The 56,617-nt window shown below is 46.3% G+C and overlaps 1 protein-coding gene across 3 annotated transcripts; it reads left to right on the top strand.

The window, feature by feature from the left end:
- Positions 1-12,718: 12,718 nt before the first annotated feature.
- LOC149304659 (leucine-rich repeat and fibronectin type III domain-containing protein 1-like protein) lies at positions 12,719-55,844 on the top strand. Of its 3 annotated transcripts, none has more exons than XM_089478631.1 (7): positions 12,719-12,900; positions 28,057-28,278; positions 42,836-44,246; positions 51,729-52,339; positions 53,190-53,314; positions 53,788-53,955; positions 55,573-55,844. In XM_089478631.1, the coding sequence occupies exons 3-5, from the start codon at positions 42,856-42,858 to the stop codon at positions 53,255-53,257; spliced, it is 2,070 nt and encodes a 689-aa protein (XP_089334757.1). In that variant the 5' UTR covers positions 12,719-12,900; positions 28,057-28,278; positions 42,836-42,855; the 3' UTR covers positions 53,258-53,314; positions 53,788-53,955; positions 55,573-55,844. The 3 variants fall into 3 exon arrangements, with proteins under 3 accessions (XP_089334757.1, XP_089334756.1, XP_089334758.1); XM_089478630.1 differs by lacking the exon at positions 12,719-12,900 and adding an exon at positions 26,242-26,917; XM_089478632.1 differs by lacking the exons at positions 12,719-12,900; positions 53,788-53,955 and having other exon boundaries at positions 26,242-28,278.
- The last annotated feature ends 773 nt before the right edge of the window (positions 55,845-56,617 follow it).

Below are 56,617 nucleotides of genomic sequence, written 5' to 3'. Positions count from 1 at the left end.
GCTTTGGATAGAAGGGCTTCTCAAGGCTCCCAGAGCATCACCATCACCATCATCACCATCATCATCATCATCGTCATCGTCATCGTCATCGTCATCATCATCATCATCATCGTTGTATGTATTTGTATCCTGTATTTCCCCCAAAAAACTGTCACTCAAAGCATACTTAGGGTACAATCGAAAACATACAAAGGTGATACGTTAGAATTAAATTATTACAGTATTAAAACAGATTGCTGGCTAAAAGAGTCAAATACAGTTAAACAAGCATAGGGTTGGATCCTGAGTCTCAGGGCCTGGACTCTCTTATCTGATTCTCCATGGCAAAGGGGAGGAATCTCAGAGCAAGAGCATTGTCTTGAAAAGCAAGTGTGTGTGTGTGTGTGTGTGTTTATGCATGAAGAAGGACCCCAGGGATGAAGAGGATGGATCTGTTTGCCTTGTCTCTCTGGTTCCCGGATAATAGTTCTGGGCCAAAGCAAAAACTATAAGAAAACAATTGGATACTTCTGCAGCTGTTCAAATTGTGGTTGAGTGCAACAAAACGTGTGTAAACACTACATAGCTGCTCAGCAGAATCCTCTATGGCCTATTATTTTATGAAACCCTACATGTTTCTAAGTTTTAAGCAGCAGTTCCAAGAAACCCTTTTGCTGAGTTGCAAAGGGGTGCAACAAGACACAAGCAAAGGTGTCTGATGTGAGTTAGTGTTTGGTGCACATCGGTCCTGTTGTGCACCAATCTTGTTGTGTATCGGACACTTTGCTGGCTCCGCTAGGTAGTAACTCAAGAGCAGCCCACTACTGGATGTGGACTTTACACAGTCAAACAATCCCCACAGGTGCAAGTCCGCTTTGTCGCTGTCGTTGTTTGTCTCTCAGTAACAATGGTATTGCAGAGATGATCAGAGGCACAGAGGTCTCGGCATTCGGAGGCAGATAGCACAGGAACATCGGTCCGATGAAATACTCAATCGAGTCCAGATGGAAATGAGGCCCGTTCCCTAGACAGACTTTGGTTTTTGAAACCGTGCAACCTCTCTGTCTCTGTTTTGCAAGGAGAAGCATCTCAACTCTTTTAAAAAAGACACTTTTGGGAGACCTTTCATCCGTTTATTCCCCCCCAAAATATATATTTTTAGGATCAGTCCTCCCGCGAGCGTGGAGGAGGCAGGCTCTTTAAAAGGTGACCTAAAATATGCTTAAGGATGTGCTTGGAATATTGATGTAAAGATCACAAATCTATCGGGGTTTTCAGTGCTTTGCTTTTTCTGTTGGGGAAGAAGAGGGGGATGATAAACAGAAGGAGAAACTGTCCAATGTGAAGGCAAGGGCAGGCATCCTTTGCCAGTCTCAAAGGACCCATAAAACCGGTGGAATTTACATATGTGTTGGCTTCATGGAATAACTGAGTTGGAGGGGACTATATAGGGTCATATAGTCCAACCTTTCACTGCCATGCAGAAATGCATACCTATCGCCCTCTCGGTTTAAAGGCCTCCATTTTGTGCATTTCGGACCAGTTTTTCAGTCTATTAAGGTCATTTTGAATCTTGATCTTGTCCACTGCAGTATTAACTGCCCATCCTACCAATTTCAGCGTAGTTCGTGAGTTTCCCAGTGGAACTCCTCCTACTTGTTGTAGGGTTTATGGCTTTATATTAAATCGATCCTTGGAAGCGGTGGGAAATGTAAATAAAATTATTATTATTATTATTATTATTATTATTATTATTATATCATTTAATCCCAGCATGTGGCATAAAAAATAGGATCGGGGAGACAAGCCAATAAAGAAAAGCAAAACAATAAACTGACACAAGCTGAAATCCAACACAGGAAGCATAGTTTTTATTTGTCGCTTGCTATATTTGATTATATAATAATAATAATAATAATAATAATAATAATAATTTTTATTCCACCCCTCTACAACATTAAAACATACATTTAAATGTTAATATGTATTAATATGTATTATGTTTAATTATTTTAGGAGAATGTATGCCATAGGCTGTGTATATTTACAGCACTTTATATATAAAGCTTAATAATGATGATGATGATGATGATGATAATGATGATAATAATAATAATAATAATAATAATAATAATAATTGTTCATGAGTCAAACTGTAATTAGGGTCTTAATTTCATCCGCTTAATCCAGCACATGACGTGAAAAGGAGAGCTAATAAATCAATGCAAAATAATAATAATAATAGTAATAGTAATGATGATGATGATGATGATGGTATCATTCCACCTTTTCCCCAGTTCCTGATTCAAGGCATCTTGCAACATAGTTAAAAATTCACAAAATGCAAAAGTTAAAATAGAGATTAAATGGCCCACAATTTAAAACCAGTCAATGCACCAACTATGATGCGCACATGCTTTTGCAAACAATTGGAAAAACATTCATTCTTCAAAAGCTTAGAAACATAAAAGTCCTTATTTGTCTGTGAAAAGAAACTAGGGAGGGTGCCATTTTAATTTCTCTGGAAAGAGGCAGCTATTGAGCGATAAACGAACGCAGGCTGGAATCCAACTGGGGAAGCATAGCATGTGCGTCCCAATAGAACATAGGCCTGTGGTGTGTTTTATAGGCTTAATTTCGTAATCCTGGCACATGGCATGAAAAGGAGAGAGAGGGGGGGAAACGACGCCAATAGATAAAACCATAACAAGACGTCGATACAGGCTGGCATCCAACAGAAGAAGCGTTGCTCACAGATCTCCCAGTGGAACGCCTGCTTGTTGTGGGTTTACGGACTTAGTTTCACCCGCTTAATCTGGGCACGTGGCGCGGGAAGGAGAAGTAAAGCTGGCCGATGGATAAACACAAAAGAATAAACAGTCGCAGGCGGAAATCCAACAAGGGAAGCTTAGCTTCTAATGCTCCCACTGGAATGTCAATATGTTGTGTGGGTCTTATGGGCTTAATTTCATCCACTTAATGCCAGCGCATGGCATGAAAAGGAGAAGAGGGAGAAAAGCAAGCCAAAAAATAGGAGCAAAGCAATAAAGATGCACAGAGGAAAAATACAACAGGCAGAGCGTAACTCACAAGTCTCCCTGGGCAATATCTGCCCGTTGTGGATCCTGTCGGTGTGCCTTCAGGTTACCTGTTGTCTTATATAGCATATAAATTACACATGGGGTTGCACATGGGGATTCCACAGGGTTTTCTTAGGCCGGTTCCTTCCCCTGAAACAGAGTCTACAGCACCTGGGATTTGTGGACGGTCTCCCATCCAAGTATCACCCAGGCCTGGCCTTGCTTAGCTTCCAAAATTAGACTGGCTTTGGTGCCTTGAGGGCACTTAGACTCTGTTAGGAGCTTATTTTTTCCTACTTAATCCTCATGTTGGCATGAGGAGGCCAACAAAGAAACACAAAACAGACTGGCACTGGTAATTATGGCCCTGCCAGTCAAAAAGACGATGCCAGTCCTGTGTGTTTTGGCCCAGTCAGACCCGCTGGGCTGTTTTCTGACTCTTGGGGTTTGGAGAGACAGATGTCAGTCAAAGGAACCATTGACTGGGAGAGAATCCTTTTATGGCAGGGGTTGACAGCCGTGTCAACCATTTATCTTGGCTGGTAGGGAGTGCCCAGTGAAGGATGGCATGGCAGTGATAGATGATTCTTGGATGTTGAGTGAGAGGACGAGATTAGCAGCAAATGGTCTGCAGTGACTTGAAGAATATGCATGAGAAAGATAACTGGTGAAGGATGGAGGGGGGGGGGCTCAGGTGGGATTGAAGGCTGGACGAAGAGCCATGTAAACCCACTGGGCGACTTGGTGGAAGTCACATACTCTCAGCCTCAGAGGCTGACAATGGCAATGCTCCCTCCTGAGCGAATCATGCCAAGGGAACCCCATGATTATGGCCTTAGGGTCTCCATAAGTCAGAAACGACTTGAAGGCACACAACACGCAATAGGTAAACGCCTCTTCTCATGCGCTGGGTCCAAGATGAAAGGAAGCAGTTCTCTAGCATTCGATTTGCATTCAAGTGACATGGACTTGTTCCACTTGCAGAAGTAGTGAAACCTCTGAGGCAGATGGCAGGTGAAGGAGAAAGCAGGGATTTCTCTTCTCACTTAGCTAGGAGAGCCTATGCGCTGCCAAATCCCAGGCGAAGCAGCCTCCTAGGCTAATCGGAGAATAAAACTAAGAGCCCTGGGAAGCCTGGAAGTTGACTCAACCACAAATGCATTGTGGCGGGGCTTTTGAAGGGAAAGAGCTCAAGGAAGCATATGCCACAGTGGATTTATGAGCCATATTGGTGCCGCTTGACCTCTGGGCCATAATGTTGTGGCATTAGAGCACACTCTTGTTAACCAAAGAACAGGCAAAGGGGGGGGGGTGCCCACCAACCGTCAGTGTTACTTCAAATGTTGGGGGGATTAGCTTTTGCAAGAGGCTTGGTTAACCTTTGGACTGTTTGCACCAGTATATACCAGCACTAACACAGGACTTCAGGTTTTGGGTAGATTCAGGTGGTTTTATTTAAACATGTGCACTTTGAGCTCAGTTTGCAGAAAACTGAAATAAGCTGAGGACAAAGGGGGAAAGCAGGAAGGGGAGGAGAGAAACCAAGACATTTGGAAAGCAGCTGAAAAAGTGGGATGGCAGAGAATTAATTGGGATTATTCCTGCCAGGTTGGGACAGTTGGAGGTTATGGTGGAGTTTGGGTCTTGCAATCCACAATTGCACAAGTGAAGCTTCACGTTGGGGCAAAAGGAGGCCATCATCACCCTCCAAAGTTTCATGCTCCGCTGGTGTTCCTCTCCATGCTTCCAAAACTAGGAGAAACCTTTGACAGTTCTTTGATACTGAGATGTGAGCACACATGCACATGGGAAGCTTCGGAGTCTGGTGAGATGCTCTCTGTTTAGGTCTGCTGCCTGGTGATGCCAACCCCCGCACATCCCTTTTTGTGAACTCCATGGGGAGAGGAAGCACTCTGTCGCCTGGGGGTCCTGTGCCCACACCTTCGTTAATATTAATTGCTCTGCGTGTGAGCCTTAACCTTGCATTGCAAAGAGGTTCTGGAACAAAGCCTGCCTGTGTGTGTGTGTCGGACAGAGAAGCATCGCAGGAGGTACCATCTGGCCCTGCTTCCGCTTGGCTGCATCTTTGGCTGCTGCTGACCCATATTCGCCCTGAGCGACTGGTGCCCTCCGGGCATTAAGGTGGCAGACCGGGAGTATGGCCACCTGTCAGAGAAACGAGGACAAGGAGGTGGTTGTAGCAGCAGGCCGTTGCATGCTTGGCTGTGGCCACCTGCCAGCTCCGCATTGCCCCTAGGCCTGGGAGATCGGTGGCGTGGCCACCTTGCCCTGGCATGGCAGAGGTGATCTCGTGGCTTCGGGGAACAGGCTGCCCTTGCATGGGTCAGCGCCCACCTGGTTGTTTCTGCAGATGTTTCCAACTTGCTTGCGCAGGAAGCGGACACCTTGGCACGCTGTCAGAAACAGCTGCCTGCCTGGAAAGATGCCCATTTACAAACAAAGATAACCAAGGAGAACACAGAGAAAGAGGGACTGTGTGTCCAAGAGAAGTGATGCTCACTAGCCACACAGTCCTTGCAGGACTTAAAAATAACCTGGCATCCCCAGACCTGGCTCCTATTTTGAATGGAACTGTCCAGCAAACACTGATGGAAGAAATGGTCTTGGGGAAACAAAACAGTTTCTGTGTAGTTATGGCACCAGTGCTCCCTGACAAAGAAGGCTAAAGATCTCACAAAACCCCACATCCCAGGATTCCATAGCATGGAGCCATGGCCACTAACACAATGTCAAACTGCATCAATTCTGCAGATGCATCCTGGGATGAACAAAATAGTTGCCAGGAAGCAAAATATTGGTGCACCTCTGGCATGTCACATATGAAAAGAGGGATGCACAAAGCCAATAATACGCCCATTTCTTTTTACAAAGATGACTCCCAAGGCCTTCTGGTCATGACATCCAGACCGCTCTCCTCCATCTGCTGTATGCTGGATCTGATTACTTTGCAAGAGCCTGTCTGTGCTGCTTTAAAAGCCAGGAGAGCACTTGTTCCGTTGGCTAAAGGTATACTAGGAAAAAAAGAAAAGAAAAGGTAATTGTCATACCAAATGCTATTGACAGTTCAAAAGAGGAGCCGGAAGCTGCAGGCTAATGGCTGGCTGTGCATTAACACTAATGTGCGTGCATTTACATGCATTTACACTACAGCCGAGAAGGCATACTGTTTCTTCTGTGCCGAAATTTGTTCAGCTTCTAGAGGGTCTTTGGAAAGGGAGCAAAATTTGGAAGAATCTGACAACGCTAGCAATGCATGCTTGCAGAATTTTAATAAGGCATCTCCCAAAGGCCGAAATAGAGATGGTGGGGCCGCTGTTTGGACCAATGGGGCACTGATCACCAAACTCACCAGCAGGGGGCGCAAGGTGTGCTCAGGTCTTGCAAGAGAAAGATCTGCGACTTCAAAAATCTGTGGAGGGGGAATCTCTGCTATTTTAATGGAGTGCATGCCCGGGTATGCGCCCATTCGAGCTTATGGGGCTTGAATATGGGTGAGCCTCCATTTTCGCATGGGGGTCTGGAACGTATCCCCTGCGAAAACAGAGGGCCAGCTGTATATTCTTATATATACATCTAAACACCATTAAGTTGTAAGACATAGGGTAGACTTCTTAGGGGCTCTGCCATAGAAATAAGGGCTCTGTGAGTCAAAAAGGTTGGGAACCCCTGCCTTAAGTTATTTTTTATTAAAGACAAAGAAAACTAGGTGTGGAGTGGAGTGCACGAGAGGTTGTGTGTGTGGGTTTTGCGCTGTTGTGTCCCCTTTGCTTTCCCTCCTTTAAGAGGAAGGCCTTTCTCCTCTCTTCCCCTCCCAAAGGATCCTGCTGCCAATTCGGCAATGTTAGTTTTGTTGCTAGAATGACCTCCTGGTGCCCCTGGGCCATTTAATCGGGGCCGTGGCCCTATGCGCAGCCTCTGCGTTTAATTTATGGGAGCTGCGGTGACAGCCGGTGGGACTGCTAATGGATGATTAATTAGATGTTAATGAGGCGGTGCGGTGGCAGAGATTAATCCTGCCCAAAGGGGCTTGGCAAATGTGTGTGTGTTTTTCAGGAAAGATCTCTATGGGGGCAGGGAGGGAAGAATTTAAGACGCCATTGGGGCAGGCGTTAAGAGAAGGATGCTGGAAGAAGGCAGAGCTGGGAATATATAGCTGGATAGGTATGCAGGTATAGTCAGCCCTCCGTATCCACCGATTCTCCATCCATGGATCCAACCATCAACAGATTTGAAACATTTTGTTGTTCTCATGTGCTGTCAACTCTAGGTCTCCAGAGCCAATCAATTCAGATTGCTATGTACTGTTCAAAGGAATGGAGGCGGCTCCATTTTATCCCAAAAAGATGGTATGTGTGAATAACACATAAAATGACTTGGAGAGATTCGCAAACCCAAAACATGATGGGAACAACGGTCCCCATGTGCATCAGTGCAGCAATCTGCATCTCCTCAGGACAAAAAACTGAGTGTGAATGCCCCCATAGTCCAACATCCAAACTACTACACCACACATGCTCTGGGTAATTTGTGGTTATTGTGTGCCCACAAGTCATTTCCAACTTACGGCTACCCTAAGGCTAACCAAACGTGGGGTTTGCATGGCATGCTTCTTCGGAGGGGGATTTGCCATTGCCATTGCCATCCTCTGAGGTTGAGAGTGTGTGACTCACCCAAGGTGAGAAAGTGGCCTGCAGTTTGTGGGAGACTGTCTTCTCCAGGATGTTGAGAAGCTGGAGCGTGTCCAGAGGAGGGCAAGCAAAATGGTGAAGGGCTTGGAAACCATGCCTTGTGAGGAACGGCTTAGGGAGCTGGATATCTTTAGCTTGGAGAAGAGACAGTTTAGAGGTGATATGATCACCCTCTTTAAGTATTTGAAAGGGTGTCACATTGAGGATGGAGCAAGCTTGTTTTTTGCTGCTCTAGAGAATAAGACCTGGAGCAATGGATGCAAGCTACAGGAAAAGAGATTCCACTTAAACATTAGGAGAAACTTCCTGACAGTAAGAGCTGTTCAAAAGTGGAAGGTGCTGCCTTGGAGAGTAGTGGAGTCTCCTTCTTTGGAGGTCTTTAGAGAGAGGCTGGATGGCCATCTGTCGGCGGATGCTTTGATTGTGAGTTCCTGCATGGCAGAAGGGGGTTGGACTGGATGGTCCTTGGGGTCTTTTCCAACTCTATGGGGACAGAGTCTTGCTCTTCCCAGAAGGTTCAGGCAAAAGCAAACCGCTGCAGCCCCTCTTGGATGAGTGTTGCCTTCTTAACCACACTCTGATGTTCTGGTTTTGAGCCATGAAATGTTGGGGAGGGTGAATTGGCTGCCTTGGTTCCCTGCTTTTGAAGGGATCGCAATACCCGCCTGCCAAGTCTGCCAGGCCTTCTCTCACCTCTGCCCAAAGACTGATCAGTCTGACTCCTGTCGATTTTCACAGGAGACAACAAAGACTTAACACAAAGACTGTTGTGGGGGGAGCAAGGAGGGCTGGAAGCATCATCTGGCCTCTTCGTGACTCACGGTGGGGCTTCCTTACCAGGTGGCCATGAATTAACCATGAGCATCTGATGTGAGAGACACCAGGAGCAACTCTGCTTCCTAAGGAGAGGCTGAATTCCCTCCTGCCCTTTTATCATTCCAATCTTCCCCCAGAAAAAATCCACACTTAGATGTATTAACACTGGGTCCTTGGTATCCGCTGGGGTTTGGTTCCAGGACCCCCATAGATATCAAAATCCATGGATGCTCAAGTCCCATTAAACACAAGAGCAGAGTGAAATGTTGTCTCTTATACAAAATGACAAAATAAAGGTTTGCTAGGTGGAATCTCTATTTCATTTGGATGTTTTCAAGCTGTGGATGATTGACTTCATGGATAGGAAGGCTGACTGTATACAGGGGCTTTTGGTATCTTCTGGAGTTTGGTTCCAGGATCCCTGCCACGGAGACCAACATTCAAGGATGCTTTAGGTCCAAAACACACTACAGAAATTATCCAGTTTGATACTGTTTTAGCAGCCCTGGCTCAGTGCTAGGGAATTCTGGCAAGTGTCGTTTCATGAGACATTTAGCCTTCTCTATCAGACAGCTCTGATGCCACAATAAATTACAATTCCCAGGGTTCCCTAGCACTGAGGTTGGAGGTTCAACTATGCCTCTGGAGACCGGGGTTCAAATCGCCACTTGGCCATGGAAACCCTGCTTAGCTTCCAAGATTGGACAGCATCTGGTGCCTTTAGGGCAATGGGTCCCAGACTTTGGTCCTCCAGGTGCTTTGGACTTAAGTTCCCAGACTGTTGACCAAGGTCACTGGGGATTCTGGGAGTTGAAGGGCAAAAAACCTGGAGGACCAAAGGTTGGGAATCACTGCTTTCGGGTATTTAGGCCTGTCTACATCTCCATCTTTTTAGGGGTGTGTGTATGTTTGTGCACCTTCCAGTCACCCTTATAGGGACCCTTACCAGGTCTGACCCTGCTTAGCTCTCCAAGACCAGATGGGATCTGGGGCCTTTAGGGTATTGTAGGACCCATTTTCCTTGCCTCCGTGAACTCTGCAGTCCGAGCTGCCATGGACCAATTCCCCAAAGGACCTTGAAGCCTGGAGTAAAGAGCGTGGACTCTAGTAACCTACTGTCTGGCTTCATCATGTCTCTGACTCAGCCAGCTTTCTACAAGGCTGGTGTGTGTGTGTGTGTGTTTGTGTACATGTCTAACACCAGCCGCACACGCCTGTCCTTTTGGCCTCTCGAGTCACGTGTCTTTCTCTGGGCTCCTTGAGGCAAACTCATCTTGACAGGACCAACTGGGCAATATTTATTTCTGGGGTGGAAATGCAGCAAGAGAAGGTGGAAAACAGAATGAAGACGGAGGTGGTGAGTTCTGAGTTTGGCACGAGCTGCAGTTCTAGGGGTGCATCTACACCACAGAAATAATGCACTTTGACACCACTTTAACTGCCACGGCTCCTTCCGGCAGAAGCCTGGGATGTGTAGTTTTGGTGAGATGCCAGCACATTTTGCAAGAGAAGGTTAAGACCTTGCAAAATGACAAGCCCCAGGGTGATGTAGGATGGAGAAACAGCACTTAAAGTGGCACCAAAGTGCATTATTTCTACAGTGTAGAGGCACCCTAGGTTGACCCAAGCCTTTGTTCAGTCCCCAAAAATGGACATACATCACTGTTTTGGGATCAGTTCAATGGGTAGACCATCAATACTGGATATGGACATTGCAGAAATGCTTAGTTCTAATTCCTGCAGGTGTAAATTGACTTTATTGTTGTTATTGTGTGCCTTCAACTTGTGTCTGACTTATGGCACCTCTAAGGCAACCCTATCATGGAGTTTCCCTCAGAGGGAAGTTGCCATTCTCATCCTCTGAGGCTGAGAGAGTGTAAATTGCCTAAGGTCACCTAGAGAGTTTACATGTCCAGATTTGAACCCTGGTCTCCAGAGTCCTACTCCAACACTTATAAGGCGCCTTACTCATATACAGAGATGTAAATCCCCAACAAAGGAATCACTGCATTGTGGATTCTGGATGTTACTGCGCTTTGCTCCTTGCCCAACACAGCAACCCTGGGTACATTTTTAGGCTTGCGGAGGATTAATTCCTCCCCCCAAAGCTCCAAAATACTTTCAGCCCAGCCTTCGTTTAGTATACAAAGATGGTCTATATACCGATAAGATGTAATTTTAAATATCCTAACATGATCTACAATTTTTGAAAAGAACAAAATGCCAGCACTAATGAGAGCACTAAAAGGCCAGAAATACATGCCACAGACTGCTCACATCAATGGGCTTAATAAACCCATTGAAATGCCTCCCGCTGTTCTCTGCCTGGCTGCTAATCAGTTCTCTGACATGATCCCGAATCCGTTGCCTTGGCAGACGGAGAGGCAGATATTCCCCCTCCGTTCATCCTCTCCCCATTCATTGATTATTATTTTGGGACCCCCCTCCCCTTTTTCTTCAATGATTCGGCTTCATTCCCTCTCTACCCTTCCTTATTTTTTCTCCTAAGGTCAAAACCTTCCATGTTTATTTGGCTGGCTACCCTTATGAAATATTATTAAAGGGGCAATATGACCCCAGAGAGCCATCGTTACGTGGGGGTTTGAGACCAGGGTTCGATTCCCCCATCAGCCATGGAAACGCACTGGGTGACCTTGGGCGAGTCACATACTCTCAGCCCCCCAAAACCCCTAAGTTGGAAATGACTTGAAGGCATATAACAACAGCAACATTCCTCCAACTCTTCAGAAGCATTCAGGGAGATCTGACACTTGAACTCTCAGGCTACAGCGAAAGTCATAAATCTTTGTTGACCCGCTATTACAGTCAGCCCTCCTTATCCACGGATTTTTTTTAATCCACGGATTCAAGCATCCACAGCTTGAAAATATTCAAAATAAGTATGAATTCCTGATAGCAATCCTTGATTTTCCATTTTATATAAAAGACACCGTTTTGCTCTGCCATTGTATTTAATGGGACTCGAGCATAAACAGATTTTGTTATCCACGGGGGATCCTGGAACCAAACCCCAGCAGATAACGAGGGCCCACTGTATTTGCAGGAAAGTGATTACGAATAGTAAATAGTTAGAATAAGAATAAACTGGTCTTTTTCTTTTAAATACTGTACTATGTAGGATTGCTTTGTAACATCTTCTAACATTTTTGCCCTTTTGCTCAGAAATCCCAAGGTGCAGTATCAAAACTGGCCACTTGGGGGAACCAGAGAGCACCCTCCTTTCTCATTCAGGGACACACTAGCAACAATGATGGTCAATTTCTGGGCATGAGTAATGCAGAGTAACCTTTATGGAAAGCAGTCACTTTACTCATAGCCTGTTGGGTGGTTGCAGTGACAGATAAATTAATTGGTTCCTTTTAGAATACGGAAGTGTAAGCATTGGTTTTGCATCGAGTGGCGGATTTGGGGTGCCATTGAAAGAGGTTGAATAGGAGGTGGATAAGAAGTGACCTACAGGGTACCCACCCACGTTTGAGAAAGTTACTTTTTTTGGGCACTTCTCGTCCCAGAATCCTCCAACCAGCTTGTCCCAAGGGCATGCCAGTCAAGCTGCACCTCCAGGTGGCCCTGACATTTGTTGCGTGTGTCGACTGGTAACCTTTACAGCGCAGCACTCCCCCGCTGTGCCTGAAATTCAGGGCCGCGAAATAGAAAGAGGTCCGTTCCCCAGCTGCCACCCACCCGTTCCGCCTTCCTGATGCCAAAAGGTACAAAATCAGCCTAGAACCACAGGCCTGCATGGGCTCCCCTCTTAAAGGTTAGCATGCCAGAAGGCAGGGAAGCAAAAGGGGAGAGAAGGTGAGGTATTATTATATTTTAAAATCTCATCATTATTTTAAAAGCGGCTCATGATTTTTTAAACTCGCTCCCATCTTGTGGCTGTTGGAGATGTAACATGTGAGCATGTGGTGGGGGACCAGAGAGAGGACTGAGGGAACAGCGGAGACAGCCCACCCTCCGGCCATTAACCAGGTTTTGATTTTGATGGGGATATGTGTATGTGTGTGTGTATATATATATGTGTGTGTGTGTGTGTGTGCCATTAGGACTGTGTGATGCATGTTTCTTTTCAGTTCCAGCAAGCAAACAGCAGAACAGGAACAGAAGTCCCGGTTGGATCCACGAGGACCGAAGGCCCTGGGAAAGCTGGCAAAGAGATGCGCTTCATTTCTGAGGAGCCTCCAGGGTCCCAAGGAGAGGCTGGATGTGAGCGAAAGCAGCGGCTTGGAAGAAATTCCAAGGGCCAACGTACCTCCAGTGAAAACAAATGCCTTGGTTTTTCTCTTACGGAGGTTAGCAAATAAGCTTGCAAAGAGAAGCAAATTAGGTAAAGTGATACAATGGGTCTCTTGTTGGCTTTGAGCATCATCTGCTTGGATGGTGCACACAGAGCTCCTCCTCACCCAGGAGTGGCTTCATGGCAAGGCTGGGAGTTTTCTGGGTTTGCAGAGCTCCCTTTTTGATCAAAAAGACAGCCAATATACACCCACACATCTATATCTATATATCTATGTCTTTATCTCTTTCTATACTTCAAGTTCTTGGGAAACATGATTCTTGCCACAACCTCTTCTTAGCCGATCCTTGTTGCAGTTCCTTCCCAAGACGTTGGCAGCTTCTGAAAACAAATGCATCCAGCCCTCTCTATCCACAGATCCTTTATCCACAGATTCAACTATCCGTAGCTTGAAAATATTTTTCAAAAGCCGTATACATACCAAGACATTGGCAGGTTCTGAAAACAAATGTAGCCAGCCATCCCTATCCCCGGATTCTTTATCCACAGATTCAACTATCCGTGGCTTGATAAACCCATGTACATAGCAAAATGCAAAGCTTGATTTTGCCATTTTATATAAGGGACACCGTTATATTGAATGGGACTTGGGCACCCATGGATTTTGGTATCGATGGAGGGTCCATGAACCAAACACTAGGAAATATCAAGGGCCCACTGTAATGGCTTCTTGCGCTGGCGTCATTAGGGGGGTGCGGACTGCACTGGGTGACAGTATCAAATGGGGTGACACTGGGCGGCATTAAAAACTCCAAGGCCTATTCCCTGGAAAGAAAGGGGGGGGGGTCTCTTTTTGACATGCCTCTCCCCTTTGGAAGGGTGAGGATGGAGATGAAGCCACGAACCTTTCTCTCTGCTTCTTCCTCCCACAGTTTCTTCTTCTCAATCTATCTGACTCCTTCATGTCTTCGTCTTGGAAGACCTTTGCAATTAAAAAAAAACTGTTCTTGCTCAGGGGGACATCCCATCTTTGCTGTCTTTTTTTGGGGGGGGGGAGGTGGTGGAAGGATGCTGGGATCCTGGGGTGAGACCCTCCTCAAATATTTTGTCCCATCTTAACCTTGTCTTTTGCAGGCTTAACATACCCATCTCCTTAAGCAGTTCCTCATAGGACTTGCTGGTTTCCAGGCCATTTTGGTCAGTTATGGACATGCTCCAGCTTGCCAACATCCCATCTTGAATTGTGGTACCCAGAACTGGACACAATAGTCCAGGTAGGTCTGACCAAAGCAGAGTAAAATGACATGATTACTTCCCTTGATCTAGACACTATGCTCCTATTGATGCAGCCTAGGAGAGCCAGTATGGCATAGCGGCTTGAGTGTTGGACAACGACTCTGGAGACCAGAGTTCGAATCCCTGCTGGGTCATATAAAGGCAATGATTGACTTTGGGCAAGTCCCACTCTCTCAGCTTCAAGGGAAGGCCATGGCAAATCTCCTCTGAAGAAACCTGGCCAAAAAAATCCCACAACAGGTTGGCCTTAGGGTCACCATAAGTAGAAGATGACTTCAAGGCTCACGACAAGGATCATATTGGCTTTTTTTAGCTGCTGCATCATATTGTTGAACTTTTGGAGACAGGGCTGTGCAGCTGGTTCAGATTAAAACCCAGCGTGGATCCACCATGCCATTGATGTGGAGGCCATCATCCACCACAGTTTGGGGTTTTCCTAGCCTGGTTGGCCTGGTGTGTATATATGACTGATGTGCGGTGCTCCTGGGGCTCTGAGTGCGAATGGTGTGTTTAATAGAGTGCCGCTATTCCCGCTTGGCCCACTTTCCCCCGTCCCTGGCACCCCTCTCCACGGCCGCTTTGGGGTAAGCTGTAGTTAATGAGGCTGCCTGTTCTTTGTGACTTGACAAGCCCCGGTCTGGCTAGCTCTGTCAAGAGCCGGACTTTGTGGGAGGCGCAGAATTCAATCTATATGCAAATGGGCATGCCAAAAAATGAAGGAGGAAATTAGTGGAGCTGGGGCTGATTGGATCTGCAGTAATGTAAAGAGACAGAACACGTGTACAAGGCAGGAGGGGGCCCCAGAAAGAGGGAGACAGGCGGCCGGGGCTCAGCAGCTGGAACCGATAGATATGGATCAGGCGAGGCCTTGCGCTAACCACTAGGGATCAATCTCCTCCCAGGAGCTGGTTGCATTCATTGCAATCACAGCCTGGCTTCTGGGCATGTCTCAGTTGCGATGCCACCTTCTTCCTTTTCTTTTCTTTCCTTGTTTGGGGAGCAGTTTGGGCGATGGCAGCGGGCCCTTGGTATCTGCTGGGGTTTGGGTCCAGGATCCCCCATGGATCCCAAAATCCGTGGATGCTCAAGTCCCATTAAATGCAATGGCAGAGTAAAAAGGTATCCCTAAGGAGGGCCAACTGCAAACACAGGGTCCTTGGTAGCTGCTGGGGTATGGTTAGGGATATATATATATATATATATGTATATATATGAATACAGTGGGCCTTTGCTATTCTCAGGGTTTGGTTCCAGGACCACACCCACACCCCACACACCCCCGTGGATAACAAAATTTGTGGTTGCATGAGTCCCATTAAATACAATGGCCTAGTAAAACGGTGCCCCTTGTATAAATTGTTGGGGAAAAGTGGTGGTATTATTATTATTATTATTATTATTATTATTATTAGGGATTTGTAACTTGGTGAGGTACTTAGAAATGTCTGCTCAGGGGTACTATTATTCTAAACAAAGGCAACACTGGGATAGATAGTTTGGCAAAGTACTTAGAAAGCACTAGCTGGCTTGCTTGCTTAATTGATTGATTCATGTTCACCTTTCTGCCAATGTGGGACTTAAAGCATGTTTACACACACACATCATATATATATATATATATATACATACCATATATAAAGTGGTTCCCAACAGCATTCTGTACGAAGTTGTACTTAGGAGCCAAAAGGAGTTATACTTGTTGGAATTGATGCTTTTCTTTAAACACCGAGTTCCGATCCCAGTTTCCAATCCCCCCTCCATTGATTGATTGGCTTCTCAATGTTGTTTTGCTGCTTTCGGCACATTTTGTTTGTTTATTTATTTATTTGCTTGCTTATTTATTTTGGAAACGTGCTTTTTATAAATGAACGAATAAACGCGGCCCTACAGTCTGCATTAAATAAGAGGCTGCAGGGGGACGGAGGAAGAAAGATTGATTTGGTTCCTCCCTCCTCTTAGCATCTTTGGAAAGATGCGTATAAAGCAAGGCCTCTTTGGGAAAGCCTTGGGGTGAAGCAAAGCAGATTATTCATTGTTTTAGTGCCAACGTTTGGGGCAACCGGATCAAGAAGAAATGGTTTCTGAGGTTGCATGCCTCCTGGAGGAAGCCAAAGGGGCGATCTCTCTTTGCAGAGGGATGAATAGATACAAACTTCACATTAGAAATTGAAATATTGTTTTATTCAAAGGAAAAGAAAACCCAGTCGGGGGACATTTCAACCTCCCTGGGATTCACCGGGTATAAATCTTAAACTATATCACTTTAGCAATTTGATATTGCTTGCACTGCCATGACGCCATTCAAAGGGATCCTGGGATTTGTAGTCTGCTGGACTACCTAGAAACCTGTCTAGCTCCACCTTAAAGGGGGATAATGGGATTTCTTTTTACTGTGTTACTGTATATTTTATTGTGTTATATGTTTTTATGATGTAAGCCGCCTCAATCTCAATGAAGAGGCAGGATAGAAATATTATTGTTGTTATTATTATTATTATTAAGGAGTCTTGGGATGTGTAGTTTGGAGGAGGACTTAGAAACCTCTGCTAGAGCCTTCCAAAGTTTTGTCATAAGGACTCTTGGGAGTTGCAGTTTGGTGAAGATACTTGGAAATCTCTGTGAGAGAATCCTATAGCTCTACGTCTAAGGAATCCTGGGATCCATAGTTTAGGGAAGTGCTTAGAATTACCTACTAGAGTCCCTATATTGGGAGAAAGGTGGGATATCAGAAAATGATGATGATGATGATGATGATGATGATGATGATGATTTTATAGCTCCATCCCAAGGAATCCTGGGATCTGTAGTTTAGCGAAGGGCTTAGAAATCTCTGCTAGCGCTTTCTACAGCTTCAGCTATAGATGTCCTATAGCTCCAGCCTAAGAAATCCTGGGATTTGCAGTTTGGTGAAGGTACTTAAACCTCTCTGCTAATGTATTTTACATTACAGGGGAGCGAACTACAATACTCTGGTGGAGAATTCTACCACCACCAAACTACATATCCCAGGGTTGCATTGGATGGAGCCATGATAGGGCAAATGGTATCAACAACTATGGCTGCATCCACACCGCAGAAATAATCTGACCTGACACCGCTTTAACTGCCATGGCTCAATGGTAAGGGTTTCTGGGAACTGTAGTTTTTTGTGGCACTAGAGCTCTGCAGTTAAAGTGGTGTCAAAGCAGATTATTTCTGCAGCAAACCACAGTTTCCAGAATTCCATAGCATTGAGCCTTGGCAGTTAAAGTGGTGCCAAACCGGATTATTTCTGCAGTGCGGATGCAACCTATGTTTTCCAGCTCGGTGGTCCAATCTTCTGGAGTTCATCTCCCCAATCCTTTCCCATTAGTCATGTTGGCTGGGACTTCTGGCAGCTGAGTTTCAAAATATCAAAGAAGGGACCACAGTTTGGGAGCCATTGGTGCAGAAAATGTAGTCTGTCACTGACCTGACAATAGCCATCAGGGCACAAAGCCACTTGCAAAGACGATTAGAGAGAAAGAAAGACAAAGAGAGAGAGACAGCCGAGATTCAGTCCATCAAGGAATTCACTTATTTCGCCAGAGCTTTGAATGGGGATCACAGATTAGCATGTGCCTTCAATGGCTGATCTAATTTTGGTTGGTCAAGAAAGATATCACCGATGGACTTTTGGCCGATCTAGTGTTTGTTTCCACTGTCAGGGGTTGGATTAGATGCCCTTTGGGGTCCCTTCCATCTCTACGATTCTTGGATTGACCAGCGTTAAAAAATACCTTTGCTACCGTCAGTACCTTTTGCATCTCTCTTGCCAGCCTGTCTGGTTTTCTTCCCCAAAACTGCAACCATTTGGAACATCATCCCTTTTGCTGAGAGAAAGAAAAGGCTGGCCTTTATTATGGTTTTCGTCTGCTTTACTGCCATAGGTTCAAATCCAGTTCAGCAGCTGGAGGATGAGAGATCCTTTGGTATCTCTGGGGCAGGTTTGAGCAGCTTGCAGATGTCTGAGAGTAATTTTTCCTCCCTGGGGGTGAAGGATATATGCCACAAATGCAGCTGGTTTGGGGTCAATTTCGTCAGGTTTTTTGGGGGTGGGAAAAATAGATTTGGAAGCTTTGCAACCCTTCAGGGGCTGGACATTGGGATCCCAAGGACCACACTTTGTGAGAGAGTTCATGGTGCATCTACATTGTAGACCAAAGGTGCATCTACATGGTAGAAATAATCCAGTTTGATGCCACTTTAAATGCTCCAAGTCCTGGAGTCTGTACTTTTGCAAGGTCTTTAGCCTTCTCTGCCAAAGGGTGCTTGTTGTTTATGGCGTTGCTGCTGCTGCTGCTGCTGTGTGTGTGTCTTGTACTTTCCTACTTAGGGCCACCCAAAGGAGACCCTATCATGAGGTTTTCTTGTCCGGTTTCTTAGAGGGAGTTTGCCATTGCCATCCTCTGAGGCTGAGAGTGTGTCATCCAATGGGTTTCCATGGGAGAGCTGGGATTCGAACCCTAGTCTCCAGTCAGAGTCTACACAAACAAAGAACAGCAAGCTTACACTAAAGTAGTCCTACCGGAAAGGGAACAGCAATTATTGTGTGTAGATAATTCAATAATTATAACAGAGACGTGTCTCATATATTAAACAATATACATCTGTATTAACAATACTAAATTGTCATACCAAACATTAGAACAATTGTATATTCATCTATGACATAGTACTGTGTCCTTGCAATCGTCTCAGAAGGTCCAAGACCATATAATGAAGCTGCAGCAACTCAGTCCCATCAGTCAAAATGCACAGATATTCATGGGTACTTGCAGCAATGAGGCATGAGAATATGACATGTAGTCTTCCCAGGTAGCAGGGCAACAATTCAGTTCCATACGTCAAAATGCACAAATCCTCATAGGTACTTGCAGCAATAGGGCATAAAATTGGTACTTGCAGCAATAAGGCTTGAGAATAAGGCTTGAGAACGGCTACCTCCGGAGTGTTTTAGGGCCGTTTCGACCCTTAGATGGTCTTCCTCAGCAATTCGGAGTATTTTATGTCAGATTAGGACTGGACATTATGTCCAGTCAGAGTCTAACACTCAAACCATGAGCTTCACAATTCCTAGGATTCTGTAGGATGGAGCCATGGCAGTGAAAGGGGTGTCAAGCGGCATTATTTCTACAGTACGGATGCACCCCTAGGGACCGTGCCTAGTGATGCCATTAAACATGACACATTATGCACCAACTGCAGTTGATCATGTCATTTAATTTAAAAAAAACACACGTAAGTCTAATAATTGAAACAAAGGAGGGAGCGAAAGAGAAGATTCTATATCTGGCCTGACATCTTTCAATTCGAATCCCTCAACCCTGATTCTGTTTTGTCTGAGCAGCTCAGTCCTGATTTACTGGGAACCAGCCACTGTGAGCGACAGGGCTCTGTTCTCCTGTTGATCCAAATGCAGTGCAATGGCATTTCGGCCAATTTTCAGCTCTGCTCCGGGGCACAAAAAACTACAGTTCCCAGAATTCCATAACATTGAGCCACGGCAGTTAAAGCAGTGTCAAACTGGATGATTTCTGTAGTGTGGATGCAGCCTGAGATTGTTTCCCTTCTTCTTTCCAATGAACTCCAGGGAGACAGAAAGAGAGAAATCTTGGGTCGATTTCCTTCTCTTCTTTTATGGGTGGCATAGAACACATGTCTTTCCCCTTGTAGTTTAGGTTTTCAAAATGCCAGAGGCTTTCCAAATCCACCAGGGAGATATAGATATATATATATATGGGCCTTGGATTCACTGGATTTGGTGCTATCTCCCCTGTGGATACAAAAATTTGTGGATGCTCAAGTCTCATTATATACAATGGTGATGCAAAATGGTGTCCCTTATATAAAATGACCAAATCAAGGTTCACTCTTTGAAATTAAATCTTTTTGCAATATTTTCAAGCCATGGACGGTGGAATCTGTGGAGACAGAGAGCCTAGAGATACTAGAGATTCCTAGAGAGAATGCTCTACTAGGCCTTTGTAGTTCCTCCAGCACAGCTCTATGGTCAGTGTCTGTCAGACGTTGACCACAGAGTTGAATTGGAGGACCTAGAGATTCCTAGAGAGGTGTCTCCTCAGGTAAAAACAGGGTGTTTTGTTATTTGTGGAATTTTTCCATATTTATTGGGTCTTGTGCCCCTAACCCTAGCGAATATGGAGGGACAAGTGTACTTGTTATTGTTGTTGTTGTGATTTCTGCAGGGCATATTAGATCACAGATGACATTTCCCAGCACATCCCAGCCATTGGTCCTAAAAGGTCGCTTTTGCAAGCTCTGGGTGGAGCAGAATCAATAGCTGAACATGCTTTCTTTGCATTCTCTAGGTCTCTTCTGCTCCTTCCCTCCCTTGCCTCTTTCTCCTTCCCTCCTTCTCCTCCTTTTTTCCTAAGTGAGGAATAATTGCCAAGTTCTAAAGGGACCCTCTTCCTCCTCCGCCGCCTCCTCCTCTCCCTTGCCCTCTCCTCCTCCCAATTTAATATCGGCAGCTGCACCAAGATGGCCTGTGGGATTGGAGGCAGGAGGGTGTGGGATTAATAACCCAGCAGCCTCCAACGCAAGGTGCAACAACGGTGGCGAGCAAAATAAGATGAGCTGCCTGGGAAGCGTTGCAAGAGCCGACGTGCCTCTGCTTGTGGAGGCTTGGGAGGAGAGGCCACCTGGCCTCCGAGGGACCCAAGTTCTGTGTATAAAAGCTCCTCTCATTAATAAGCTGCCGGAGAAGTAATAGCTCTGTCGGTTGCTTTTAAGCAAACGATTGCACCAGCCGTAAATGGGACTGCCACAGTGGAAGTGCGCATGGTGTCTCTGCACACTTGCACGTGCTTTCTTTTCTTCCATATTTCTTCCCACAAGTGTGTGCCGAGTGTCCTCTTCCATAAGCTAGTGGGGGGCTAGTGGCTTCCATATGAGTGAGGTGGTCCATTTCATGTTTCAGCAGCAGATGTGGGTCTCCAAGGTGCTGAACCTACTATATACTCATGTATAAGTCTAGAAATTTAGGTTAAAATTGACCTCAAAAATGATTCAACTTATCTACGGGTCAATGTAAGTACTGTACTTTAAATCACACACACACACACACACACACACACACACACACACACACACATATATATATATAATCATATAATATGATTTTAAAGTACAGTACTACATTGGGTTATTGGTGAAAGGCAAGAGTTTAATCTGCCCTGAAACTACTGACCCCTTTCTACTCTCTCCTCCATCCAGCCTTTAGTATGAGCACAAATGGTTATGCCTGCTGGCATTTTGCAAGTTTGTTGGCATTGTTTTCTTTTGCTTTGTCCTTTACATCCTTCATTATGTGCCCCTAAGTTTTACCCTCGACTTATCCACAGGTCGTATCCAAATCCATAATTTTGGTGCCAAAATCTGCCCTCAATTTATACATGAGGTCAATTTATATTGAGTATATATGGTATTTTGGGGGCAGAAAGCCATACTTTGGACCACTCCTTTGATGCTCATGCTAACATCCAAAGTGGAGTGACTGCCCCACTGTCATTGGAGCCACCAGATCCAGTTCCTGGATCTCTTGTGTGTGTGTTAGGTATTGACTGTTGCAAATGTAAAGGCTTAGGATTATAGAGTTGAAAGTGACCCCAAGGGCCATCCAATCCAACCCCCTTTTGCCATGCAAGAAGATGCCACCCAGGCATTCATGGCTATTTAGCATCTGTTTGAAAACCTCCAAAGAAGGAGACTCCACCGCTCTCTGAGGCAGTGCCTTCCAATGTCTAACAGCTCTTACTGTCAAGAAATGCCTCCTAATATTTAGGTGGACTCTCCCCTTCCTCCAAGTTGCAAGAATCAGAAGCAGGACCCCATCATAATTTCTTGTCCCAGCCTTGCTCGCTGGTGGAAAGAGAATGGAAAGATCCTCCTCCTTGCACAGGTCAGCTGCATAGACCTTCTTTGCTTGAACCGGTTGTTGTTGGCTGTTAAGGTGGGTTGGATGGAGGCAGGCCAGAAGTTACTTACTTATTCCTGCATCATGCATGACTAAGTAGCTGATGTAAAATATCAGATGCTGACGATGATATAATGTGCAACCTCACATATTTTGACTTACGTTGTGCAGCCCCAATGCTGGACCTTGGACATCGCTACGTATTCATGGTGGCTTTGGAGGAACCCAAGAAGAGTACATTATAAAAATGCAGATGTTGAAGCAAAACCCCTAACGTCTGGGGGATGGCAAAGCTGCTGCTTTAGAAATGGCAACTCAGACACCATCACAAAACGTTTCGACATGGCGTGTGCATGTGCGTTTCTGCATGGAAATGTCCTTTTCAGTCTCTGCTGTTTCCAGGACAAGCCTGTCATTACATTTGCATCTGGAATACGTTTGTGGGTGCAATCTAACATTCCCACATCTGCATGGCAAGCAGATGCGTCTTCTTATTTTTCTTTTTTTAGGGGTGCGTGTGTGTTTCCTTTCCAAAGCGAGAGGAAAGGCTCGGGGTTGGCGGGCGGCTGTTTTTCCAAAAGCAGACGTCGATTACAACGTGGAAGAATTTTAATTTGTTATTTGGAGGGGAAACTGGAACATGCCTGCTAGCGTCGAAACGCCAGCCTGCGTCAAAAGGGTTTGCATTATTTCTAGGAACTGTGATTTGGTTTAAACTCCAGCAAGCCTCAAGAAACCTTTTTGTCATTGACCCATCTGCCGCTGGAGGGAACGACGGACCATTTGATGATGGGCATCTAGTGCGCTTTGGACAGTGTTGAACAAATCAGAGCCTCCTGCTCTCTTGCATTTTTATTCTCTGGTGCATCTGGTGAATCTGCTTTAGGTCTTATTCCCGGCTCTAAAGGAGCTATCCAAGTGCTGAACCCTCTCTCCAAAACAGTTTCACACTCCGGATAGCTCTTTTCAAATCTTAAAGCCACTATATGCCCCTAACATGGGCGCCTTTGGCTGTCCCTGGTACTTAGAGGCAATTCATAGTTTTCATGGCCTTCTAAGGTCCAATCTGCACTGCATCACTTTAAGTGCTGCTGCTCCATATGATAGAATTCTGGGATTTGTAGTTTTGTGAGATATTAAGACCTCTCTGTTGGAGAACTCTGGTCCCACAACAAACTACAAATCCCAGGATGCCATGGCAGTTAAAGCAGTGCCAAATTGGATTGTTTCTGCAGTATGGGTGCAGCCTGCATTGGCTGTCTGGCTACCATAGACTGCCCAAAAGACAAATAAATGAGTCCTTAGGCAAATCAAGCCTAAACTCGCATTAGAAGCCAAAACGACTAAACGGAGACTATTATAATTCGTACAGATCAAGGCAGGGCATGACTTACTGGAGAAGACAACAATACCGGGGAAAGCAGAAGGCAGTAGGAAAAGAGGAAGGCTGCAATACAGGTTCATTGACTCCATCTAGGAAGCCACAGCCCAAAGTTTGCAAGGCGTGAGCAGGACTGTCAACCAAATGTTAGGAAGAACGTCTTGATGGTATGAACCATTCAACAGTGTCATAGACTGCCTTGGTGGGTGGTAGGTTCTCCTTCGTTGGAGCTCTTTAAACAGAAGTTGGTGTCCACCTTCTTGGGAGTGCATTAGTTGCATATTCCTGCCGAACGGGGTTGAACTAGATGACCCTTGAGGTTCCTTCCAACTCTTATGAATCTGTGGTCTCTCACTGACAGGATTGTCAAAAGTTGGTGGGCTTGACAGCCCATAACAACAAGTTGCTATATTGGAACTTGATGTTTCATCCCCTTTCCTAATGATTCCCAGTGTGGGATCCCTGGCTAGGCTGACATTTTCATTGGAGCATGACTAGAGATGGAAAGAAAAACCTGTTGTTATTCATTTCCCCTTTGAGAAAAGGGTTTTTCAACGGTTGAGAAGAATAACACAACAGTAAGAGCTTTGTGCGGTTGTTTTTCTCCTGGTAACCACACATCCTGAAGTGTTCTGCACAGACATCTATGTGGTTTTTTCCTGCCTTTAAAAATGCATGTGTATTGGGGGGGAGGTTGCATAGAAAATGTGGGTTGGCGTTTTGCTTGGCGCTTGCATAAGCGGCCTTACATGTGCAGAAAAGAGGACCGAGCAGTTTTGCCATAATGTCACAATGTATGGGCATCCATTGGACACTGGTAGCCAGTGGAGTGACTGATGGACCATGACCCATGTGCAGTGGCCACCAGTGGACATTGGGCTGCTTGCCAGCATGCATAGGGATACTGGGCATGGAAGTGCCAGAACCCAAAGGGAGTGCCTGTTGTACATCAGAACATTGCACATCAAAGCACTCTTGCTGGTGCCTAGGTAGGCACTGTCACAACTTCCCAAAACGTTTCTGTTGCATTTCGGCAACTTAGTTGCTCTTACTGTGTGCCTTCAAGTCGTTTCTGATTTATGGCAACCCTAAGGTTCACCTTTCATAGGGATTTCTTGGAGGAAGTTTGCCATGGCCATCCTCCGAGGCTGAGAGAGTGTGATTTGCCCAGGGACAACAAAATGGATCTCATGGCTGAGCAGGGATTTGAACCTTGTTCTCCAGAGTGTTGCTCAAGCTACTACATCATGCTGGATGTCTGGCAACATGGATGCATAAAGTTATGCACCGTCGGCCATGACGCTTAATCTTGGCTATGGGCATTATGTGCAAAAACATTCCTTCATGCAACTGTCTGCCCAACCTGGATTTCTGTTCCTGGTGGAAGAAGGCAACCTCCATCCTCCTGCCTTGATCTCCCAATGACTGAACTGGTCACTATACTCACAAGTTTTGCATTTCTGTTGCATTTTCCTAGGCCTTTCACTCCATGCATCTGAGGAAGTAAGTCAAGTCTACCAAGGTTTATGCTACCAACTTGAGAGAGGCAATGGCAAACCTGCTCTTTCTCTCATTTAGTCTCAACAGTCTTACAAGATTTGCAAGTAATTCCCTGGAGTACTTTGGGATGTGCAAATGCACATTTTTTTGTGGACATCCTTGAATGCAAGGGTAAAATAGACAAAACTTTGCATTCCTATGATTCTTTCAAATCCCTGCCAGGATTCTTCTTTCAGGGTGGTGTCTAATATCTGCAAATGTTATATACCCCCATACAATGTGCAATTATTATGTACTTGCGTTTGCAAATTCAGAGAGAGATAGAGAGAGTATGCTTCAGTGACTCCAGTTGTATTATGATAGCAAGCCTTTGAGTTACACAGAGCTATTTGTTCCGCTTTTCACGTTTCTCTGCTACTAACAGCTTCGGGCAGAAAACGGACGAAAAAGTGCTATTAATATCTTTGCTGAGCCAGACAGCCAGGGCTAATCCCTGGCTGGAAATGCTGAGTTTCCCAAACCTGCCCCGAAATTGGGTTACAGCCATGGCTGCACTCTTTCAAACTGGAAAGAAGTGGAAAAAGAAGAGGCTCAATGGGAAGATCCTGGTATGGCATTGTTGGTAAGCGAGAGCTGCTTGTGGTGCAGCGGTTTGAGTGATGGATAAGACTTTGGGAGACCAGGGTTTTTAATCTCATCCATGGAAACCCATTGGGTGACCTTGGGAAGGTCACACTCTCTCATAGCTTTTTGTGGGTTTTTTAGGCTATGTGGCTGTGTTCTGTCTAGAAGGGTTTATTCGCCAGTTTCTGTGGCATTCTCCAAAGATGCCGGCCACAGATGCTGGCGAAACATCAGGAACAAACTCTTCCAGAACGTGGCCGCAGAGCCCCAAAGACCCACAAAAACACTTCTGTAGGCATTTGTAGGTCCTCCAGCATGACTCTGTGATCAACCTCTGGCCGATGTGGGCCATAGAGTTGCACTGGAGGACCTGAAAATCCCTAAAGAGGTGTTCTCTTAGGTAAAATGAACAGTCTTTTTCTATTTGTGGTGTTTCTCAGATTCAAAGGGGTCCTTCATTCTTAAACCCAGCAAACGTGGAGGGACCACTGCAGAAGAAGGCTTCAAAGGGGAGCCATGGCAAGGGGCTGGGTGCCTTTAAGAGCCCCCAGGGGGCGTGGCTTGCATTGTCCCGCCCCTCTCTGCATATGCATGAGCCAAAAAAAATCCCCCCTCCTTTTCTTCTTTTGCAACCTGGGAGGAGGGAAGGCACAGCCTCCCTTTTGCATCCATCTCCATTTGCTTCTGCAAGCCTTGGATTCCCTTGCCTCCTCCTCGCCTGCATCTGGAAGCCTCCTCCATCGTCCAGGGCTTTTCTTCCTTTGCAAGCCCTCCGAGGACTCACCTGGCACCGGCTTAGCTTGCATGGGATTTGCAGGCTTGGGCTTGCCCTTGGCATCTTCAGACCCTGGGGAAGCTTGGTGCTGCCAGCCTGGGTTGGCAAGGGGGGCAACTAGCCCTTCTGATCACTGGATCTGGAAGGGAGACATCCTTCCCGTTGCAACGCCCAGTTTGCAAAACCCCAGCCTTGCCAGTTTAAAGAAGAAAGACGGATCTTCCTTTGGCTGGCACTCAGTTGGCCACATTCATCCTTTTTTTGCTCTCCAAGGAAGAAGGAGAAAAAGGATCCGCCCAGGTTTATTTTATTTTTACCTTCCTTGCCCAGAGGAACTGAACGCCCCCCTTTTTAAAAAGGATGGTTTGCTTTAATGGCATCTGATGGCTGCTTTGGAAAAGGGCTGGGGACTTCTCCAGGAAAGAAAGACTCCCGTGACTTTGACTGTTCCTAGGAATGGGCCAGGGCTGAGCCAGCTTCTCCTCCTGCCAGCCTAAGACTCTAGCCATTGAATTCGGGTTTAATGGAGGATATTTGGGGTATGTTTTAATTGTACTGGTTGTTTGTTTTTAAATATTGTAAGCCCTATGAGTCTCAATTTTAGGAGAAGGCCGGGATATCATCATCATCACCATCATCATCATCCTAGCCCTGGGGTTCCTCATCGCTTTGCTGGCTAGGATGCCAAGGAAGATGCCAGCCTCTTCTGCCTGGCATCCTTCCCTCCCTTGACCAACTCTGGTCCTCCCTTGGAGCATCCAAATCCTCCTTTGGAGAGGTGAAAGAGGGGGGGGGGAACCGAATAAAAGAGGTGTCCTGCTGGCTTGCTAGGATGCCAAGGAAGATGCCAGCCTCGTCTCCCTGGCATCCTTCCTCCTCTTGACCTAGCTCTGCTCCTCCTTTGGAGCATCTTCAATTGGCGCATCCTCCTTTGGAGCATCGGATGCTGATAGGGGGGACCCTAATAAAAGAGGTACCCAGGTGGCACTGGGGTTTCCCTGTGCCCCCTCTTGTTGGGGGATGCCCACCGTGGGCCTTGGCTAACCCATCCAAGGAGGAGAAGCTGAAAGGAGAGAAGAGAAGGAAGGAGAGACTCTGAGGCTTGCAAGAGCCCTGTCCAGCTTTGCCTTCCCAGGGAGGGAGGCTTTGCAAGGGCGAGGAAAAGGAAGGGCGACCGAGGGGTGTGTCCCTGTGTCCCTGTGCCACCTTAACCCCTGCCTCGCCGGCCTCCAAAAGGAAGAGACAGAAGAGCCAAGGCAACTGGATGGGGATAGGCTTTTCTCCTGCTTCTGGGCACCTTTGCGCTTGTGGTCTCCTTTTTCCTCTGGAATCCCCAAAGGGTGAGGGTCCCTTGGTCTTCCTTTTGCATCTCTGAATCCTGAGGGCCACCGCCCTGGCAGAAGGAAAAAAACCAACCCTCCTGGTATTGTTCCTGTCGGTTTTGCAGCATCCCCACGCCCTGGGCTTTCGCTCTCTAAAGGAAGAGGAGAAGATTTTGGTACCAAAGGCTTCTTTTGGGGTGGACTCCGAGCATCCTCTTTGGATCCTAAGCCTTTTTGGGTTGCTGGGTTTTGCAATCCTTGGCCCCTTGGCCCCTCTTTCTCCCTCCTTGTCTCCTTGGCATTGCTAGCTTCCAAAGACTATTCTGATCCCCCCCATTGTGATTTTTCTTTCTTAGTGTGGGGGCGAGACTCTGTAGCTGCCTGGCAAAGACAAAGAAGGGCCTCCTGATGATGGGCATGGCAGTCCTCTGTCTGCAGCCAGAGACCTGGACCACTGCTGCCCCAGACTTGGAGGTCCTCGGACGTCGCAGAAGCATGGGCAGCCCAGGAGGAGAAGCAAGGCGCCTGGAGGAAAGAGATTGAAAGCCCCCCATGGGACCCTGGAGCTGTGGAGCAAGGTAGGGGGGATTTTTGGGGGTGGGTGGGTAAGTGGGCTTGCTTCAGCACCCTAAAAGCTGTGTTTCAGAGGCAAAACCATCTCTCAGTCTTCCTGAGGGTTCTGATCTTGGAAGCTAAGCAGGGTCAGGGACTTGGATGAGAGACCGATACCAGGTGCTGGGGGCTCTATTTCAGAAGAAGGAACTGTTCCTTCCCTAAGAAACCCCTATGGAATTCATGGGATCACCTGAAGTCAAGAGGTGACTTGAAGGGACATATATTGTCGGCTCTTCATATACACAGATTTTTTATGCACGGATTCAAGCATCCACGGTTTGGAAATGTTCCAAAAAAAGTACTGTATAAATTTCAAATATCAAATCTTGATTTTCCATTTTTCATAAGGGACACGATTTTGCAATGTCATTATATTGAATGGGACTTGAGCATCCACAGATTTTGGTCAAGAGGTCAAGAGGCCACTTGAAGGCACCAGATCTGTTCTAATCTTGGAAGCTAAGCAAGGTCTGCTCAGGTTCCTGCTTGGATGGGAGATCACAGGTGCTGGAGACTGTATTTCAGAGGAAGGAGCTGGCAAAACCACCTCTGAGGAGCCTTTGCCCAAGAAGACCCTCCAAAATTCACAGGGTGCTCATAGGTTCCCAGGTGACTTGGAGACAGGTGCATGTGTGGGGCATGGACTCAGCCATAGACATCCCCAATTCTCTTAGGATGTTGTTTTGGAGGGGTTCCAGAGCCTTTGTGGAGGATCTGGGGTGGGGCTGTGGGTGGGTAGATCATTTCTCGTACCATTTTTAAAATGGTGATTGGTATTTCAAACAAATGTCCTGCCCCCCCCCCAATCTTTTGTCACCCAAAGAGAAATCCAGCTTATGCTATTGGCTGTAATAAATGAATTGAGTGGAAATCCATCTTGCAAAAATGGTGCCTGGCTTAAAAACAAAATAAAACATGGGGGAGTTTGTGATTTAAAAACCAAAAAGAGATGCTGAGACCCGAAAGGAAAAGGTGGGCAGCGAGGAGGAAGGAAGGAGGTGTGAGAGGCTGGGGCATTTATTAGAAATGTGCAAGAGCCTGAGCATGTGCAGAGTGCTCCTGCTTTGTTACAGTGTACCTGGTGAGGAGGGCTTGCCTCTCAGGTTGAAAGAAGACCCACCCAAAGCAAGGGTTGGACTTTGGAATATGGGAAGGAGAGTGCCACTGAGCATGTGCAAAGTGCCTTTGTTACAGTGATAAGGGCTTGGGAGAGCTTCTCCCTCAGAGGTAGCTGAAAAAGGAAAACTACACACAATGAAAGCTTGGCTCTGGAAGACGCAAAAGAGAATGCAATGGAGCATGTGCAAATGGAGCCAGTCTGGTTTAGTGGTTTGAGTGTCAACATGCAATCTGTTGTAATGTTATAATAATTCAATTGTATTTTAATGTATCACTTTTGTATGATTTTAATTGTGCTGTTTTTTGAATATTGTAAGCCACACTGAGACCCAGTTTGGGGAAATGGGTGGGATATTAATAGAATGATGATCATGATGATAATGATGAAACTCTGGGGGACCAGGGTTCGAATTATAGCTCTGCCCTGACCTTGGGCAAGTCACACTCTCTCAGCCTCAGAGGATGATAAAGGCAAACCCTCTCTGAAGAATCTTGCCATGATGATAGGTTCACCTTAGGATCGCCATAAGTCGGGAACGACTTGAATCATAGACTCATAGAGTTGGAAGAGACCGCAAGGGCCATCCAGTCCAACCCCTTTCTGCCATGCAGGAACTTTCAATCAAAGCATCCCTGACAGATGGTTATCCAGCCTCTGCTTAAAGACCTCCAAGGCACACAACAACCAATAGCACATGTGCAAAGTGCCTCTCTGTTGTTATGGAGGGACTATACCTGATCAGAACTTGGGAGCTTTAAGCCATCAGTTTCAAACACGCACACACCAGAACTTGGCCTGGAATATGTGTCGGAGAGTGCCACTGAGCATGTGCAGAGTTCCCCAGTCCTTGAATCACCAGCGTGTGCTCAGGACCAAGTCCTTCCCAGAAGGCATGGACAATTTCCAGGTCAGAAGGTCTGGCCAGTCCGGCAGAATTGAAGCTGCCGGCCTGTTTCTCCATATCTCTCCTGTGCATTTCACTGTCATGAGCCTGAAATAGTAGACAATAGAGAAACAAAGACTGGAAAAATGATGGCAAAACTATCTTGTATCTCATTCTGTCACTTTTCCTTTGTTTCCCCATCTCCTTCCCTTTCTCTTACCTATCTTGGGTAATGCTCTCCCTGGTATTTTGAGATGAATCTTTCAGTTTCAATTAAAAAGCTTATTCCACTTCCATCTTGGAAGGAGATGCATCGTTAAATGTGTCGGCTTACTCCAGTTCCATCTTGGAAGAGGCGCAACCGGTTTGCTTCCTTGCACGCATGTGTCCCAGTGTCAAGAAGACAGAGAGGTGGAGATTAGTTTTGTTTTATTTTATTTATACAGCATAGAAGGAAACCTCATAGGAGTTTTCCAGGAGCCCTTCGATCGGCCTGGATCAAAGCTGCCTCTCGGGGGGCCTTTCGATGCTATCGATTGCTGTCTCGTCCTTTGGTGCACCAGAGCGCTTTTGCAGGGATTGTCTTGTTTAAAATAATCATGATAAAAGGAGTGATCAGGATGGTTTTGAGAGTCCCCTTCCCCAAATCATCCTTTGTGCTAAGATTATGATGAAGGATGGGCTTTGTGGCTTTGTTGTGAGATCATTCTTCCAACCCCATGGAGCACCAGGAGGCTGTACGGCACAATCATTCATGTCAACTCGCACCTGCATCACCCAACACACATAGGATTTGTCCTGTTCCCTATTAATTTGCCATTTTCCTTCTAGCAATAGAGACCTTACTGGTGAATCACAGCTGCCTCGGAGGAAGCAGAGTTCAGAAAAGTTCCTTTGGGTCATGGTTGTTGTTGTTGTTGTTGTGTGCCTTCAAGTCCTTTCCAACTTACGGTGATCCTACCGGGTTTTCTTGGTGCATTTCTTCAAAGGGGGTCTGCCATCTTCTGAGGCTGAGAGTGTGTGACTTGCCTAGGATCACCCAGTGGGTTTGCAAAGCCGAGCCAGGATTCGAACCCTAGTCTCCAGGAACGAGTGTCAGTGGTCAACAGATATAGTTGCTTGGGTTTTGGGGAACAGTCCAGGCCTCTTTGCTTTGTGCAGCAAACTATGTATTCAATTGGTGAAGAAGGCAGGCTTAATTCCTTGTCTCTTTCCTTTTGGAAACCTTCCTGAAGTTTCTAGTCCTCAGACGAATATTTGGCAGAGATGGAAACCAGACAGTTTTCCAGTTCAGAAGGCTTAGAAACTGAGGGAAGTGGTGCACCACTTTCTATATCCAAAGCCAAATGTTCCTGTTTTGGACTACCACTCTCAGAATTCCCTCAGCCAGCAAGGACTGCTGGGAGTTGTAGTCTTGAAACAGGGACCGTTTCCAAGTTCAGCTCCAGGCAAATCATGTAGTCACTTGGTTAGGATTGAGATCTGTTTGTACTCTGTTTTTGGCACAGAAGTGGGGATTTTGACCGAAACGTCCTCCCACCGACCCAATTTTTGGCTCGGCCTGAGAATCAAAGGATGGAGAAAAACAGAGGGCTTGCAATGGTTAACGGATGGAGCTTTTCTGAACAGCTTCAGGGCGGTGGAGGTTTTCTCTGATCCCTTTGACATTTCTGCCTGCTTCGTTCCCTTCCTCGCCTGTCCTGGTTTCACTCGCCAACGTGCTCTAAATAAACTCTGTGGCATATCAACACGGAAGCCCAACGCTTCTGCAATATTAATGCATCATGCAAATTATGTAAACTAATGCCAGTTTGCATAAATGACTTTGAGCACCATAAATCGAGACTTTCTTCAAGCAAAAAATTCCCAGGATCCTGAAGAGCAGCAGATGTTGTGTTTATATGGGTGTGTATGTGTGTGCCTTCAAGTTTCATGAATTTCACAGGGTTTTCTTTGGAAGGAATGGTTGGGCCAGTCCCTTCCTCTGAAACAGAGCCTCCAGCACCTGGGATTTGTTGGCAGTCTCCCATCCAAGTACTAACCAGGCCTGACCCTGCTTAGCTTCCGGGATCAGAGGGATCTGGTGCCTTTAGGGGATTTAGGCCTTGCACTATATGTTGTGTGTATGTGTCTTCAAGTCACTCCATGAATTTTGTAGGTTTTTCTTAGGCAAGGAATCCCCAGAGATGGTTTGGCCAGTTCCTTCCCCTGAAATATAGCCTGCAGCATCTGGTATTCATTTGTGGCTCCCATCCAAGTCCTAACCAGGGTAAACCCACTTAGCTTTTAAGATCAGATGGCATCTGGCCCCTTCAGGGTGTGTTACAAAGCTACAATTTCTCCCTGAAGCATTAAGGCAATCGGATGTGGCACACACATTTCTTTAAGACCCAGAGCTTTTTTGTGATCTACAGTCTATAATGCACAGGCTGATTTGCTATGGGATCTGCTATAGTCTATAATGCACAGGCTGATTTGCTATGGGATCTGCTATAGTCTATAATGCACAGGCTGATTTCCTTCTGAAATTCATTAGTGTGCTCCATTATCCAGCACGTTTGCAATATGATTCCCTGGGGCCTCTTCCTTTCCTGAACGTTTTGCTAAATAAATTCAGCCTCTTGGAGATCCCCTTTAAATTCTGGGATAACAACAAAAGTGGATTCACCAAGCACCTGGCATGGAAGCCCACCAGCCACTGCCTTCAAAGGGAGCTATCCAAAGTGTTGAACTTATTGAGAGGATAGCATTCATCACCCATTTAAATCCAACAAGAAAACCAGGGATGGATTCACTGCACCCCTGAACTGGAAGCCATCCACTGCCACTATGTTTGGACAGGGCAGGATAGTGTTGCCAGGTTTTCCAACTAGGAATAAGGAATGGTACAAGTTTAAGTGTTGGACTATGACCCAGGAGACCAGGGTTTGATTCCCCTCTCTGCCATGAAACCCACTGTGTGACATGTGGGCAAGTCACACTCTCTCAGCCTCAAGGGAAGGCAATGGCAAACCTGCTCTGAGCAAATCCTGCCAGAAAGATTTGCCCATGATAGGTCGGGAACAACTGGAGAGTACACCACAACAACACAATGAAGCTATAGTGTTTTTATACAGCCAGCATGGTGACTGTAGTGGTTTGAGTGCTGGACTATGACTCTGGAGCCAAGGGTCTAATTCCTGGCTCAGTCACACTCTTTCAGCAAGGAACAAACTGGCCAAGGAACTCCCATGATAGGTTCGACTTAGAGTCGCCATAAGTTGGAAGCAGCTTGAAGGCACACAATGACAACAAACAGAGGGAGAGAATGAATGAATATGAGTGGGCTTTGTGCTCCCTTGTTTCAATAGCCTGGACATTTCTGAACATATCTTTCTTGTTTCTGAGCTGGAAAGGCATCAGCGCAACTGGGTTGTGGCTCATCACGACTCCAGTTGGCTCTGAAATGGATGCCGGTGGGAGGAGATGGGGAAGAAAGGGCACAGATCCAGCAGCCTCAATGAAGAGGTGAGATCAGGATGAGAATAATTAGTTATTGTGTGTGTGTTTGTGTATGCGCATGCATGTGCAGGGAGTGAGTAGCACCATGATAATACCAGGTGACTCAACTCTTTGCATCAAAGCCTCCACTCCGCTGCCCTTTGCTTTTGCTCTTTGTAGAGATTTTGCTTGGCACTCTTGCCTCCATGTTTGCAGGACCTGTCGACCCATTGAAGGCTATTGTGATCTTGTGTCTGTCTCTTGCTCAGACCTTGCCCCAAAGGCCACCCCCTCCATAAACCATCTTTTACCCAAAGCTTGGTAAAAATGATCTTTTATTGGACAACAGGTCTCAGAATCTCCTGGTCAGGATGGATAGGGGACTCTGGAAGTTATCATCCAAAACGACTTCCCGTCTTTTGCAAGTTCTTTCCTCTGAAACAGAGCCTGGTATTCGTTGGCAGTCTCCCATCCAAGTACTAACCAGGGCCGATCTTGCTTACCTTTCAGGATCAGACAGATATATATATGATGTGTCTATATGCAACCCTTTCCCTGCAGGCATTAATTTCATCATGATTTCCCAGCAAGGAAATGGTGTGTAGGAGCAAATCTCCTTCACAGTAGGAACAAAATCTGTCTCTTGTCTGAACTGCTCTTGAACCCAGGGGCCCACATGGATTGCCATGCCGTCAGCAGAAAGCAAAATAGCTCCTCATTACGCTCTTCATTTATTAATTAGCTGGTGATGGCTTGAGGTGGCCTGCCATCCACCCCCAGATTTAATTCCCTACTTCGTTGCTCTTAATTGTAACAAACTATGCGGAAAAGGGACAAGAAAGTCATTTTCCACCTCTGGAGGCATCTCTCCCGGGTTTGGATGCCCATGCAAGACTCAGGTTCTGTTCATGGCCACACTGGAAGAGATGGAGAGCTGTGCATTTTGCAGACTGCTTTGCACCATTCATTTGTGGTCTCTGGTCCTCTCCTTTTGCTACTGCCTAACCGGGATGGGACCGCCAGAGATCATTTAGACTCTACAACCACCCATTGATTTGAATGCTCCCTTTGTAGTAGTGGTGTCCAAAGTATGGTCTTCCAAAGGTTTTGGACTTCAGCTCCCCAAATTCCTGACTATTGACCAAGCTGGCTGGGGCTTCTGGGAGTTGAAGTCCAAAAACCTGGCGCACTAAAGTTTGGGAACCACTGCTTCATAGCAATGCAGTGGGACAATGCTGGGAATCCAGTGGCATCTCCCATCTTTTGGAGAGGTTTCCTTCCCTTCCTCTAACTTTGGGTGCAGAATTCTGCCCAGGTTCAACCTTGGAATGAACTGTCCAAAATCCTGAATCCTTGAGCCCTTAAATGGGAAAGACACACTCTCTCAACCTCACAGGATGGCCCTGGTCAGCTCTCTTGTCAGCTAGAAACCTGGCAAAGAAAACCCTCGGAGAGGCTCACCATCCATTGGAGTTGACTTGAAGGCACATAATAAGAACAAGGTTTCTAGTGTCAAGTCTAGTTAGGGGTCCGAGGCCCAGTTTGGAGTTTGGGGCCTCGTAGTTTATAAGGCAAAGCCTGATTCTCATAGTTTGCCTCATGGTAGTTTCTAGGGCAGCATGACAGAGTGGTTTGAGCATTGGACTATGACTCTGGAGACCAAGGTCCGATTCCCTGCTTGGCCATGAAACCCATTGGGTGACATACTCTCAGCCTCAGGGGAGAGGCAACACCCTCATTTTATTGGTCCCTATAGCAAGACCCCTGTATAATATGTCTGTAAAGCAGCTTAGCACTTGCTTGCTACTATATTGAGTTGGGCAGGAGTTTTTAATCGGTAGAAGCTACTGAACAGATGGATCAACTGGAGTTTGAGTGGATCAACCTGCCATGTCCAGTTGGGATCTGTTACAGTAATCTATCCGTTTTATGTTTTGTGTGCATGCCTTGTGGCTGCGATGTGCAATTGCAGTGGAAACCCACTTTAAGGGCGGCCACGCCTCCCAACAAATTAGTGGGCAAAGTCTGTTTGCAAATGGATATGATTACTATTTATTTTCTTAATTAAGACTTCCTTCCATATCCATATCGAGGGGGTTGATTGGTAATGAGCCAGACGATGAAATATTTGACAGCGTGCCAAAGCGATTAGACATTAATTCCACGACAAATTCCTTCAACAGTTGACAATGGAGGAGTCACTCCTTTGTGAGTTTTTTGGGGAGAGACTTGTTGTGGAAATAGGTTCCGGGCAGAAGAGCTCCAGCCAAAATGAAGCCTCCGGAGACCGGTCTTTGGCTTGATTTCAGAAATGAATTAAGAGAGCATCTCTTGCAGCAGTTGCTGACTTTCACACTCTTTTGCACTCAGATCTTGGGAGAAAACTCTCCTTTGGACAATCAATTGATCTCTTTATTGAAACCTCACAAGAATAGGGATGCCTCCACACTGCAGAAATAAACCAGTTTGACACCACTTTAACTACAGTGGCTCAATGCTATGATATTCTGGGATTGGTAGTTTTACGAGACATTTAGCCTTCTTTGTCGGAGAGCTCTGATGCCACAAGAAACGTCCATAGGTGGGAACCATGGCGGCTAAAGTGGTGTCAAACTGCATTAATTCTGCCGTGCGTATGCAGCCTTAGACTCAAGGTGACTTACAGCAAAGCAGGGATCGCAAGGAAAGCCACGTGTAGCTAAAAAGAGACAAAGACAAAAAGACTATTAAACTATCTATAGAATTAAAACTGAATGAAGCATTGATTTGAAAGCAGAGATTTAAAAGCAGTACAGTGCTGAAACAGAAGACCCATTGTACTATAAGACATTCAGTTCCCTGCTGGCATATAAAAGCATACCCTCCAACATTTCACAGATGAAAACCAGGATAGGTGAGTTCAAGCAACATCAGAATCTGGTCAGCTGCATCCACACTGGAGAAATAACCCGGTATGGCACCGCTTTAAGTACCCTGGCTCAAGGCTATGGAATTCTGGGAGTTGGAGTTTGTTGTGGGACCCAGAGCAGAGCATCCATTTCAGAGCCAACTGGAGTCGTGATGAGCCACAACCCAGTTGCGCTGATGCCTTTCTTTTAGGGCTGACGCTGTCTGTACATGCTTATAGTCCCAGTTGCTGGGACCCAAAGAACTGTCTTATTGTTTGGATCTCCAGTTCGAGTCAAGTTTCTAGTCCTTATGGTTATGGAGATAAGACTGGAAGAGGACAGCTAACAGGATTTCCAGCGGTCATGAGCCTGCCTTCTTGAAAATTAAAACATTATGGAAAGTAGGGAAGGCTATACAAATCCCCAAATTTGCATAATTTAGACTAGATGAAGAATTTGTTTTCTGGGAGCTATACATATCTTTACAGCCCTGGCCAGTTCTGCATCTCGTCTAAATTATGCATTACAACAAACCCAGTTCCCTCTGCTGTTGGCATCCCTATCTTCCTAGGCCAAGGACTGTTTACTGTCACGGAGGTATGCGATGTTGTCTTGTCGTTCTTTTTCATTGCTAGTGTGTCTGTGTTGGCAAACGCCACCGGCCTTGCTTCCCTGGAGGGATTTGTGTGTTGTAGTTGTTTCCTTGCAAGACCTCACGTGCTCCTCTCTCGGCTTGGCTTTCTTCATGGTGGTTTTGCTTTGTCAGGAGAGATGGGAGGTGGATAGCAACAGAGAAGGCAACACTGGGGTGGGCAAAGGAGAGAGGAAAGACAAAGAGGAGACGTTTCATGCGCCAGGAGATGGAGTGGGTGATTCAGCCATGCTCAGCAAGAGAGATGGAGGAGAGGGTGAGAGTGGCAGCCAGTGCTGACTGCCATGTGTGGGCAGAAGGGTTCCATACCTTTCTACTGTCCCAAGGTGGATGAGACAGTCCAGATTTCAGCTGTACCTCTGTGGCATCCCTAGCGTTGGTGTCACCTGGTGTACGGTGCAGTGGCAGGAGCAGGCTGCCCTGGTTGCCCACCCAGAGACCTGGCCAAGGGAGCAGACCGACCCAGCCTTGCAAAGTTGAAGGCTTTCCTGGCCAGCATGCGTAGTTTTTTCCTGACATGGAAGACACTGAGGGGTGTGTGTGTGTGTGTGTGTGTGTGTATGTGTGTGTGTATACACACACACTGTGGGATCCTAGGTTTGGAGGAGTGATGTCCATGTTAATCTGTCTATTGTGAAGTCAAAGGTTTTCATGGCCAGCACCCAATGCTTTTTGTAGGTTTTTCTTGCTCTGTGGCCATGCTCTAGAAGAGTTTGTTTCTGACGTTTCACCAGAATCGGTGGCTGGCATCTTCAGAGAATGAAGATGCCAGCCACAGACGATGGCGAAACATCAGAAACCAATTCTTCTAGAATAATAGTTCTCAACCTTCCAAATGCCGTGACCCTTTAATACAGTTCCTGATGTTGTGGTGACCCCCCCAAACATAAAATTGCGGTGTCTTCGTTCCTAAGATCCATCGGAAATATGCGTTTTTCGATGGTCTTAGGCGACCCAAAAGGATCCCGACCCACAGGTTGGGAAAGCTGTTCTAGAACAGGTTTCCTTGACAATATTTGTTCAGAGGAGGTTTGTCACTGTCTTTCCTACGGCTGGAGCATGAGACTTGACCAAAGTCACCCAATGGATTTTGTGGCTGAGCTGGGAATCAAACCCTGGTCTCCAAAGTCCTAGGTTGCACAGCTCTAGTGCCACAACAGACTTACCATTTCCAGAATTCAATAGCATTGAGCCATGGCAGTTAAAGTGGTGTCAAGCTGGATTATTTCTACAATGTGGATGCAGCTCTAGTCCAGCACTCAGACTCCTATTATGTGGCGTCTGTATGGTATTCCAGGCAGAAATCTAGCTGCTGCAGGGTCCCATTGGTGTCATCTCACGCTACAGAGCCAAGGAGTAGGATCTCAACTGTTATTATTACTGTTGCAGATTTGACTGACTGAATTTTCTTTTCTTCTTTTTTTTGTAGGAAAAAAAATCAATATTTGATATTTGATCGTCTAAGATTAATTAAGATGATATCAGATATTTACTAAATTTTGCCTCACGCATTTGTTCACCCAGTATTTGATCATGAAATATTCATCTCGCTTGATATTCATTGGCATGGTACTTGTTATTCTGTGCTGGTGTGCAGTTTCTTTTTTTGTGGGGGAAAAATTGTCTTTGCGGCTTGGGTTCTTGAGATAAATCTATAGCTCTCTATAATATAAGGTTCTGGGAGCAAAGGCTTCCACTACCAGCTTATTTAGTGGATGGCCAGCTGTCGGGGATGCTTTGAATGAGAGTTCCTGCATGGCAGGGGTTGGACTGGATGGCCCTTGGGGTCTCTTCCAACTCTACAATTCTATGATTTATTTATTTTTGTATGTATGTTATTATTTCATACACCCTCACTATGCACCTGCACTGTCCAAACTGGTCCTCCATATGGTTTCCAGGTCAAGACTGTGCAAAATCTAATCCAGGCGCAGCCATACCTCAGTTAACAAAGCCTCTGACAAAGAAGCTCCATTTTACGACGTCTTTTAACACTCACCAATCCCCTTCTTCTTTGTCCAACTGGGACTTTTTTTAGCAGCATCAGTACTGGGAGGATATTGAAGGAGGGCTGGAGGAACACAAACACAAAGTAATGTGTCTGCAGGAAAAGAGCTGAGAAAGAATGCAATTACAGTCAGCCCTCCACATTTGATGGGGATAGGGCTGCAGGACCCCCGTGGATATGGGGAAACCATACACACACACACTATCAGAGAGAACACCTCTCTGGGAATTTCCAGGCCCTCCAGCACAACTCTATGGTCAACATCCACCAGAATTGCCCTGGAGGACCTATAAATGCCTAGGGAAGTGCTTATGCTAGTAATCTCTAGGTCCTTCAACTCAGCTCTATGGTCAACTTCTGGCAGAGTTGCGCCGGAGGACCTATAGATTCCTAGAGAGAATGTATTAATCAAATCCACCAACAATCCAATCCGCAGAGGTCAAAGCTGCAAATGTGGAGGGCTGACTGTCTTTGAATTTAAAGACACTGCCCAAAGTGCTGAGACACATACCTCCGATCGGCTCAGGCCCTGGAGATACACAGTTGGTCCTCCGCATTGGTGGCTTTGACTTTTGCGGATTTGATCAATATGTTCTCTCTAGGAATCTCTAGCTCCTGCAGCATGGCTTCTGTGGCCAAGCTTTGCCTGAAGTTGCACTGGAGGACCCAGAGATTCCTAGAGAGGATACCTCTTGTGGCATTTGTAGCTCCTCCAATGCAATTCTGTAATCAACATCCAACAAATGTTGACCATGAAGTTGTGGTGGAGGACTTAACAATTCCTAGAGAGCTGTTATCTCGGATTATAAAAAAAATGGTTTCCCACATTCATGGGTGTCCTGGGCTTTAACCTCAGTGAATGTGGAGGGCCCACTGTGTATTATATTTGAATTTAAAGGCTCTGGAGTGCTAAAACCTGTCCCTCCAATAAGTTTAGCACCATGGAGAGCATTTTTGGAGCCTCACTGTAAAGCCCAGACTGGATTCTCTGCACCCCTGACTTGGAAGGCCCCAGTTACCTTTCAGTAAAGAGTTGGGCTCGAAATGCCGCATGGGAAACGCGACTGTTCACTGCCTGAGATCAAGCTAAGAGGGGCTAAAGAGCATGTTAGCTTTCATTGGGTTATTTATATTCCTATTTGTGAAGTCAGCGCCGGTTGTAGATAATCTGTTCTCCTTATTGTGGAAAGAGACAAATGAAAAGTATCCAATTAAAGCACAGGACACGTCTATTTGCAGGGGAAAGAGTGGCCTGCCAATTTGCTCCCCCAATCAGATAAAGTCAAACCAAGAAAAAGAAATGAACTCAGGGGAAATGGAAGCTATGGAAGGCTTAGAAAGCTTGAGCGCTATTGTCTGCAAAGAACTTTGACTTCAGGGTATTGGAGTGGGTTCAAGAGATAGGCAAAGGGCACAAGATGCTGGTGGAGAGTTTGCGGCGTAATTGTTTGATGGATTAGAAATCTGGGAGTTGTTGCTGTTGTTGTCCAAGGCAGTCTGATCCACCACAGGAAACAATAAAGTTCTTCCTAAGGTTTAGGTGGAATCTCTTTCCTTGTACTGTAACTTAAATCCACTGATTTACATCTAGTCCCTGGAGCAGCAGAAAACAAGCTCCATCCGTCTTGAACCTATTATGGGGCTTTCTTGGTAAGATTTGTTCAGAGAGGGTTTTGCATTTGTCTTCCTCTGAAGCTGAGGACATGCTTCAGGTTATCCAGTGGGTTTCCATGGCTGGGTAGAGATTCAAACCCTTGTCTCCTTGAGTCACAGTCCAGTGCTCAAACCATTACACTAGGCTGGCTCTTGGAATAATCTTGCTAACCCCAAATTTCAAAATTATTGAATACAGTTATTGAGAATACAGAAAAATGGAGACTTCTTTGCAAGAACCGTGAACCATTAGATTGCATGTGCGTCGGAGGATGAACAGGGAAGGGACATAGTTGTGGGTTTTTGTGGGTCTGTTGTCTTCCCCCTCCAATGCTGCTTGTATTAGAAAAAAAAAAAGCCTTGTCAACATATCAAGACCCTTTGGATGAGGTTAGACCGAGAAAAATAAAAAACCGTAGCAGATAAATAAATGTCTTGATGGAACCGCGCTGTCAATACGTGCGCGAATCTAAAAATCCAATTTGTGCTACAGGAAAAAAAAGGGAGATGGATTTGGAGGGGGGGATCGGCGGGGGGATATGTCTACATGGGGGAGTTATGAAATTGTAAATGAGTAGAGAAGAGGGTTTCTTCCCTCCTCTTTCTCTTTGACAAGGACTCCAGGTCATCCGCTGAACAGGCTGCACCCAGGGAGTCTTGAGAAATGAACGCCAGTGTTTCTTCATCATGCAACACATAATTAAGGGAAGGAATCCCATCCTGACAAGATGTGTTGATGGCCTCTAGCTAGCATGGCGGATGGCTTGCAAAGAAAGAGAGAGTTGTACAAATGTATGGAGGAGTAGGAGGAGAGATCTGTTCATGATGATTAGGCGTGATGGTGATGAGTAAATGGAGACGAAGGAAAGGGCAGAGCGCCGTGGCGGAACAGATGCTTTCCACGTTGAAAGGTCCTGGGTTCAAACCACACCTTCTCCCCAGATAAGGCTGGGAATGACTCTCTCGTGCAACCTTAGGGAGCGACTGCCAGTTAGTGTCAACAAGACTGAGCCAAATTGAGGGTCTGGTTTGGTACAAGACAGCTTCCTATGTTCCCTGCACCACTGAAGCTCAGTACATGTTTTCCTGATGTTTTATCTCCAGAAGCATCTCTAAGCAGGGCTGGAACCCTGTCTCTGATGCAGGATTCCCTCCCACACCCCATACACAACTGTTCTATATATGTTGTTTGGTAGTATAGCAACCTTGGAGGCAAACACCTAAGCTCTAAAATAAAAGATACACAATAGGTGGAAATGCATAACAGGAATTCCACTAGAAGGTATTTACTCTTTTGTTCCTGCCTGAATGCATAAATGAGAACCCTGCTACCTTATTCAAGATGAAAAGGCCCTGATCCTTATCCTGGGTAACTGCAGCTTCTCTTTTCTCCAGCTCTCTCACTTTCTGAACAGAGCTAGCATACGCTCCAATTGTCTAGATCTGGCAGGAACAGTCCCAGTTAATTCTCTGTCATCTCATTTCCAAGTGGGTTTTAAAATGCCCCTCCTCCCATTTTTGTCCTCAGTTTGTACTCCACTAACTCAGTGGGGATGGAGTAGAGGAAAGTTGGGAAGGACTTTTCCCCTTCCCAATAAGATCAGGCAAAAGCAAACTGCTCCAGCCTCTCCTAGCTTTTCTGTTCCTCCTCATTAACAACATTTCCCATCTTGAACACATTTTGGTGCTGCTTGGGAACACATGTCTCTGTTTTCATCTGCAAAGTGTTGGAGGGCATGAACTGGGAGCAACAACCCCTTCTTGAGCTTTTCTCAGCCATTGGACCAAACTATAATTCCTAACAACTGACGCCTTGTTGTCTTCTTTCTCTTGCAGGGTCTCCCTCTGATGGTGCCATGGAGCGCCTGCTGCTGTGTGTCTTGGTGCTGCTGAGCAGCTTGCTCGCCCGAGCCCAAGTGTGTCCCAAGCGTTGCATGTGCCAGAACCTCTCGCCATCCCTGGCTATCCTTTGCACCAAGACGGGCCTCCTCTTTGTGCCCACGGTGATTGACCGCCGTACGGTGGAGCTCCGCCTGACCGATAACTTCATAACTGTCATCCGCCGGAAGGACTTCTCCAATATGACCAGCCTGGTACACCTCACCCTCTCCCGCAACACCATCAGCCAAATCCTGCCCTATGCTTTTGCTGATCTGCGGGGATTAAGGGCCCTCCACCTTGACAATAACCGTCTCCTCCTGATTGGACCCGACCAACTCAAAGGGTTGCCCAATTTACGCCATCTCATCCTCAGTAACAACCAGCTGCAGGACATCTCCCCAGGAGCTTTCGATGACTTCGCTGGCACCTTGGAGGACTTGGATCTCTCCTACAACAACCTGGTGCAGGTCCCTTGGGACACCATCCGCCGTCTCAACAATGTCAACTCCCTCAACCTTGACCACAATTTGATAGATTATGTCCCCGAAGGAGTCTTCACCAACCTTCTCAAGCTGGCACGCTTGGACATGACCTCCAATAAGCTGAAGAAGATCCCTCCTGACCCCCTCTTCCTCCGCATCCCTGTCTACGCCAAGTCTAAAGGCTCCCCTCTCTCTTCACTGGTCCTCAGTTTCGGAGGGAATCCATTGCATTGCAATTGTGAGTTGTTGTGGCTACGGAGGCTCACCAGAGAAGATGACTTGGAAACTTGTGCTTCTCCACCAGATCTCCTGGGGAAATACTTCTGGACTATCCCCGAGGAGGAATTTATATGTGAGACTCCATTCATCACCCGCCATACGGGGCCATTAGTAGTGATGGAAGGGGAAGGAGCGGTCCTTCGCTGCCGCGGGGTGGGTGACCCGGAACCTTCTATCCATTGGGTCTCCCGGGAAGGCAAAGTCATAGCCAACACTTCCCGGACCATCTCCTATGACAATGGCACCCTGGAAATTCTCATTGCCACTGTCCAAGACACTGGGAACTTTACATGTATTGCCTCCAATGCCGCTGGAGAAGCCACCACCACCGTTGAGCTGTTGGTCAACCCATTGCCTCAACTCTCCAACAGCACTGCTTCCAAGATGCCTGAGGCCGCCGGGCCCTCTGATATCCTTACTTCGGCCAAGGCTGCCCTTCCTGTGAGTGCCAATGAAACCGGGGCCACTCCAGAGAAGGGGGTGGCAGCTTCTGAGGTCTCATCTTCCTCGGTGCTGATCCACTGGTACCCTCAGTGGCATGTTCCTGGCATCCGGATGTACCAGATCCAATACAACAGCTCCTCGGATGACGTCTTAGTCTATAGGTGAGTTCCTTTGGGGTTTATAAAGGAAAACTCTTGAGAAAGTCCTATGGGCATTTGGCCAAAAGGGGTGGTTGGTAGTAATTGTTGGGCCAAGGGCTGGGAAGGTTTTCACTCTCAGATAAAGGGTGGAATATGCTGCCTTGGAGTCTCCTTCTTTGGAGGTTTTTGGCTGGATGGCCATCTGTCAGGAGGGCTTGGATGGTGTCTTCCTGCATGGCAGAAGGGGGCTGCATTGGATGGCCCTTGGGGACTCTTCCAACTCCATGATTCCATGCAAAAGAGCATGAGTGCTATCATTCAGACATGTGGACTAGAGCTCTCTAGTAGAGATGTCGAAGTAACTCACTGAACTACAAATCCCAGGATGGCTTAGGATGGAGCCATAATAGTTGTATCAGAGATACAGTGGAAATGAATAAGCTGCAGATGTTGAGGTTTTTTGTCCCCATGAGGGCCAGCTTCTATTTCTCTCTTGCCCCACCCAAATTTGCCCTGCTCTACAAATGATTTTCTTGTGTACTTTATCAGGAGAAATCAATAAATGATTCAACACTTCACTACAAAAAGCTAAGCACTATCTCCTCCTACTGTTTGGCGATCAGGTTTCAGTAAAAGGCAGAGAAGCAGAGTAACCAGTGGGGGAGGAAGGAAACTGGCGCACGTTTTTCCGCCTCGTGTTTGGGGATGGAGAACCAATCTGTCAAAAAGAGGATTCAGCTTTGCCTAAAATTTGTGTCTGTGCTAATTGATAGGTGTAGATGCAAATGAGAAGTCATGCAAATGGCAACTTCATAAGAAGACAGGGCTCACTAGAAAAGATGAAAATGCTTGGGAAGGTAGAAGGTAGTAGAAAGAGAGGAAGAACCCACAACAGATGGATAGACTCAACCAAAGAAGGCTTGGCCATAGGTTTGCAGGAACTGAGGACAAGGAGTCTTGGAGATGTTTCATTCACAGGGTTGCCAGAGGTTGAAGTTGACTTAAGGGCAACTACTAGCCACCTCCAGGATTTGGCCCATGATGGGTTTGGAGGGTCCAGCATTTTGGCCAAGGTCCCATGCCTCCAAAATGTAGCTCTCTTCCTCCTCTTTCCCCCTTCTTCCTCTTCTTCTTGCCCTTCCACTTTCATGATGCACAGTCCACCTTGACTCCCATCCATGGCGCCATTGAATGAATGACAGATTCCCCTCAAATGCTCTGGACAGGAGGCTCCTGTCCTTTTGAAGCCGGCCTCAGATTTGAAAAAAGGCCCAGCTTTACCTGATGAAACCCTCTTCTCCGAAGATTGCTGGAGAATAATTTATTAGTAGCCGGTGCTGAGGAATCACGCTGGGATCAGTGGAAACCCAACAGCGTTGGGAGGTCGGGAGGGGGTCCTTTTCATCTCAGGCACACCTTCTTATATCTCTGCGTTGGGAGGCTTTATCGTCGCTGGAGAAAAAGGGTGAGGCGAAAGGACTGCGTGGCTGGAATGCGGGGTTTGCTGGTCAAGATCAGCCTGCGTACGGCTATGAAGAGGATGTAGAGGATGTAGGTGGGCAACAAAGTGGGGCCCAGGGGCCAATTTCTCCATTGGGCACACCTTTGTATGATGCACCTCCCACCGCAATCCCCAATCTGTGATTCTTGCCACCATTTTGAGAGGGCCTGCAGAGGAAAACACATTGGGGTTTTGGAATGCTTCTGGGGCTGGGCTAGGGGGTATTTTTGCACGTGTTCATTTTGAAAAATGCTTGCATGTGAGAAATGTTTTCATGTTTCCATCATCTCAGAAGAAGGGCAGAAGCTGCTTCTTTGTTTTTGAGGAGGTAGAGATAGGATAGCTCCTTCCTTTCCTTGGGGAAGAGGCTTTCTCTTTGGTTTTTGGACAATCCCAAAATTAGGTTGAATAAAATATGCAATTTAAAAGAAAAACTTCTCAAAAGGAAGGATAATTAATGCAAAGCAATGAGAATCGTGCCTGCGATTTGCATGATTTTATGCGGGTTTCTCTATATCCAGCCTCATCTTGTTGCCGAATCTAGGTTACCTTGGTGTGGAATTGTGTCTGTTTCCTTTCAAAATGAGGGCTGTCACACCAGGAATGCTCTAATCTGCACTGCAGAAATAATGCAGTTTAATACTGCTTTAACTGTCAAGGGTCAATGCTATGGAATCTTGGGGCTGGTAGTTTGGTGCAATCTTTAGCTTCTTCTGCTGGAAACGTTCTGGTGCCACAACAAACTACAAATCCCAGGATTTCATAGCATTGAGCCATGGCTGTTAAAGCGCTGTCAAACTGTACTGCAGATTAGACCAATGTCTCATAGACAGCCTCCAGGCCAGCCTTGGAAATCTGGCACAGAATCATAGAATTGTTGAGTTGGAAGGGTCGGCAAAGGCAATTTTAGTCTGGCCCCTTTGCCATGCAGGAATACACAACTAAAGCATGCCAACCTTTACTTGCCCAAAGTCGGACAAGGGGTTTCCATGGTTGAATTTGAACCCTGATCTCCAGAGTCGTTGTCCAATGCTCAAACCTCTCCATCACGCTGGATGTTTAACCAAGTAAAAAATGGCAAACAAGGGTAAATTGTGTCTCTCCAAGAGCTCCAGCCCCCGTTGCTTCCCCTTGTTCTAATGGATTTATTTCCCTTTCTCCTTTCCCCCAAGTATCCAAGGTGTCTTCCGATGATGAAGTTAAAAACAACTGCATTTTATGAATAAACATTAAAAAAGAGTAATCACCACCACGACAACAGATACTGTATTAATGTAAATGGAAGACGGCAGAGGAAAACATATTTAGAAAGAACGAGACAGGCGGCGTAATGAGTATTGATAATAACGCCACTCTTAAAACACATGCCTCTGTAATTGAAATAGCATTTGGTCTTTCCTCCTCCCCATAAGGGAAGGTTATGTTGATTTTGGGAGTGGGGATGCATGCCTCTCGTTTCATTCTGCTTTAATTACGCTCGCTTTGTTTACCTGGTCGAAATGGTTCTCTAATGCTTTAAAAATTGCTTTTACCGGCTGTTAGGGTTGCCAGATGAATCTCCGGTTGTTGCTGTTGCTGTTGTTGTTGTGTGCCTTCAAGTCATTTTTAACTTCTAGTGATCCAAAGGCAGACCTATCTTGGGGTTTTCTTCATCTTTCCCTCCTTCCCTCCATCCCCCTCTTTCTGTGTGAATGGCAAGCTGTGAGCAGCTGGGGTTGGCAGTTAATGAATAACATTGGTTGCTTTTGCCTGAACCTACTGGGAAGGGCCAGTGTGGCATAGTGGCTGGAGTATTGGATTAAGACTTGGAGACCAGGGCTCAGCCACGTATAAACCCACTTGGGTGACCATGGGCAAGTCCCACTCTCTCAGCCTCTGAGGATGGCAATGACAAACCCCCTCTGAAGAAACGTGCCAATGAAACCCCATGGCCTTAAGCCTGCCATAAGTTGGAAACAACTTGAAGGCACACAGCAACACCAACAACAACCTGGGAAGGGCCAGACTCTGTCTTCCTTCTCCTCTCTCCCCTGCTGGGTCAGTGGAGTGCAAAGTGCTTTAATGCTTTGAATTACATAGTAATTCTTATTATATAATTATATTAAAAGTGCCTGGGCAAGCTGAGAAAGTGGCCAGGTATCCTCCATGGAGATGCCAAGTCATCTCAGGCAATTTGCAAAAGGCCTAGTTTTGCAGAAAGAGGGAAATGACTGTTTGCAAGGAGAAGAGATTTATTTTTAAATCCTATGGAGTTTACGGAGGGAGTTGGGGTAGAAAAGGTTGGAGACGGTGGAGGCAAAGAGATCCAGCTGAGCAGGAAGCAAGGAACTTGTCCTTAGGACACCTGAGGAACATCATGTTCCCAAAGCCAGCCAAGAGTGGGTCGAAAGAGGTGTGAGCGAGCGCAGGCGCCTCTTGGGTTCCTGTCAGCCTGGATTAATGAAGAAAGAGACATCCTTTTGCGCAGTCGGGCAGAGCATGAGATGAGAGTAATCGCTTTGGCTTTTATGGGGGGGAATAAAAGAAGAGAGCCCTTCTCCATCAGAATGCTTCAAGAGGAAGGAAAGATGTGGCACTGCCTTCCATTGCAAACTTCTTCTTGTCGTCATGTGCCTTCAAGTCATTTCTGTCTTATGGCAACTCTATGGCGAGCACAAATGTGTGTCTTGCCCAAAGTCTCCCAAAGGGTTTCCAAGGGAATTGAACCCTGGTCTCTAGGGTACGCCAATGCTCAAACCACAACACAATGCTGTGTGTTGTGTGTTGTGTGCATTCCAACTTAGGGCAGCACTAAGGTGATCCTATCACCGGGTTTTCTTGGCAGGTTTGTTTATTTATTGATTTATTTCATTTATATCCTGCCTTTCTCCCAGGAGAGACCCAAGGCAGCTCACAGATAAAACCTTGAAAATAGTTAATATAAAAATCACATAAAATATATACAATAAAATATAATATAAAATCACATAAGCTATAGTTAAGTTGAAAACAGACTAAAAACCCACCTAAAAGCAGCCAAAAGAGGATTAATTGTGCCAAATCAGAGGATGGGATAGTGACTTTACTCTCCAATTCTCACTTTCTGTGGCTCCTGGAGGTCTCCAAGGGTAGATAAATGGATGCCACAGTTGTGCACCCTTGCTTTCAAGGGTTTGTTTGGAGTGAGCCTCCTCTCCCTGCATTTAGCAAGACATAAGTCTCAAGGTGGCTTCTTTTCATGTGCCCTCTGCAACACACACGCACACATGCACATACACAACCAAGATGGCTCCACTCAAGTTCTTTGTAGTAAGTAGGTCATTTAACATGAGCAGTTTCTTTCCGGCCAGGCAGGCAAGCAGGCTAGTTCTGGGCCGGGTGCCAGGGTGCCAGGGCATTCCCAGGGGAGGCATCCCGACAGCCTCTCTGTGTCTTTAGAAAGGAGAAAAGCAATTCAGCAGCTCGGAGCAAGGAAGCGGGGAAGGAGCAGCTACTCAGAAGAGGAGAAGAAGGCGGCAGTCAGGGGGGAAAGGAGGTGGGTTATTATTACAAGATCCACCCAAAACCCTGGCAAAAGCCCCAAACCCCAGCAAAGACTTGGGCATTACTTTTGCCTTCTTCCTCTCTCTCCCTGACTTCTCTCCTCTGGCATCACTTTCTCCGGTTTTGCTAATTTAAAGGACCCTGGATGTTTCTTGGGGCAGGGACCTTGCCAGCGGTTATGTTTATTTTATTAATTTATTTAATTTGTATTCTGCCTTTCTCCCAGGAGGGACCCAAAGAAAACATTTAAAAATCTCAGTAACGTTCAAAACAATTAAAATCATCTCCAACCATATGAAAATATACAAAAGTTGAAAGCATAACTAAAACCCACCTTTGCAGAAAAGGGCTGTTTCCGTTGTTTCTTTCCTTCTTTGGCCGATCAATATGTTGCCTTTTATCCCATAAGCAACCCAGGCCAGACTGCCCTAGAGATGTCAGGGAGTTCTTGGCTTTGGCTTGAACTTGAATTACCCAATGTGCTGAGTTCAAGTGCCACCCCCAAAAAAGGTTTAGTACTATGGAGAAGCTCATTTAAGGTGTTGGGACTGTTTGGGCATTCAGGTTCTGCTCCTTGGATAGATCCTTTAAATCCAAAGCAGATTTGCCACTATCATGGAAGCCACTAGCTAACATTGGGAACCTTGTATTTCTGGGATGCTGAAGCTGTTTCAGTAAAAGCATGGAGGACTATTAACATAAAACCAGAGAGAATAGCCCACTAATCCAAACAGCAGGTCATCTCCAAGTGACCACAACATAAATAGGAGCTTTGAAACCTAACGCAGTGGTTCCCGAACTTTGGTTATCTATATATTTTGGACTTCATTCCCCATCTTGCCCTTCCCAGTTGGTTCAGGCAAAAGCAACCTGCTGCATCCTCTCCTAGCTTGTGTGTTCTTCTTCATTAATAACTTTTGCCATCTTGGCTGCATTCTGATGTTTTTTGGCTTCACGTGCCCTGATTTGCATTGGTGAAATGTTGGAGCGCATGCTAAAAAAAATGGCTGGGAAGGGGCTGGAGAACGTGCCAGCGTTGCCTCGCGCATCTTGGATGCGATGACAAGAAAGGAATATTTCCCCGCTCCAGCCCTCCTGCAAGAAATAACCATGTCACCCATTAGTCTAAAACTGCAAATGTCATTGCATTTTCATCAAAAGCTAACAACGTTGCCCTTTGTTTTCCTAGCAAACAGGGTGTTACAAGCACTGGTCATTACTGTAGAACATTACTTTCTAACGGCGTAACTGATTTATTATTGTTTTCGTGGTGTTGGATTAAAATCTACATCCTCAGGGCCATCTGAGGAAGTGGACTATAATTCAGAAACGCTTATGCTGTGAAATATTTATTAGTCGCCATGCAACTTTATGGAGTTCACGAACATTAACCGGAGTGGCTTGAGGGCTGAGGATACTTTGCAGGGATCCGGAGGGAACTGTTGCAAAACAACTTGCAGTCCTATGGACTAGCTGCTTGAGGTGACAAGAGGTCTTCAATGGGGGCTGGAATATGAGTTGCATGCCCTCCATCTGTCCCTATGTGGAAGGGCCAGCTCTGATCAATCTTCTGCCTTCCTACCTTTTCCGCTGCTTTTAAAATGTTCCAGTTTCTCTCTCCCTTGCCCACTTCCCTCCTTTGTCCTCCGCCTATTTCTGTTTCTGCAAATTGAGTTCAAAGTGCAAAAGTAGTTTGTATTCTATTAACTCAGTAGACAAGAAGAGGAGACAAGGGGGCAGGATTTTATTCTTCCCAGTAGGCTCAGGCCAAAGCAAGCTGCTGCAGCCTCTTCTAGTTTGTGTGTTCATCCTCATTCAAAGCTTTTGCCATCTTAACCACGCTTTCTTATACCACTGTCAATTTTCCTCTGTAACATGTTGGTGAGTATGAGGTGGCATGTCATGGGAAAAGGTTAAGGAAAACTAGGGTGGTGTAGGTTATCTCTGGAACCATGAAGGACCATTGCTCACTGGTAGACAACAGTCAGCTCACCATATCCACAGATTTTTTTATCCATGGACTCAATCATCCAAAAAGCAAACCTTGATTTTGGCATTTCATATAAGGGGCACCATTTCTTGATGCCATTGTATTTAATGAGACTTGGGCATCTATGGATTCTAGTCTCCACGGAGGGTCCTGGAACCAAACCCCAGCGGATACCAAGGGCCCATTGTATTTGCTTTGTAGCAAGAAGATCTCAGGTTCAGTCCCTGGGTGTAGATGCTGAAAAGATTTGAAGCTGGGGGAAAAGCTGGGAGCTGCTTGGACTACAATTGTCAGAATCTGGGAGTTTTGGGATTCTGGGGGCCATAGTCCTGAAAATCATTTCCCCTACCCTTGCCAACAAACTCACTGTGACTGGAAAGCTGCTGTGATTCAGTCTAGAGACCAGTCTGAGTGAGGTGGACCCAGGATCTGACCCCATTGAAAGCACTTTCAGATGTTCATCATGTCCTTTCTTCTGTCTTCTTCTCAGAATGATCCCCCCGACCAGCAAAGCCTTCTTGGTCAAGGACCTGGCCTCCGGACGGGATTACCACCTGTGCGTCTTGGCCGTCTATGATGATGGAGTGACCTCCCTTACGGCCACAAGGAGCCTCGGCTGCACCCAGTTCAGCACTCCGCAGGATGGGCTGCAGTGCCATTCTCTCCACACTCAATTCTTGGGGGGTACCATGATAATTATAATTGGGGGGATCATTGTGGCCTCTGTCCTAGTCTTCATTATCATCCTTATGATTCGGTACAAGGTCTACAGTGCCCAAGATGAGCACAAGAAAGCAAAGGTCAACAACGTCTATTCTCAGACCAATGGCAACCAGCCTCCATCAGCCACTGCCATGCCCTGCTCAGCCTCCAGACCCGAGGGTTGGGCTGTGGACAGCTCAGCAATGGTCAGGGCCAGGAGGGACTGCAGTGTCCTTGCATTGAGCAAGGACTGCGAGAAAGGTTCATGGACCCAGCCTCAGGATACGGGGCCTGAAGAAGCACCATCTCCTCGCAGGAGGAGGTGGTCACGGACTAACATAGACTTCCATAACAATTGTTCTGGCCCCAGCCCTGAGGCCTCCAGAGCAGAAGAGCAAGGTAAGCAGCTGGGCAGAGTGTCTCCATCTCCATCCCTCCTATCTTCCTCCCAAAATTGGGACTCAAAATGGCGTCTTCTTATAGCATGCCTTCAAGTCCTTTCTGATTTATGGCGACCTTAAGGCACATACATACATACCCCCAAACTTCTTGAGAGCCAGTGTGGGGTAGTGGTTTGAGTGATGGACTAAGGCTGTGGAAGAGCAGAGTTCAAATCCCTGCTCAGCCATGGCAACCCAGTGGCAATCCTTGAGCAAGTCCCACTGCTTTGCATGAAAGAAAGGCAATGGCAAGCCCCATCTGAAAACATCTTGCCAAGAAAACCCTGCCATAGCTTTAAGTTGGAAATAGCTTGAAGGCATGTGACAATGAATGATGACCAATGCTCTAATTCCTTTTTAACCCTGGAGAATAAATAAGGACATGGAGGAAGGGATAGGGAAGCCACCAAAACTCTTATCCTATGTCTCTCCCCCACCTTCCTTTTGGCTTTGTTGTTGTTTGCCATCAAGTCAGCCTCAATTCATGACAACCCCATGAACGAGAAACCTTCAAGAAACCCAGTTGCCCCCAGTTCTTCTCAGGTCTTGCAAACTCAGGGCACCTATGGCTTCTTCGACTGAATCAACCCTGCTGCCCTTGGGTCTCCCTCTTTCCTCACTGCCTTCCACTTTATTCAGTGTTGTCCTCTTCTCCAGTGACTTGCATCATCTCCTGATACTTCCAAAATACAACAGTTTCAGTTGAATAATTTTGGCTTTTAGGGGGATCTTGAAGGCTTGGTCCTTCAATGGATGGGGGCCCATCTCATGGCCTTTCCTAACCAATCTCTTGTCTCGGTTCTGCGCAGATGCCCAGCTGATGCCCCCTGCTGGTGAGAGAAAGAATGGTAGCGAATGGACAGATGTCAAGATCTGAGCTCCGTCGAGGGGCCCACGGTGTGGGAACGAGGCACGGCTAGACGGGGACCCCAAGGTACACAGCCCTCCCTCAGATCATTTTAGGAAAACCTAAGAAGGCTCTAGCCTTTACTTGATGGAATGGGACAGGCAAAGGGCCCTTTAACTGCTGTGCGCAGGGACTGCCTTTGTTACCCACCTTTGTCTTTTCCGAAGGAGCTTCATGCGCAGACATGTTCAAGCCCCCACCAAGGAATGGGAAGAAATATCACTTGTGTATCTTCTTGATGAGATAAGGCTGCCTAAACCTGTAGAGCAGACTAATATAGTAGATGGACTTATATTTACACAATTTCTGTAATATTTAGACAGGTTGCATAAAGAACCCATGTTCTTTCTGCGCAGAAACAAAAAAAGCAGACGTAGTTTTCCTCAATGTGTATTATGTCCAAAGGACAATATTTTGGGATGGGACTCAAGTTATTTCAGTATAAAATGCCTGTTTTCTGTCCCCAAACTCTCTCTGTTTTCTCCCTCTTGCTTCCTCAGATTGGTGTGTTTGCAAACAACCCCTCCTGGACATCCCTCAGGTCTCTGGACCTCTCACCTCCGTGGGTCAACAGCAGGAATCCAAACTTGCCCACCTGTGTCGGATTGGGTCCACTTGGGAGGGTTGAACCGGGGCTGCCAGGAGGGGCCACACCAAGCGGCTGGGAGGTGAGTTTAGGTCCCTTTTGGCACATAGATCGGGAGCATCCTAATAATAGTAATAATAATAATAATTTATATTTCCTGCCTCTCCCTGTGGATCGAGGCGGGATTACAACCAGATAAAATGCAATCAACTATACAATTTTAGAGCTGGAGGTCATCTACTCCAACCCACTGCCACACAGCTAAAGCATTCCAAAAGTATGTCTTATCCAATCTCTGTTTATGACCTTCCAACATGGAGAGTCCATCTGTTACTATGGCCCGAGGCAGACGGGCTGAAAGAGGTGTGGCGGTGGTGATACTAGGATTAGGGACCGTGCACCAACTGCACAGTCCCTAATCCTAGACCTAGTACATGCACATGACGTCCTGAGGGCGGCCTCCTTTCCACACGGGGTCCGCCATCTTTATGTAAGTGATGCGCAGCATCCTTACATCGCTGTGTGACACTTATGTCACAAGTGCGCCAAGATGTCCACCCAGTGGACCTGTTTTTCCCCAGGTTCTTTTTACTCCGGAGGGAAGCCATGCAGTTTGGTAGCTGTGGCTTCCCTCCAGAGGGAAATAGGCCATGGCCAGGCCAGACATTCCTAAAGGTATGTACCAGGCCTATATTTCTCTAGAGTCAGAGTCTTAATGAGTCTGTTTAGATAAAACAAATTCTATTTAGATGATTCAGAAACCAAAACAAGGGTCATAGCCAATACCTTTCAGTACAGGGCGAAAGATTGCCCCTTTAAATCGGAATACGTCGAAAGGCATAAGAGCAGGATGCCACAGTTTGCTTCTGAGCTCCTGTTTATGCAAAGAAAAGAAGCTTGTAATTAGGAGGAAAAGGTTGTTATGTTGTGTTGTTCCTGGAAATCCACTCTGAGATACATCAGCTTAACTTAGTTTATAATACCCCTAAAGCCGGCTTTTATGACTGCAGATGTGCTTGCAGCCATGAGGGAGCCATAAACTGGGGATGATAACAACTAAACCTTTTGGAGAAGAAGCAGGAAAGAAGTCGAACTACTAGCTATGTGTATCACACCGAGCTAATTGTGAACTAATTTCCTCTCAGGGGCACAACACACAGTTTTGGCAAATTTCTTCCTCTTCCGAGAGAGACTTCAAAACCCACACATTTTTTAAAAACCAAATTGCAATTCGGGACTTATTCCGTGCAAAACTCTTCTGTGCAAGAAACAGCTTTTTTGGTGCATAAAATAAGGTTTCTATGCAGAAATATTATTCTCTCTGCAGAAAAATAAGCTCAAGAGGCTTTATTTGGGCCATTCCTTCCAAAGGTCACACACGGCTAGTTTGCACTGGAAGCATTTCTTGTGCACAGAAATATTTTTCACATGCTGTTTCTTGCACTGAAAATTCTGTTTTCTGTATAGAATAACCGTGTGTGAATATTGCACAGAGTGAGTCTCGAATGATGAAGAAGCCAAGGGAGCTTTGAAAGCTATACTTAACTAAGAAGGTGGTGCAGAATATTGGCCATGCTCTTTTGGCTAGGCTGGACCTCAGTTGTATAGGACTTTAAAACCAGAGCTTTTAGTTACGTCCAAAAATGAAGCCTATAAGATGACTGTCTGAACCTCAAGGCATCCCTTCTCTTTCTTTCAGGTCCGATCCCCCGTCTCCGCACCATTCCTCAGCTCTCCCACTGCCACGGTGCTGCTGATCCCAGGGGAACATGGGACGGCACCCTCCGGATCCCCATGCGCACCTTGCATGGGAGAGAGGGGCCGGGGTCCTTGCGTTCAGTGGGGTCACATCCACTCCCACGACTCTCGCCGGCACCATTTCTACCAGACTCACGCGTGGGCCTCTTTTCTACAAAGCTCTTTCTGTTTTTCTAAACCATGTCTGCAGTTTTCTAATAAACGGAGTGGGAAATGAGTGGTAGCAGATGGCACGGCCCTGGTATCTTTGTTGGGAGAACGTGTGTGTGTGTGTGTGTGTGTGCGCGCGCGCGTGTGTGTGTGTCTGGTAATTGGTGTCTCCTGTGTCCATTCTGGATTTTAGTCCAAACTTCCACACCTGAGGTCACTGAAGAAGAGGGTGGAAATGTCAGTATGCTGTATACCCTGAACGACAGGAGAATAGACCTCCATCACTCACAGCAGCTGCTGTCCGGTAAAGCAAGATTTGGTTAGGAGATGCTACTTTGGACCTCATTTTTAACCTTTAACATGGAGAAGTTACTTTTTGGACTGCAGTTCCCAGAACCCCCCACCCTGACCCAGCATCCTCAGATCTGGGAGCTGTCATCCCAAAATATAACTTTTCCAAGCTCTGCTTTTAACCTACCTTTCAGGATATACAACATTCACCAAATAGGTTGCCAGACTCCAGAGGCCCAGTCACACTACACAATTGTTTCACTGTTGATAGTTTGAGGGAGCACTAGCGATCTGAGTCTGAGAGCCTCTCCCAGAACTGCAAATCCCAGCATTCCCTGAGACGAAACAATGACAAAGTGGAATCGTATCACTATAATTGTATAGTGTGAATGCAACTCAGGGCTGTAGCAATGGTGGGTGGGAAGAGAATTACAGAGGGTTGGAGGCAGTCCTTGCTGCTTGGTAACATCTCTCTATCCTTCCTTTTTGCCTGGCCATTTTACCAGCATACCAACATGCCACCGGATTTGACATCTGCTATTTGG

The sequence above is a fragment of the Sceloporus occidentalis genome, unplaced genomic scaffold (assembly GCF_023333645.1).
Source record: "Sceloporus occidentalis isolate IW3139 unplaced genomic scaffold, rSceOcc1.0.p SCAF_13, whole genome shotgun sequence".
Classification (NCBI taxonomy): Eukaryota; Metazoa; Chordata; class Lepidosauria; order Squamata; family Phrynosomatidae; genus Sceloporus; species Sceloporus occidentalis.
The sequence above is the reverse complement of the archived record's forward strand: the minus strand, read 5'-3'. Positions and strand labels throughout refer to the sequence as shown.

What these genes read in the sequence shown, in the direction of transcription:
- LOC149304659 (XM_089478631.1), top strand. Translation starts at nt 42,856, where the DNA reads ATGGAGCGCCTGCTGCTGTGTGTCTTGGTGCTGCTGAGCAGCTTGCTC. An exon ending in GATGACGTCTTAGTCTATAG is followed by an intron (nt 44,247 to 51,728) that starts GTGAGTTCCTTT and finishes TCTTCTTCTCAG; the next exon opens with AATGATCCCCCCGACCAGCA. An exon ending in CTCCAGAGCAGAAGAGCAAG is followed by an intron (nt 52,340 to 53,189) that starts GTAAGCAGCTGG and finishes GGTTCTGCGCAG; the next exon opens with ATGCCCAGCTGATGCCCCCT.